The following is a 72,089-nucleotide window of genomic DNA, read 5'->3' as shown; positions in this document are numbered from 1 at the left end:
TGTTACGTTTGAAATTTAACTTCAATACATAATTGAAAACTTTATTGCATTATTAAAAAATACCTATTGCATTCGATGGGACATTTGTACTACAATATGTAGATAGGTTTCAGGGATTTCAGCTGAGAGCTTAACTTTTTAGTGCCCCGAGTATTTTAGAGAGGTCATTCCACGCATTTAAAATGAAAAGTTTTGATTTTAACTGCCCCTTAATAGTTAATATAGTTAATATCTACTTTAATAAGTCGTAAAGCTAATTATTATTTTTTAATTCTAATTAGCAACTAGGTAACTATCCAGATTTCACACTTGAGCGACAGCACTGCATGACGTCTCAATAAAACTACTGTCATAACATAAATTTAACAATAATACAATACAATATCGGTAGCATTGAATTAATATCCAATATAGGGAATTATTTTATTCCTATTTTATACGAAATCCGACTATTCGGTGTTCATTATTTTCTTTATGGGTCATTTTAGAACCCCGCTGCGGGCTCCCGATCACCTTTGTGGGTACAACTCTAATATAAACTTGTGTACTGTCTACACTAGTTATTTTTTAAATACATTAACCATCTGTATCTTTGTTTCCTATGTCAAAGAACTTAAAACTTGTTCAAAAAAACAAAGCATATGAATGTATTTATGAAATTTAGCTCTCTTCAATTTAGATAGCACCTACATTGGCCATTGGTGTCGGATATTTTTATGATAAAAACTGTTAAAATATAATTTGTAACAGTTTATATGCTACCTGAGGCCAAGCCGATAGGTAGTAAGTAGCTATCAGCTTTCGTCAAAAGCTTTGTAATCCTCCGATAAGAATAACCTTAGGAATAACTAATAAGTGTAATAGGAATAACTAAGAGTAGGAATAACTAATAATAAGTGTACATTTGAGCGCGCAAATTTTTCAATAACATGACTATATTTTCGCTATCTGCAATCCAATCAGTAAAATATAAATAAATGACAAACAGACAGAATAACTGGCATTTATTATATTAGTAGAATTGATAACTATCAAATATAATCGAGCCATTTACATGATAATGTGCCTTAATAACGGATAATTTGAATAAAATCGTCATTTAATATAATACTATAAATCATGAATTGTTTCGTTTTTGGTCGGATTTTTATTTGGTAATAAAATATTTCTAAAGAATCTTAAACGACTCAATCGTTAGTTATAAAGCTATAAAATAATTAACTACTTCTACCTGCGGTTTTACTCGAAACAAGGTACCTACCTAATGGTCAGTCATAACCTAAACATTTAATTAATTAAAATTGAAATTTCGTCGCAATGAATGTCTAATCAAAGCTTTTATCATAAATAGATAGATTTAATTTACATAATTTTGATGTAATTGTTTACCTAATAAATACAAATTATATAATCTATACGTATACTTATACTTATCTATATATCACTACATAGTATAAAACAAAGTCGCTTTCCCTGTCCCTATGTCCCTATGTCCCTATGTCCCTTTGTACGCTTAAATCTTTGAAACTACGCAACGGATTTTGATGCGGTTTTTTTTAATAGATAGAGCAATTCAAGAGGAAGGTTTATATGTATAATAACATTCTTAAAATAGTGGAAAAGTACTGTTATTTTTGAGGTTTCTAATGTGATGTCGTAAAAAATTACATTTTTTCCGCTTACATTGCAAACGCAGGCTGAACCCTCCGAGTTTTATCAAAATAATGTACTAAGTATTATACACATTGAAAAGGTCTACAGAAAAGTCCGCGATGGTATATGTCTATCTCTTATGGATAACCCACAATAACTTTTTTTTGTCCTTTACTTTTTACGACAAATAATGCCTAATTTTCGATGCGATTTTAGCCAATACAGCATTAATCCTTAACCAATTAAATACCTTGAATACATTGTTCATTTAATATAGATCTATATAGCCCTTTACACCGTATGATTTAAGTGAATATTTTCGAAGATATTACAGATTTAAAAATTGCGGGACGTAGCGTTTGCAGCGGTTCCGGCCGGCCGCCCGGCTATCTATTTTATACACGTGCGAAGCTGGAGCGGGCCGCTATGTTTTTATATACAACGTTCACAGTTTTTCTGTAGTGTATTTTGTATCAGCATTGCACCCGTGCGAAGCCGGGGCGGGTCGCTAGTATATATATAAAACTCAAAGGTGACTGATATAGTGATCTATCAACGCACAGCCCAAACCACTGGACGTATCGGGCTGAAATTTTGGCATACAGGTAGATGTCATAACATAGGCGTCCCCTAAGAAAGGATTTTAGAAAATTCATCCCCCAAAGGGATCAAATAGGGGATGAAAGTTTGTACCATGAAAATTTATCTTTTCCACGCAGGCGAAGCTGCGGGCAACAGTTAGTAATATTATAAAGCTGAAGAGTTTGTTTGTTTGAACGCGCAAACGAATCTCGGAAACTACTGGTCCGATTTGAAAAATTCTTACGGTGTAAGATAGCTCATTTACCTAGGAAGGCTATATAGGTTATACAGTGTGTCCGGACATGACATACCGATATTTGAAGGGGTTATTCTCCAGGTATTTTTATCGACAATTCAACCCCTCTACAGTCCCCTACCTCACCCCCCTCAAAATGGCAAACCTATCAATTCGGATAGTGAATTTATGAAAATTGTAATAACTTCGAAAGTGAGTGTCACAAAATACTAAATTTGGTTTTATTTGAACAATAACAAGTTATTCTAGGGACCACTAAACAAATTTAATTGATAAGAGTGATGAAACATACTTTAAAAAATTCGAAAACCATTTTGAGGGGGGTGACGTAGGGGACTGTAGAGGGGTTGAATTGTCGATAAAAATACCTGGAGAATAGCCCCTTCAAATATCGGTATGTCATGTCCGGACACACTGTATATCATCACGCTACGGCCAACAGGAGTGGAGCCACGGGGGTGAAACCGCGCGGAGCAGCTAGTAAATTATAATAGCGAAGTGCATAATTAGAAATAAAAGATAGTTTAGACCCTCTTCCTTAGGTAACATTGCTATAAACTTAACAGTATACAAAACATATAAAAATGTACTAAAACGGTAAAACTTGATGCGCAATTGGATTTAAACTTCCCCCACTACGCTACTTTTTGGCCAAGAAGTTTGCCGGGCGCTATACCTTAGTTTAATTTCTAGTCAGTCAGAGAAAAGTCTACTTATTTGACAAACATTTATATGAAGTTGGAATATAATAATATTGTGTAAATAAACTGGAAATAATGGTCACAATGCGATGAATAGATTCCGAGAAATGAATACTCAAACATGTAAACAACCTAATATTTTGTATGCTTGTTTATTAACTATATTATCATTCATATAAATTAATTGTAATAGCTGTATATAAAATACGAAATGAAAGATCACATTCCTTTTTTTTAGCTCCCAGTAGGTACAAACACTAAAGCGATATTTCGCCATTCGGCTATTTTAGATAAAAAAAAATAATCTCTTTTCTATACCGGTAAAAGAGTTCTTAAGATCGGTAGAGCAGTTTTTATTATAATATCCTAAAAACATTAAAAATATCCTCTCCTTTATAATATTATAAAATTATCATTGTTGGTTTTGATTTTAATATCGTCCCAATAATTACCGAAAACTTATTTAACAATCTTTCAAAATAAACATTTTATCTTTAAAATAAACGTTAAATCGCGTTGATAATTTAACAGTATCGGCACTCGATGGCTTGCTGTGTGAAATTTATCGACATCTTCGATGTTAAACTTAATATTATGAGTCATCTGTGAATGATCTCATTTATTTAATTGTAATTTATGATTGGAAATAAGATCGACCTTACTCATAATATAAATGCGGAAGTAGGTATGTGAGGATGGATGTATGAGTATGTGTATGTATGTATGTTTATTACTCTTTCACGCAAATACTACAGAACCGATTACAATGAAATTTAGCACACATATAGAGGGTAACTTGGATTAACATATAGGATTGGTTTTATCCCGGAAATCCCACGGGAACGGGAACTATGCGGGTTTTTCTTTGAAAACGCGGGCGGAAACCTAGTATTTAATAAAACTTTGACTTATTTCGTCTATATTATAGAATCAATTATTCATTGCTCACGTTAAAAACTCTCAAAGTGTAAAACATACAATATCATCAGTGATAAATATATATATTTTATCTAAATAAATAAGTATTAACGACATTTTAATGTACACCATTAAACAAAGCCCTTTGTACAAGACTTCATTATTTTAATTCAAAATCGAAACATGATTTCTATATCCATGTTTTGTAAGTTTGTTTACAATGACCTATCCACCCACGCTTTCAAGAAACATTAAAAAATCGGACTTATTACCCTTTGAATAGAGTTCAGAATCAATTGTAGTGTTAAAAGATTTATCGTTAAGATTTATAAGTGATTTATAAGTGAGAGAAACGATAAAGTTAACTTCGACACGACTATTTACAAACTAGATGAACGAATTTGTGGGTTAATGGTTGGTTCTTTTTAGTTTTATGTGTTTAAAATATATTATAGAGCAGGGGTGCATGGGTAGGCCAATTTACTGACTAAAGATGATAAGGATTAAAAAAAACAACAATAGTTTAAGTTTTCTGCATTTATTAAAAAAAAATAACATGTGTGCCGAGCACATGTGTTAGAAGTGAAATGTATTTGGCAAGATTCAAAGATACCAAAATCGTCGCCTCACTCCGTGACGTGACGGTATTGCCATGACGCGAACATAAAATATGATACTCAGATGTTTCACTTCAAAACAGTTCCATAACGCTGTCTTCTTATAGAAGGCCTGTATGTTTGTACTGAAAATAAAATTGTCGATTATACACATATATTTTAAACTAATCGATTTTTTCATTCAATAAACCAATTTATATTGATAAAACATACAATAAATACACATAACTTCGGACTACAGAATATTCCTATTAGGTAGGTACATCTGTGTTCTTTTAGTACAAGAACTTTAATTATAAGATAGATAAAATCTATACCTACTTATCTACTATTTTAAAGTATGAACTACTGAAACAAATTTAATAAAACTTATCTTTTAAGTAGCACCACATATTATCACACGTCACACGTCGACTAACACGGATATATAAAAAAAAATTCCATACAACACCCACAAAAAATAACAATAGGCTTTTCGTTCAAAATTGATATAAATAAAGACATTACAGTACAATACATTGTCATATTGCAGTACCTTAAGCAATTATGAATAATATAAGACGTTTGTGTTGTGTGGACATGCCTTTATCCTTATAAAAATACAAATGTATATGTCACGGCTAAAGGTAGGTGAGAACATAAACTTAAGATTAGCCGGCTAAACTTAGGTTTATTTTCGACGAGGTGTTAATGTTAGTTTGTTCTATCTTTAGCCGGCTAAACTTAAGTGTAACCGCAGGCCCGTGGCTAAAAATGTCGGGGTGGGTAGATTTGGTTAGCGCCGGGCCGGTGGAGGGCTTGAGGGGCCCGCACAGTGCCAGAAAACACTCGCCCTGTTCCTTACATGTATTATAGTAACCAAATCTACCCACCCCGACTCAGGGCAGAAAGCTGGTGGCTAGGTTAGGTTAGGTTAGAACTCTTAAGACCCGCACGAGCCGAGCGAGCGCAGCGAGCGTGCTGCGGCAGCAGCCGGCGAAGTGCCAGAAAACACTCGCCCTGTTCCTTACATGTATTATAGTAACCAAATCTACCCACCCCGACATTTTTAGCCACGGGCCTGCGGTTACACTTAAGTTTAGCCGGCTAAAGATAGAACAAACTAACATTAACACCTCGTCGAAAATAAACCTAAGTTTAGCCGGCTAATCTTAAGTTTATGTTCTCACCTACCTTTAGCCGTAACATATATATGTATATATTATTTACTAGCGGTCCGCCCCGGCTTCGCCCGTGGTACATATTTACGTTTTCTCTACATAAAAACCATCCTCGTACTTCAAGGAATATAATAAAAAAAGAATTATCGAAATCGGTTCAGCCGTTCTCGAGTTATGCGCTTACCAACACATTTTGCGATTCATTTTTATATATAAGACTAGCGGTCCGCCCCGGCTTCGCCCGTGGTACATGTTTACGTTTTCTCTACATAAGAACCATCCTCGTACTTCAAGGAATATAATAAAAAAGGAATTATCGAAATCGGTTCAGCCGTTCTCGAGTTATGCGCTTACCAACACATTTTGCGATTCATTTTTATATATAAGATTTATTAATAATAACAATGTAGGTATGTGAAGTATTTTCGAAGGTCAATGTAATATTCGACTTGTACGCTTTACGATATTGAAATACAGGCGTTTACAATACTAATTATGTTCAAGATTTGTTTGTTTTTAATTCACTTAAAACATAAGAAGCACACAAACAAAAACATTACCACTTTCGCGCAGTCGGTCAAAACAAATCCAGCAACAGACAGACGTTTATATTAACCAAGAATAAGTTATCTTTCTTATCATAATCTAACAAAAGATCACAATAGACGCGTACAACATCATCATATATTACGGTTATAGCGCGACTTGATGTCTTGATACTTTAATATATTAATACTGTACAAATTTTAAATAACTTCTCGATGTTTTGATACTTGAATGTAATAATACTTTAAATTATCTTTATTTTAAATGACTTGGATATAAACTTAGGTAGGTACTAAATAATATATTTTTCTGTATTCCAATTACTTCAATTAGCTTTAGCTTTCAACTTACTTCAATAAGTTAAAGTTCAAGTTAATAATTACTATCTAATATTTATTTATTAATAACTGATTCTTTCGATTATCTTCACCCTTTATAAAATATATAATCATATTAAAAAAAAAAACTAGTTTAAGATTAAAAACAAAAGATTCAAAATTCCAATTCTATTAAACTACGCTTCAACCAGAAGTTTATTCAATTCATACAAACATAAATTTCATACATATTTCACTACATTTTCTACTAAAAAGTATCAAACCGCATTCATCCCGCTATCCCATATACGGAGGTGTGAGCGTGAATTACCGTCGCAGCGGGAATCGAACCTCGGCCCGATCAGTGATGTGACAGCGTGTGATGGATCTTCGAGGGTAGTTATATTACAGATTTGTAAGTATGGTTTGGTGGAGTGTGAAATTATTGGCCTAGTCAGATTACCTATTGTACTATCTATATCAGCAATTATATATAGGAAGTAGATATTTCATTACAAATACACACCATGGTTGTAGTTTACATAGACAATAATCAGACATAAATCTATGATTTATAGATAAATATCCTATTAATATTATAAATGTGAAAGTTTGTATGGATGTTTGTTACTCTTTCACGCAAAAACTACTGAACCGATTACAATGAATTTTAGCACACATATAGAGGGTAACTTGGATTTACACATAGGATAGGTTTTATCCCGGAAATCCCACGGGAACGGGAACTATGCGGGTTTTCCTTTGAAAACGCGGGCGAAACCGCGGGCGGAAATCTAGTATAAAAATAATGTGTAAAAGCTTTCTGCATGCAGCTTCGCCTTCGCTTCGCTTCGCCCGTGTACTCTGAAACTTAATAAATTATATGTATGTAGAATAAGTAGATATCTATTTAAACCTTTCTCGAGGAATCCATAGGTGAAAACAATTAAAATCGGCACAGCCAACGCCCAGTCACATTCTGTAAAAGACCTGTATGTAGGTACAAGAACAAATAATATTATTGCAGTTAAATATTTTGCACATAATTCTGAAAAGAATATTTAGCAATTATTAAATTATCTGTTCAATTGCCTCACAACACACACAGCTTAAAGCTTTAAATTACATTTTCACGTTTTCCTCACATCTTCGACGTATAATTCGACTTGTACAACGCAATCTTGATCCCCGATAACACCACCAAATTGAAATGGTAGACAACAGTGGGAATTAAAGTATCTAATGTGAGATGAAATAAATTAACATCCACGTAATGTAGGCGATGTCGCTGTAAATCTCATACGAATGAGGGATAACTCAATTGGTATAGTAAGCCACGAACTGTTAATAAGGGATTGGGTTCCGTGTATATTTTTAATGTTTTTCATACAAGAACATCATAGTGCTTTACTATTTTTCCAAAGCTTCACTATGACATTCAGAAATTACATTTTTGAAGTGAAACTTTTTTAGGCTATTAAAATTTCAAGATCGTGTCATGGCAATACCGTCACGTCATGGAGTAAGGCGGCGAGTTTGGTATCTTTGAATCTTGCCAAAGAAGTTTCACTTCTGACACGTGTGCTCGGCACAAACTCTTTTTTTAACTGGATGATTCTTTTTGATCAAAACGACAAGTAGAAGTTAATTTTCCAATAAATTTCTGCTATGATCAATTTCATTTTTCACATAGAATATTTCGATTAATAACGCCCGCTATTCTAAACTAAGTTATAAAACGTGAAAATGACCGCATTTAAAAACCCTTTCCCAATAAAAAGAACCCAAAACTAAAGAACATTGAGAAACGAGCAGACATTAACGAATTCCCTTAAACACCTTCACGTATCAAGTTACTGACGAATGCGCCTTGTACTCCGTAAAGCATGTATTTAACAGCCTACATCGGGATTAAAATGTCCTATATCGATTACCTATCGCTTAATAAAGCTATATTGTATGATAGGCTCTTTATATACGTTTTGGTTGTTTGTGGTGGTGTGTGTGAGTTAATGTTAATGTAGGAAAGTTTGACTGTGTGTTGTTTTTAGTTTTAAATGCTATGTAGGTGGAAAATGAACTATTTTATGACGATTATAGTCTAATTGAATAAATACATGTTTGAGTTTGAATTGTATTGAGTTCAGGAGATGTATTAAAGTAACTATGAATAATTATGTTTGTTAGAGGTGCTATTTGCACAAGCTTGTCGTAAGTAGTTCTCAATTCTCATAGTATGATTTTCTGACTTGGAAAACTTTCTTCTGCCAGGATCTTCTAATAACTAGTAGTAGTGGTGTATCGTATACTTTAACTACCGAATAAACACAACAAATCCCTAAAAATTTGTTGTGAATTGAATTAAATACTATGTACCAAAGTACTAATAAATAAAATTACATATGTACAAAAATTTATGAGAACTATACATTTTAATTAACCGAAGATACATTTGTTTATAATGTAAGATAATATAATTAAATGTGACGCACCACAAAAAACAAACAAACAATAACAAAGACATCATAATAATAAATATGAGCATTTATTAAATCACCAATATCTAGACTTACAAAGCATTTAATTAACAGAACACTCGAACAGAGTTAGAGAACAACTTCAGTCATTTATCAAATGACCTTTCTACCACCTGCGGCTAACTTCGTTCTAATAAATGGTTCGAAGCGGGTACCATCATTTATGGGGACTTAAGGAAATCGTGTGAGAATGATGAATTTACCTTATGGTATACTAGATGTTGCTGTGACTTTGTGTATGATAAAAAGTATGGCTAAGTCTCTGTGCTAAATTTCATTTGCATTCTATCCTTTTTTCAGAGTTTAACGACGTATGTCCTTATAAATTCATCCATCCTGACAAAATTTCTATATAAGTTTAGTAGAAAATCTCTCGCAGTCATTACCAACATAAATAAATAGTAAATAGTAAATACTAATAATTCCTTATTGTTAGATACTATCTAAGCGTTTTTCTACTAAGTTTTCCACCCTCCCTTTGCCTATTTCTTAACTTTTATCATTATCAACTGTGCCACAGAAATATGTAATACTAGCTTTCCACCCGCGGCATCGCCCGCGCAGTCAAAGAAAAACCCGCATAGTTCCAGTTCCCGTGGGATTTCCGGGATAAAACGTATCCTATGTCCTTTCTCGGGTATCAAAATATCTCTATACCAAATTTCATGCAAATTGGTTCAGTAGTTAAGGCGTGATTGAATAACAGACAGACAGACAGAGTTACTTTCGCATTTATAATATTAGTATGGATTTCCATAGTTCTACTTTTTATTAATATTTGCGTGTAGGTACTAAGACATAGCACAGATAATATAATACTTAGTAGGTAAGTAGATATATTATATTTTTGTTCTAGTTTTAATTTCGGTTCAGTTTATTTTATACCGATTATGGTACAATCTCAAACTAATGACTCAATACAAAACCATAACATTTTATTAATAATAATAAAAAACAAAAGCCTTACAATCATCACGCTACAACTTAATAACCTTCGTTAAAGATATAAAAATCGTTATAATAATTGTAGCAATAAAACAATTAGAGCGGACGCGCGATTCACCCGGTAATGGGCTACAGACAGACAGACGGACAAATTTATAAGCGATCGCTAACGAGATGTTACCTCGCTACTAATGGAGAAGGTTGTGCGTGAGTTTGAAGATTTGTTTCTGTAGACGTTCTAATTTGATGTAGGTAATAAATAATAAATAAAAAAGCAATATGGAATTAAGTAGTTATAATATGTTAAAAAAATACTATAAAATAAGCTTTTAAATCATTATGTAGAACTTACTAAATACGAGTACTTAAAGTATTTATGTAAAAACTAACCTACTTCGAATTGCTTCGAGTAGCAATGGAGCAAAGTTTGGTATCATTTTACATAAATAACCGTGATATACAGAATACAAACTGAAAAATGTTCAATAAGTCTACAATAAAGCCAATTTTTTTTTTAAATGAACAAAAAATCAAAAGCTTTTTCAATACATTTCATTTACGAACGTCTCCGCGGCAAGCGCTTAACAAGATTGTAAAATAAAACACAGACTAACAAACAAACTCAATAATGTGCAGGTGTGAAGTGGCTACTTGTGCGAGCAGGACAGATATACCAGACACACAAAGTGCAACAAGGACGGATAGATTGTATTACGCGTAAAAGCTCATTTTCAATACTTTTTCTTGTAATCCAAATAAATAGTCGAAATTAATAATTTAATTATTATACATTATTGACACGGAATGCACAATCGATTTTACTTTATTAGGTATATTGCGTGTGTAAAACAAATATTTTTTTATTGAACTGTCAAAGTGGATTTTCCCGCGTTTTTTTGTAACTTTTTTATCCTCGCCATGGCAAAGGATTATAAGCACTTTAAAAATTATTCCAATTTATGTATTATTGCGTGATTAACTATATTAAACTGCATAATAATAACTTAAGTACATATTATTAAGACACCTATAGGATATATCTAATTCTATTAAATTCTACTCACTACGAAAGTTTTGTATGATTATAACTTATCACACCAGAACATTTGGACCACAGATAAATAATATAATACCTACTAATAATATATACATAAGAACCTAATCTAGATGGTCACAGATAACACTTTCGTAAATGATCTTCACAATACCATACCACAACACAATAACCAGAAAGCGAATTTAAAAAGCACTTCTCTCTTCTATATGTAACATACAAACAACAGACCATAAAAATATCGTAACCAAATGCTAATCAATTATTCTTAACTCGAAGCACAATCAAGTTACGTACAAGACCGCTAACATTAAATAACGAACAATCGCTCCATCTCAAACAAACCCAGATGCACAAAAATTAATTTTCACAAGGCGAAAATAAAAATAAACGAGTAGGAAGGTTGGCAGCGGACGCGCGGAACGTAGCTTGTTTTCAATCGTATTTGATAAAAGAGCGTGTGTGCCAAGCACAGGTATCAGAAGTGAAACTTCTTTGATAACGTCAAAGATACCAAAATCGTTGTCTTCATGACGTGACAGTATTGCTATGATGCGACCTTGAAATTTTACTCTCAACGCGCCTAAAGTTTCACTTCAAAAACTGGATTCTGGATGAATGGATTAACTTTTTCAGAAAATGTATGATGAGATTTCGGTGATATTTTTCGTAAATATAGATTATAAACAGTTATTTTAAACGAATGAATAACGAAAAATATGCAGTTTTGCACATAGATCTTACTAAAGTACATAATTGTAGTCGAGTCTATATTTAGTTATTCTGTTTTATTACTTTATGGATAATGAATTTTTATTATTTCTATTTCAGAAAAGCACCGGAAAAATAGCTGACGTGCCGTCTGCGAAGCCTGCTGTGATAATAAGTATCAAATAGTAAAAAATAAAATGAATTAATTCTATGTTGATGATTGTAAGAAAATAAAGTTATATCTTGTAAATCTAAAACAATTACTTTCATTCTAGTAATCTAAGTTATCCTGATTCCTAATAATCCTGATAATATATGAGTCCTGATAACAGTAACAGACACGGGGAAAAAATTGGATTATTTTCACTCAGTGTTAAACGTTACTAAAACGCTTCGTCTGTAACCAGCCTAAAGCTTAAGCTCAAACAATAAAAGTCCCTTGTCGTTGTTTACGAGGCGTGTGATATTTATTTATTTCGATATAATTTGGACAAGATTTTTTTAAATCTTATTTTTCAAACGTACGTGATACGAAAGAGTTAAACGAGTCTTTTCAAAGGAACACAGGAAGGTAAAGTCAGGTGGGAGCTGCGTCACATTGGCGTCACATTAAAGTAAGTTACAAATGTCATTTAGAACTAGGAGCGTCGATTATAATTATATGTACATCTTCTTATATATAAAAATGAATCGTAAAATGTGTTGGTAAGCGCATAACTCGAGAACGGCTGAACCGATTTCGATGATTCTTTTTTTATTATATTCCTTGAAGTACGAGGATGGTTTTTATGTAGAGAAAACGTAAATATGTACCACGGGCAAAGCCGGGGCGGACCGCTAGTTATATATAAAAATGAATCGCAAAATGTGTTGGTAAGCGCATAACTCGAGAACGGCTGAACCGATTTCGATAATTCTTTTTTTATTATATTCCTTGAAGTACGAGGATGGTTTTTATGTAGAGAAAACGTAAGTACCACGGGCGAAGCCGGGGCGGACCGCTAGTACTTTATATTTCTCCACACTAATCGATCCATGTCCATGCTACATCGAGATACATTTTATAAAAATAAAAGTAACGAATGCTGTTCACATATTCCTACATTAACTTTAAATCTGGACACAGTTTCTCTTTGATTAAAATCCGCCCGCCCCAAAATACAAATGTTCGTTTTACACTGGCCGCCACCACTATTCGTAAAACAATTATCCATAGGTTCGAAAAATGCATGTTTCGCGAGACAAAGATAGCTTGCGAATCACGAAACGAGGTTTTAAATGAAAAATAATGTGTATTGTATGTCGAAATCTTAAAAATTAGCAACAAATCTGCACCTTATTACAGTATTTTTTAATTCTTAATACATTTCACTATAAAATTGGTAATTAATTATTGTGGCTTTGTTTATATTATGAACATAATAATTTATATTGCATTGAGATTGCATATCGTCCCAAGATTAAAATTCATCCTGAGTGCAGTCAGAGAGAGCGCTAGTCTCGAATAATTTCATCTAAATTAATGGATGCACTAATAAATACAAGTTTTTAGCGCGCCATTTTACCTAGAGCCCTCGTAAAAATATAGCTTCCAAGATTAATGTTGTACCAATTATAATAAATGGTAGAAACCTCCACTTTACCATTTCTCTTAACAACACAGATTATACTTAAACAATCGCGCTTAAAATAAATATTTAAAGCTGAACTGAGAACATCATTTATCCCTTTCACTCCTTTACTTAACGGATATGTAGGTTTCTTTCTTCTCGCATATTCCGTCTCTCTCTATCATGTGGTTTGAACAGGGCTGCCAACTGTAGTTTATAAAATGTAGCACGTTAATTCGCGCTTCGTGGTGTAGTTTATTTGAATACGCTAATTTATTTGATGGTTTTTGTTTTGGTTTTCATATGTGAGTTTTATCGCATCTCATTTAATATTTAACACACGAAGTAGCAAGGGGAGAATATAAAGTATACCAGTATTTAGTACAGCGTATAAATAGTTGGTTAATTGTTTTCGTAACATTGATTTACTAAACTGGTTACAGAGTAAATATCTTAGATTATTCTTGCCTCGCGCCTCCATGTATTTAAAAACATTCCAAGTGATATGGCAGAATGTAGGTATTGTAGTAACACCATCAACGGCTCTAGTAAACGTTTAATTTGTTGGAGTCTAGCACTCTATTTACGTAAATACTTTTTTGTACATACGTTTTGTCGTGTGAACGAAGCAGGAGATAAGAGAAAATTTTCATTTCCTAAGAATACATATTTACAGTTGAATTTTCCTACAATTTGAATTAAACATTACTTTTTATATTTTTCGCACACACTTTAAAAAGTTCTTCTAATACTTCATTAACCAAGATAAGCCGTATCAAATTCAATTTTGCCTAATATATATCCATATAATCCATTACATTATAATAACTTTATACTTATATCTCTACTGTATTTCAATCTCAAAAGCTCTTCATCAATGAACGTTCTGCCTTTTGACAACCCTAGCTAATCTATCTGTCTCGCTCACTCTGGGCAATTTGCACGTTAAGTTGCAATCAATTGGCATGCGCAAACAGACGCGTATGATATATCCAATTAAGAGTTTGATGTATGCGAGTGTAGCTGAGTTTTTGTTTTTAAGTTTTTTGGTTTAAAGTATTATATTATCTGTGGTTTGAATATTTGAATAATGTGAGCCGAATGAAGAAGAGAAATAATAGTAAATTGAGTTCAAATGATAATCAAGATCAAATAGAAAATAATTAGGAATAATAACATAACATTGAATTGGATAAGCTTTTACAATGAGTATGAGGATTCCGTATTAGAAAGTTGTTAGTTTTCACTGCTTTTAAGGTTGATTAACTTTTCGCTTTTAACCTTTTAGTGTAAATTACATGTAAATTCAAATAAATGTTTATATTCTACACGACAAAGAACGGTTTTCAAGCGGTTTGACCTTGTTCGACACGATTACAATAAATTAAAAGGAAATTATATCTATAAGCTTTAATGCCTCTACATTTTGCGGATGAAAAGGTAATAAGCTAAAGGTGGTAAAATATAATGATTATACTGTACCTATTTAGTTATAATAGCTAGTTTAATATTAAAGAATTATTCGTCTAAATCCCAACCATACTTTTCAAGCATTCCAAGTGACACAACTTTCCGAGTTCAAAATATTTAAGAGGAGGCTCCCTTTCTCATTTCTGGCACTGAGAGACCGGTTACGGTACTAGACGCTAATACAGCCGTAATAAAGTTGAATATCGCGTGCGCTCTTTGATCGCGTTCGAGCTCGAAAAGTAAGTCTCAATTCTTATTTCGTTTATAACTAAAGTAATAATTGATCTAGAGAAAAAATATCTTGGCATTCGATAGTAAACTCTATTTTCTTACTGTTAATATTTATTTTAGACATAAAGTCCAAGTAAATCTTTAAAAAAATGTAATAATCCTTAAAAAAGGCATAATTTTTGAATAAAAAATGAATCGAGCGAAAATGTTACAATTACGTAACTGTCTTGTACATCGAAAGAAAAAGACCCAATAAATCATATACTAAAGTTCCATTTTGATTGTACGTGTGCCTGTTTCAGAATATTAATGCAAATTCACATGAAATTTAGGGAGCTTCCCCTTAACCAACAGATTAAACCGATTAAAAAATCACATACACCACTTTACAAACCGCCTGTTAACTCAGGTAACATGAAGAAATTTACCATGTATTAAATCTCTGAACAAACAAGTTGTTCGCACACTCACACATGTACAACCTTCACGTATAGTGTAAAGTGCTTATAATATTATGTGTTTGTGTGTGTTTGTGTGGATTTGTTAGAAACTTTTAATCCGGCGTTTTATTAGCTGTTACCTTGTGATTAACCGCTGTTTTGGTTAATTGAAAATTAATTTCGATTGCTTTTTATGGGCTAGTTGGTGCGATGGCCTCGTGGATGTATTGAGTATTGTTTTTTAAAGGTATTCGAATAGAGGTAAATCTTCATTTGGGGCTGAAAATAATAAAGGTTAGTATAAATTTTATTCTCGGTTGAATACAGAATGATCGGGTGCAGATTTTGATATTCGTCTGCAGGATTCAATGTTGTCGTAATTGAATCCAGAGTAAAAGATTTAAAAATATAGTTATTCATAATTTTCATTCTTACTCTAGGTATACTATAGAAATAATGAAATAATTGTACGAAACACACAATATATCTAATTAAACTTTATTAGCAATTTTGTAACACGAAGAGCTTTAAGCTTTCAAGATGTTTTCTAAGTTAAACATGTAAACATTATTTTACTTGCTCAAAAACTTTTTTATAATCTAAACTTTTCAGCATTATGATTAGTCATGGTTTTTAAACTACCACCGAAAATATAAACCTACTTATCTCAAATCCATACTAATATTATAAATGCGAAAGTAACTCTGTCTGTCTGTCTGTTACTCAATCACGCCTAAACTACTGAACCAATTTGCATGAAATTTGGTATGAAGATATTTTGATACCCGAGAAAGGACATAGGCTACCTTTTATTGCGAAATATGTACCACGGGCGAAGCCGGGGCGGACCTCTAGTTGTCTATAACTTTTACTCTATTGATCTATCTTTCTAAAACCTTTAGGTATTCTACGGGACCAATTTAGATAATTCATTACATAACGATAACTAATTCATTCCACTAGACTCTAAAGTTTTATCATAACCAACAGAGCTATTTAATAACACAAAGCAGATAAATATAATCTCAATCATCCATAACAAGGTAACAGTTTACAAAATTGACCATTTGAAAATCGTTTAAAAACGGTAGTTATGACGAATGGATAGTGAAGGGCGGGTATTAGACCCGAAATGATCATTTAAACACCCACTTAGCCCATCAACGGATGGGCTGAAGTGGATGCGGTTTGGTTCCATTGTATACGATAAGTTTGAAAAATATTTTTTAAGAATATTTTGAATTAGTTTGATTTGATTAGATTGAATGTTTGATCTTTCGTATCAGAAATTATTAACTTCGTTTATTAGGTTGTGTTTTGTTTTTTTTATGTATTCCAATTACAAGATGAAACTGTTTTGTAAAAATATCACTTAAGTATATCGTTCTAATGCATATTCAACATTCAGAATTTTCTGACAGTCAATTAAAATGTAAATAACAATAAGGTAACATTTTAAATAGTTAAAACCTACCATTGTTTATTTATGTCATTAACAAATTCAAATCAATATTAATGATATTCCACAAACTATTAAATAAAAATATTCCCGCCAATTTTCAGCCATTTTGAAAACGATTTCGATAATGGAAACACGCATCTATCTTGATAAGACCCGCCCTATTATATAAATATAATTATGTATCCATCCATCCTACAAAATAATTCTGTTTAATTCAAAATTAAAGGTTAATTTATTAGATAATTGGAATTCATTTCAACCCCCTCATTATTTTGGGGTTGGTAATTTGACAGATGCAGACTTGCGGTTAAACTTTTTGAACTTTGTGCTATTATAGTAATAGTTTTCTTTTGTTTCGTGTTTTAAATTAATTTTTACTTGATGATGTTGATGATGTTAGACACGGACAAGTTTAATTTCATAAAATCTATATACATATATATAAAACTCAAAGGTGACTGATATAGTGATCTATCAACGCACAGCCCAAACCACTGGACGTATCGGGCTGAAATTTGGCATGCAGGTAGATGTTAGGATGTAGGCATCCACTAAGAAAGGATTTCCCGAAATTCTTGCGGGAACGGGGAAAAACGGGGATGCACGTAGAAAGTCGTGGGCGGAAGCTAGTCTATTATAAAGCTGAAGCGTTTGTTTGTTTGAACGCGCCAATCTCGGGAACTACAGGTCCGATTTGAAAAATTCTTTCGGTGTTAGATAGCCCATTTATCTAGAAAGGCATATCATCTCGCTGAGACCAACAGGAGCAGAGCACTGCGGGTAAAACCGCGGAGCACAGCTAGTTGTAAATAAATATCTTAATCCTTATCCAAATAAAAGAATGGCACAGATACATGGAAAGGGAGGGTCGTTTGTTTTTTCCTAACCCAGATCAATTATATCATTCGTCAATCCTTTCCTAATCCCTTTAAGCAGGTGATAGACGTACGAACTTTAAAATCGCGGTTTTTAAGTACGCGTACTTGGGGTGAAATACACGAGTGAAAAAGATCGTCGAGCCACAAGTTCGCGTACTTACTCGCACGTCTATCAGCCCTTTTATCCCTCTATAGATTATGTGTAACACATTTGCAGAAGCTCTACCACTTCAAAGTTTTGTGGTCACTTACCATCAGGCGAACACCAGCTCAGTTACCAACTCTAACATAAAAAGGTCCAAGTAGGTAAGTATATCACCACATAGTTTTTTAAAATACGACTATATTCTATTGCTCTATTGTAAAAAAGGCTCTATCACCAATTGATTCTCGATCAAATCCTCTCTAGTTAATACAATGAATGCGAAAGTGTTTGTGTTTTTTTATATAGCATAGGAGTGAAATGATCATGTGATATCTGTGTCTGGACATAGACGTGGGACACTTTAGAATGCTAGAGAGTGACATTGACTATTTACCGCGGTGATATAATTTATCATTCCCAGTTGATAATCGACTATGAAGAGATTTTACTTTGAACTACGCACGCGAAGCTGCGGGCGAAAATCTAGTAATTAATAAAATTACCTAAGTATGAAATCTAAACAAAGAAGCCGAATAAGTATTCAAATTTTAAGGACGTCATCTCAACATCTTACTCAATAAATAATAAAATGCTATAATTATTTAAATTTAAGATATTTACAGTTCACATTTTTAGACATCGATAACACGGACGTAATCATTTAAACATTAAATAATCTGTTTCGGTAAACATCACAAGGTAACAAGCATAAATAGTATAACATATTAAAACTAATAATAAGCCTTAAAATAAACACATTAAAGTATATTTTAATATCATTTTTTTCGAGCAAGAGTTCGTTTGCGTTGCCGCCTTTTTGTTGACACTTTTGACAGGTGTCAAATTTGATTGAGCATTAATATTAATTAAGGGTTAGTGGACACTGGAAAATGATGTAAGATAAAGCCGTGGACACATCATAAGAAGCGTACAATTTGTCGTTGTATAAGATAGATTAATTATATGGAAGCGTTTCATTTATAAGTAGGTAAACATACTTTAGTTGATAATTAATTATCTTTGTAACAAATCTTTGCATTAAGATGTACGTACTTTGTAATTTGTCAAGTTTCTTGCAACAGTAGTAAAATTAATTAAAGATATAATGGACCGTTCAACAGATAATAAAGTGAATATTTCGTTAATTAAAAAAATAATCTTCATATTTTCTTCATTACGATGCACCTATCTAAAATCTGACCCATAACTCCGTTATTTTGTCAACTAAGATGTCACATTAAGATATTAGTAGCATAATTGTCCCTATTTGGCACATCACAATATGAGAATGTAAATGAACGATAAATTCAAGAGATAATCAAAACTAATTTAACTCAATGTAACTGCCTACAACGCGCAAACAAATGTCCGCAGGCTGAGATTTATCGATAAACTTTCTTAAACAAACTTATCATTTGAAATAACCTTAAACCTTACGTACAGATAATAAAGGCGCGCAGGCATGAACTGTCAAATTTATAAATTTAGAACGAAACTTTTCGATTGCCCGTATAGAACAGTCTATTTATCGTCTATAATTTGATTAGGCTTATCTAGATGGAGCTGTCAATCGTGATTAGGGACGCCATTTTGAATGTAATGTCGATAGGTTTTTTTTAATTTTATAATTTGTAGGTTATAGATAGATTTATTAGGTAATTTGTAAGTTTGTAGTGAATAGTGATTTGTTAAAATTTACTATGAAATTCTTAAAATAGTTAACTGAGAGACTGGTGACATGAATTCTCATTAAATAGTTAATTAGGCAAAAACCAAACTTTAAAAGTAACTAGATAACAATATTTCTTGTGCATAAGCGATTCTTCTTGATTCTTAATCTCTATTTAACTTCTATTTAAAGTTATAACAGCTGATGTGAAAATAATCTAATTTCTAAAGTTAATAAAACGTTCCTTTTCACATTTTAAAAGCACATTAAAGAATTAAAATTCAAAAGAACCGCGTATTTATCCTAAAGAGATGAATAATTAAAATGCCATAGATACGCTTAAGCCTTACGCCTTTTCAATAAAAAAAAAATGTCAAAAAAGATTACAACAATCCCGCCAAAAACCACTGACGTATAACAGATTAGAACTCGTTCACAGATAAAATATAACTTACGACCATAGATTTAGAGATAAAAATGGGTGAAGTTAGTACATAAAAAAAGGGATCAAAAAATCTGTTTGTTTGCAAAATCTTTAATGTCGTTAAAAAGTTGCCACCCGCGTTGCTTCGTGGAAAATTGGTTTAACGCGTCTGGGAATCGAACTGCTTACCTGCTACGAATCCTTTTGACTTTCCTCGCTTCGTTTGGCGCGGCGCTTTGCCCGATAATTGAAATAGATTAAGTAATTTGACAGTTAATTTATTTTTCATTAATGGAGAATAAGCGATTCACTAGAGATTAGGAATGGTAAAGATCCTGTTAAGTAATACCTATTATTAAGGATAATATAACTGCACAAGCAACGAGATAATAAAATTAAATTACCTATAACAAAATATAATTTTACAATACATAGTTACTTAGTTATTTTATAGTACGACAAAAGTTATACTTGATTTTGCATGAAAATCCTATATATACGCATAAATATATATCAACTGATTAATTATTATCAGACAAATGTGAAAGATGCGCCTGGGATTGCACTATAAACTTACTTATACCTTATAACTTATAGTTACATACCTACTAGATTTTCAACCCATTTTCACTCCATATTTTTATAAAAATCAGTAATTTTTTTTATTAAATTATAATACGATAACATAAACTTAAACAAATCTTGTAAATGATGATAATATTGACTCTATGTCTATCTGACTAAATTCTTGCAAACTAAAATTCAATCAAAATTATTAAGATCTAACTAATTGTGTATTTAAATTTTTTCAAATTAATAAAATTACCTCAAAGCTTTAGGTGTGAAAATATAATAGGTATATATCTATATAGATTCAAATAAAAAGCTATTAAATTTATTTTATAGTTCTTAATTAATTATCCAATTTAGTAGTAGTGAAGTATAATTTACATTTTCAGCATTGCAAATAAATTATTTTAAATAGTTTTAATTCAAATGTAATTTCGATTACTCTACAAAAGGTTTTGCTGTAGTCGCTTCGTATAAATGTAGAGGTCACTAGTTTTATGAGCGACGAATATAATAAAATATGTCTTTTACGTGCATTTCATACGTATTATAAGCATTACATTGTCTTGAAAAACCTTGTAGAGATATATTTAACTACTTATCCACCCAGGTTCACGTTTGCACTTATAAAAATGAATAGATAGAGCCCCCGGTCTCTCATGTGATATCTACTGAAATTTACTTCGCGTAAATTTTGTAGGTAGGTACTTACCTATAGTATACCCGCATGTATAGATACTATAGGTAAGTAAATACCTACAAATTTTCGTACATAGGATCTGTAAATCATCTGTTTTTGATTATAATATTAGCAGAATTATTAGCGTCATCGGTATAAAATGCATAGATTTAGGCTCTATTTCTTCAATAGAATATACATTTTAGTATAGATTTTCATTTCTTTTGTATCTCATTTTGGTTCTTACATCAACACTTATTAATTCGACATAAATGAATGTAATTTACTTATTTCCTTAGTTAAACTGTAACTAAATCCTAAATGAAATATCTATACGTGTGTACTAGGTCTATCTATCTATACCTATGTACTTATGTAGAATGTGTACCTGGCTGAAACTGCATTCGTTTGGTAGAGTTCCTTCTTTTTATCGTTCATTAACAAATTCAACCAGTACAACGTGGTACAACTAACATAGCAGTTAAATAATCTATACTCTATCACATTCTCTATGCACATCAATTTATTATCTATGGTGACTCGTATAAAATGACATTGTCTATGCGCTTCGCGTTTGCATCTGTATGCAGGGGGAGTTTGGTGGTGTCACCGTGTGACGTCACAGCTTAATGTGTGGTCCATTTATTGGTTACTAAGTAACCGTTTGGTTTTATTGCCTTGCTCACTTGGTGATGATATTTTTAACTGTGACTTTTAGGTTGAATGAGGACCGGGCGCTGGAGTTGCAAAGGAAGTATTAAAAAGTGTAAAGTATAGACTAGCAAGATATAAATTAGGTATATAAAAAGTAAAAAGATGTATTATGTAATGTGCATTCCACACGGCTTTGCTTGTGTATGTTAACACCTTAGGTTAACACTATTGCCTACTATGGCAAGAAATATTTCTCATATAAATTTCATCCCCTATTTCTCATCAACTTATGTCGATCTCTACAGTTAAGCTTCACTAAATATACCTATATCAATAATTAGGTATCCCAGTTCATTGAAAAGTCCAAGCGAGATGACGTCAGTTAATTTCGCATTCATAATAATACATATTAATTTATATGGAAGACTTCAAGTATACCTCTAACTTATGACGATCATGACTTGCTCAAAGAGCTTTTAAATGCAACTCACGTTTCATGGCTTCTGTTACTGCACTTTTATATTTTATATCTCGTTTATCTATGGTTCTTGTAAGTATTCTGAAGCCGCAATAAGCAATAATATTTTAAGTAAACAGGTGTATATGATAGGTTACCACTTACCAATAAAACATTTGATCTTCAAAAACGGTTCAAAACGCACACACGATGATTAGACGTCAAAGTTAGATGGCATAATAATTTAACTATGTACAGATAAGTACTATCACATGAAAAAGAAAAATAAACTAGTCATTTTTTATTAATTTGCCACATTTCAACGTGCCGCTTTCGTGTTTTAGCCCATCTACTTAAATAATATCATTAGCAACAATAATTAAACACACATATTACATCTGGTTCTATGAGATGTAACTTAATTGTTTGCTTAAATATTTATCAAAATAAATCATTTATGCTACTATACTAAACTATAAAGCTATGAACAAACTACATTAATTTTCCATAGGACCATGAGAAACCACAGTCATGTATCACATAAATAGTTCGAACATTCTAATACTTAGTGATTGTTACCAAAAGGTTAAGGCTATACCCAGTAGCTACATTTTTAAGTGAACAAATAATTATAGTAACCAAATAACCGGTTCTGATGTAACTAAGATTTTAAAGCTCTCAGTGTTTATTCGTAACCTGAATGATAAAGAATAAAGATATATTAATCAGAGTTTTGTAATTTAGAAGTAAGGACATGATGAAAAAGTACGGTAACGGCAAATTGAATAGAAAAATATACTAACAGCGAATGTACGGTCTACTTTGTATACTTTACGGTACATTTTAAAAAGACAACAAAAGCTCTCGATACTCGATACTGTTTAATTAAGGCACTTCTGCTTAAGCATGTTGGAAAATTTAGTAACGATAGAGTTAATTTTCGCTCCTTCTTCCTAGAAACTACTTTCATTGTGATGAAAGTGTCTTATATAAGTAGATAACTAACATTGAAACTTTTCTGTTGCTATAAAGAGGACCTTCACTATCAGTGTTCCAAATTCCTATTTTATTGAATGAAATATTAAAATGATAATTCAATCTTACTAATTAATCTAGAAAATTTTAATGCAGCACCAAAAGGCATAAACATTATTCCAAAACCATGTTAACTTAACGAATCAAATTGTTTCAGTGAATCAAGACAGACAGACGGACGGTTCGTAAAAAATGATTCCATTACTGCCTAAATCACATCTCCATGTTTAAAATTTATTGTATTTTAGAATATACCATAACTTTATAGTTCTTTTTTTTTTTGTTATTTTTCTTCATAGTAATAAGAGCATGGTAACAAAAAATTTATCTAATTCTAAAAAAATCATTTGAACTTGACTGAACTTTTTCTTCTAGAATTAAAGAGAGAAAACAACGGTTTTAAAAAGCAATGTATTAGTATTATTTGAAATGTAAATTATAATATATGTACAATAATTAAGTTTACATATAGGGTAATTCCGGGGTAGATGGCCATAAAGGAGAGATGGCCTATCGAAATATTTCAGGGATTCATTCACAAGATGTCACTATTTAACGCATAGTTCGCTGCGCGTAGTGTGTGAGGGCAAACGTACACAAAAAAATTAAGCGAAAAACAAAGAAAAAGTAAGTAAATCCTTTGTTTTTTTATTCGAATAGCATGAATATTTTTTATATGTCAACTGTTTTTCACAACTGTGGTGTTAGTTTCTTAAAATAATGGTGATATTTGTATTTGTTGTAAAGTATACGAACAGTGTTACGTTTTAACCTCAAAATTATTTGTTTCATGTCATTACTTGTTTTAGTTTTTGATGTGGCCATCTCTTCCGGAATATAAGGACAGATGGCCAATTCTAGTCGGTATATGATGGCCATAGTGACATGATATATAAATTATGTTTTAAACAAATAATTGATTTATTTTTATATTTGTTTTAGATGCCTAGTAAATACAAGAGAAAGGTAGTGGTTGTGAGAGGTCGGAAGAATCGTTAAAAGCTATTAATGCTCTTATGAAGCTTATCCGCACGCGCGGCAGGGCTCCAGTACCAAATACCTAGAAAAACATTAGAATGAAGTTTAAAAATAAAAAGAGCGTGTGAGCCGAGCACACGTGTCACAAGTGAAACTTCTTTGGCAAGATTCAAAGATACCAAAATCATCGCCTTACTCTATTACATGACGGTATTATCGTGATGCGACCTTGAAATTTTACTCTCAACGTGCTTTAAGAAGTTTCACTTCAAAAATAATGTCAAGAAAGGACCAATGGGACCTACTTCATTTGGATAAGAAAACGAAAATAAATTTGTTACTTCTATCAAAACAATGCAAGCTAAAGGCCTTGCTTTAACGATGGATGACGTTAGATAAATAGCTTACGAATTAGCCAAACAGTTAAATAAGAAGTAAATGCATAATTTCAACTATCTACTTGAATGCAATCTATATATCCAAGACAGTGAAATATTATCTCCTAACTGCCTCTTTAATATGGATGAATCTGGATTACAGCTAAACAGTCGTCCGGGACACGTGCTTGTTAAAACGATCACTTAAAACTACAAAATGGGACTAAAAAGTAATCGAAAGCCTATAATTGAGTTATGGCCATCTTAACTCTAGTGCCATGGCCATCACACCCGGACACCTCGGGAGAGATGGCCAATTGTGATTTTTAAAAAACTTAAATTAATAAGGTGATCAGATTAGAAATTATTACTTTTATGTTTAGAATAACATAGTTGAATCTTTAAAGTTTATGAATAAATAAAAAGAATCACAAAAACAAGAGTATTTCATTTCTGATAGAGCTTAGAAAAAACTATGGCCAACTACCCCGGACTTACCCTAAAATTATGTTCTCATCAATTAATCGCGAATTAAATCCGTTGTAAGCTCTATAATTTCTTCATGTAAATATAATTTTTTTATTATTATAATGAGTCGTAAAATTATTGTAATTTATTGTTTAATAAAAAAATATTCTTTACCACCTAGGTACTTTGTTTTATTTCTTGTAAGTAAGTATGTAATTTATTACTTAAACTTTGGATAGGAAAGAAAACACCAAAATAAATGAGTAAAAACATATATTTTATATCACTCGTTCATTAAATAACTACAATTGGCTTGAACTGAAACCGGGGAACTGGGAAGCATGTACTCACATACACATACTAACACACATATTTACATCTAAATGTACACGTATAATAGAAAATATATTTACAAATACTATGGCATGTAACCGATAAGGAACAATTTTATTATTTATATTAAACATTGGCGACGGTTGAACGGAATCGTATTTGAAATTAAAAATACAATTGTATTTGTGTTGTAAAATAGCACAGATTATAAATGGATCGTTGCAATATGTTATCTGTGGTTTCATTCATCATTTGACATGTGTCAATGTCATTCTATGTTAATACAGTTCAATCATCCCCAATTATTGTTAAGTACACCGAAATAAATATTTATTTACATTACAACTATGTCGACGTACATAAACTCGTTGGAAATTCTGGTTATCAAACATACTGTGATTTTAAAGTCATTACATATTTATCAATGTTATACCCGTGGCGTCTCTTGGTTATAACTACTGGCTGTTAAACTTTAAAACAATATCGTTGCAAACATTTAAATTTGACCATTTATACATTGCAAAACTAAAAATTACTAGTATCCATGTTTATTATTTACTATTAATATAACATAATTGTGATTTTCCTGTCTTTTAATAAGACACAGAAAGACAGGGGTTGTAACAACCCTCCTGTGATTGGTCCAACCCCAGAACGACTCCCTCCTACATTTATGAATATAGCTAAGTATAGCTATAGAGATATTGTATAGAATAAATACCTATCTCTGCCCATACTAATAAAATTCTCATCTTTTTCACGAGACCTTTAATTTCGAAGAGCTTTTTTAAATTCTCAGTTAATTCGTAAAAGCTTATTCATAAAAAAGCTTAATATTATACGTTCAGAGATACGTACCTACCTACTATACCTATTATAACAATTGAATCGTCAACATTCCTCAAAACAATTATTTTCTTTTGAAATTTTACACTTAATTGTAGATAATAAAAAACAAGTAGAAGATTATTGCTATGTAGGAATAGCGTCGCTACAGGTAATATGTATCCATGGAAAGTTCTAGATTACATAAAGACTAAAGGAACTCACTTAATACTACGATATTTTGAGCGAAGTATAACAATAAATTTATTTATTGATATATAAATCTATAACGGTGCTGCGAACCTATTAATTTTAATTTAATCACTGTTTTATTACTTATATACAGCTATTATAATGATTTACTATGATTAATGTAAAATTTGTCAGATCATTTACGACCCATCAAAACTTGATTTTAAAATGAAATATTCAAGTCATCGAAACTTTTGGCAATTTAAAAAATAACTCTACTCTCTCAATAATTTGTAATGCGAGTCACAGCGCAACAAAAACCTTTTTAATTTCACATTAAGCCTTCCACACAGACACAACCAGGCCATAACACCTCGAAAAAACTCCAATTGACATACCATTACACAAATTAAGACACTTTATTCCAAATTTATTTATAAGCCTCCCAAATTTCCGTAGAAATAATAAATATTCGATACGCATCCCGGCACAATCAATAAAATCGATTATTCGATTCCGTATCGATTCGCCAATAAAGGAATAATGTCGCTTAATCAGTAAGTTAAAGTCGATCGAGATGTATGTAATTAAAAAGCGAGTTCTCGTTGAATAGATCGTTAAAATATCGACATGACCGATAATCGGAAACAGTTAATGAATAAACCGTAATAAAAAACGGTAATCAATATGGCTCTGGGTTTAATTGAGCTGAAAATGAAAATCTTAGAACTATGAATAATAGAAACGGTTTGTTATTAACGTTATATTGATATTTTCTACATTAAAATTGTAATATTGCACATCGAGTGTAGATATATCACTAATATTCACAATACAGACTTTCTTAAAAATATAGATCGTATAGATAATGTGTGAAAAAATTAAGTAATTTCACAAAGCTTTTTCAAGAAATATAGTTTGATTAAAATGAATAAGGGCCATGTATGTGTCTAATTAACGTGTTTTGTGCGACCATCTTGAAAGCTCATCAAGTTACCTACCTAGGTATATACCTAAATAATTACCTATCAATTGAATATCCAACCTTTATGTATAGTCCTATTTACTTAATACATATCAATGTCTGGTTTGCTGTAGACAAAATTACTACAATTGAAGAAGAATCATAAAATTAATCCTTTTCCAAGAGAAAAGAATTTATTCAAAAAAGAAATGCGTCGCGCCGGGGTCAATATCCGAACACATAAATCTCCCGGAAATTGTTTATCCCGACTGAATCTTACAAGTTTAATAAACATTCGCAAACACAACCAACAAGTTATTACAGCCCGAGTCGCGTTTAGTTCGCAATCAATAAAGTAATGGGAGACTCGTAAATCACCGAACAAAGGACGGTAAAGAAATTACAAATTGCGCGCGTAATCGCTCCATTTCAAAGATAAAGCAGCAGAACTCAGAAGTAGTATGGGAGCGTGTTTTTTTTTATTAGAAGTTAGGCTAAGGCCCGAATCCGTTCGGTTTGACATCTGTCAATTGGTAATGTCACTAGTAGAATTAAAAAAAGTTAACATAGAAGGCTGGATATAATTTCCAAAATTAGGGAAGAACATTTACTCAAAGTCAAAGGGGAAGGAGAAGAATCTTATAAGGTACACTGGCAGGTTTAAAAAATTGGATAGTTTGTTATATTATAACATAATTTTCAGAAGGTCTGTTTCCTATATAATAGCTGAAGAGCTTATACGATATCATATTATAACATCCTTAAAATGTTTTTGCCCTTTTAATTACGACATTTATATACAAGAACATAACAATTTATCCTACTATCCTATCATTAACATCTGACCTAGAAATCACTTATCCTAAACAAAATACCCCTACAGCACTTTAATTTAAAAAAACAGCATATTTAATTACAGAATGAAAAAAAGATAGCAACGCGTTGACAGCTCTATCATTGTTGTTGCTATAACACTCAAAACGTTTAGGAATTAAACCCTTCAATAAATAAATAAATAAATAAATAAATAAAATCTTTATTTGAATTCATACATAAGTTTGACATATTGGATTGGGGTTCAGGCCCCCTTACTAGGTATAACCTGTATTAAGGGGACCTGTTCCTTCCCTAATATTGATCCCAAGTTTGCATGAATTAAAACATAAATTTAAGAAGTTAAGAAAAAGCTAATCCAAAGTCCAAATTAAACAGTGTGTGTATTGATGGGTGTATGAATATGAGTTCGGTTGTGCGTGAATGTGTGTGTGTGTGTGTGTGTACGTGTGTGTGTGTGTGTGTGAGTGTAAGTGTGTGTTTGTGTGTGTGTGTGTGCGTGAGTATTTATAATAATGATCTAAATACGTAATATATTTTCAAGACTGTCATAGTCATAATTTTTAAGCCAGGTTAAAACCGTTTTTTTGAATATATTCCTATTGAGAGCTTTGACTTTATGTTTTTCACTTAACATATTGTAAAATCGAGGGGCAAGTCCCTCGAACGACCTTATTGCAAATTTACTTTTAAAAAAGGGAACAGGGCATCTCTCATAACGTGTATTGCCTTTCTGTAAGGTGGGAACAGTTCCTATGTGATATTTTTGTAACAGACACAAAATATACAACTTACGAACACTAAGCTCAGAGAGTCCTTCTTTATATATTTCAACCGAAGGGTGTCTAAATGGCAGTTTAAGCGCGACTTTAATTAAGCATCTTTGTGCTCTTTCGACTGGAAGGAGGTGTGATTTCGCCATACCTCCCCACGTGCAAATACAGTAACGAAGAACGCTTTCACATAAGGCTTTATATGTTAGTATAAGGATGTCCTTGTTAGCTACTGAGTTAAGGTTTTTAAAAATATGTACTAAACGACGAACTTTCGTAGCTAGATAGTTAGCATGAGGTAACCACCTTAGATGGTGATCAATTTGTATACCCAAATATTTGCATTGTTCAACACGTGTTAGGCTTTGGCAATTACAACTGTTACTCTCCAGACTCTGTCTATTGCATGGGTATGTATGAATTCTAATATTGAAGTCACTTTTTGGTAGTGTAATTTTGGTTTTGGCAAAACATATCAGATTCGATTTTTTAGTGTTTAGGGATAAAAGGTTGTCCTCTAGCCATTTTGATACAGCGGTTAGACCAGCTTCGGTCGATTTTTTGACTTCGGGCCATGTCTTGTGGTGGAATAGCAACACCGTGTCGTCTGCGAACATCGTAATATCTGCTTGCGGAATAGACAGATTGCAAAGTGGGTTTATGTAAATAAGAAATAAAATTGGAGCAATAGTACTTCCTTGCGGAATGCCATAACCTGAGTTTAACACCTCACCGCTTAATATATCATCAACCTTTACACACTGGGATCTATTAGTCAGATAGCTCTGGAACCAATTTAAAGTTACTCCTCTTACGCCGATATTTTGTAATTTTGTAATGAGAATGCTGGAAGACACCGTGTCAAATGCTTTCTGGAGATCAAGAAATACACCAAGGCATTTCTCACCTCGATCCAAATAGGTGGTGATAAGTTGAGTGAGTCTTAGTGTCGCGTCCTCTGTAGAGACACCCGAACGGAAACCAAACTGAAATTTTGAGATAATGGAATGCTTATCGAGGAAGTTAACTAGCCTCTTTGAAACGATCTTTTCCAGAATCTTGGAGATACATGGAAGCAGAGAGATAGGACGGTAGTTGGATGGTTCACAACTGTTACCAGACTTGAAGATAGGAACTATAACTGATTTTTTTAGCAGATTCGGGAAGACGCCAGTACTAAGGCTGAGATTGCACAAAAAGACTATAGGTTCGACTAAGATGTGTGAAAAACTTTTAAGGATATTTGTTGTTATGCCATCCCATCCAGGAGCGCTATTGGGTTTCAGAGAGTTGACTATAGCGATTACTTCATAGACGTCCGTTGGAGTGAAAGCCATGGAGTGCAGAGGCCCATTGCTACAACCCGCCTTTCTTGTGAGCTCATATTCGGAGCAATTAATAGTATTGATAATCTTATTCGCTAGATTCTGCCCTACATGTGCAAAAAACGTGTTAGTTGTATCAAGTGACTCAATTGGAGAGGGTTTTAGTGAGAGTAAATTATGTGTACTATCTTTGCGTTTGTGAATATTACAGATTTCTTTGATTGTATTCCAAGTCTTTTTTATATTACCTTTATTTGAGATTAATTGAGTTTTATAATATAAGTGTTTTTGTGTTTTAAGAATTTTACCGCAGATGTTTCTATAGCGTAAGTATTTGCCACGCATTTCGGTGTCATTTGGGTTTTTCTTTATCTTCTTGTGCAATACGTCTCTTTTTCTTATTGACCTCAGGATCCCTGGTGTAATCCAGGGCTTTAATATTTGCTTATTTTTTGGGATCTTATTATCTTTAGTGCTCTCTCGAATAGCGTCATTTATACAGGTTAGAAGTATTTTTGTTGCAATGTTAGTATCCGTTAAGTCATAAAATTTAAAATTCAACCAAGGTCTTTTTTCAAGTAATACGTCTAGTTTTTGCATGTCTATTTTACAAGTCTTTTTAGGTTGTGTTTTTGTTTGTGACGGTTCATCGATGAAAAGAATAATAGGTTTATGGTCGGTAAGTTCTGGCAATGTAGCAGTATGGCAGGGTTTTGCAGATTTGATCATGAAATGGTCAAGGCAAGCATTATTCCGTGTTGGTTTGTTGATACCTGGAAGGAGACCATGCATTGCCATAAGATTTAAATATTCATTGGTATGGTTACTTATATTATCATTTATTGTATCTAAGTTAATATCACCGGTGAATACAATATCTTTAGTGTTGATTTGCTGTAATATTAGATCTAGTGACTGTAGATAGGGATAAGGATTAGTGAAGCTAGGGGGTCTATAAGAGCAAATTATACTATAATTATTATTCACGGTGAGCACTAAGCAGTTACCTTCTGCCATGACCGGTTCATGACAAGTACTATTCCATTCACTTCTTACATATGCCACAATGCCGTCATTTTGGTTGAGGCTATTCCTAGAATAAAACATGTTATAATGCGCTAATAACGGTGGAGAGCTCTCTGCGTTTGTCCAGCATTCGGTAAGCACTATAACATCCAATTGTAAGTCCATTGCACTAATGCAAGCTACAAGATTGTCAAAATTACAATTTATGCTTCTTATGTTCGTAGTAAAAATACAGAAACCGCGTCTCGAATGCAAACCAAGTACATATCGACATTCCGAGTAAGTATCAATATTAACACATGTTATTTTAGTACAATTTTCAATGTCGGACGCTATATCATTTATTAGGATGTTGAATGTTTAATTTTATTTAGAAATGTCACTAAGTCATTTGCCCACAAAGAATAGCATGCATTCAAGATATTATTGTCAGAAGCATTTCGGTGAAAAACGAGTCGCGAAGACTGCATATTATTATTTAATTTAGATGATGAAGTGCGGATATGAAGAAGCGAGACAAAATCTATACTAGAAACGGTATTATTATACTTGAGATTGATAATATATGATAGCCTCCCGGTATACAAACAAAAACTATACGCCTGGCGTACAGTACAGTGAATACACCACTTGAAAAACATTTGCTCGGGTTTTACGCATAGGCGCAATAAAATGTGTTTTGATGAATTATAGTTGTAATATAGATTGTATTTGTTACAGATGCATAGATTTATTGTAAGTGTGTTTATGAATGTGTTTCTGTAAAGAGTATAGTAATAATTAATGTATTGGAATTTGGATTTAAATATAGTTAAACTAAGCTTATTTATATTTAAAGGAATCATAATAATTGATAACAATCGAGCAACAAGGTACACAAAAACTAGTCACATCTTATTTTTAAGTTGGTTGAGTTGTTCTTCATTTTTAATATAAATATGTGGAGCACCTTCTTTTTTGCGTAGGTAAATCCGGCCATTGGTCATCCAGCAAAAAGCATAACCTTCTGATTTAGCGAATTCCCTCGAGTGATAGAACAAACGTTTGTCTAATTGGGTTAGGAAATCCGAAATATACACAGGAATGGGCTGTCCCTCAAAGCCGAAGTGATTAGTGTTAAGTTTAGGACTTCCTGTCTGTCTGTTAAATTTTTTAACTGCTTCTATGACTATGTCAATTTTGGAATATTCTACCACATTTAGATTTCTTCGAAATCTATCCAACAGCATTTTATTTTTTTGATAGCATGTTTAATTAGATAAAGAATGAAAGCTAGAAACTTTTTAACAGCTCTATCACAGCCCAAACTCGAACTATTCTGAAATTTTTATACATTTCTGTTCAATTCTACCACATTTCGATTCCTTCAAAATCTATCCGAAGCCAATATTCATCAAACGCAGGAATAATTTTTTGCCCGTACAAACAATAGGCCTGTCCCACGCTCAGGCAAGTTCAAATTAAACGATTCATTCCAGCACGGGCGCAATTAAAAAAACAATCCTTTACGATTACATTGCGTGTGGCATTCGTTTTAATTAATTGTAATCTGTAGTACTTTACTCTACTTTTGTGGTTTTTGCGAGATGTTGGCGAAATTTCCATGGAATATTCCATTTTGTCTATGGAAAAATGAATGTTATATATCCATGCATCAGGAAAACGATTTATACTATATTGGTAATGCATAACTAATAATATACATAATAGCACTATTTATATTAAATTCAATAACACAAGCTCTAATAACCCGTGAACAGTAAAATGATAAGAATTCCATTCACGAGGTTAACTGCCCTTTATTTGACTTTTAACTTGAATGTTAACATTCCTGCAGTATGTAATGGGGACAAAATACGAGACTTGGATTCTTGTAAAATACCTTAAAACAAATCGAACGACTGAAACAAACAAAGCATAACCTTATTTGTCCGATCGTGACGATAAATAAAACAATCGGACAATGATCGTACAATAGCATCGGCGTGAAAGCCTTGATTCTTATCAGTTTCTGAACGCGCGTAGACAAATAGCCTAACAGAACAATCAACAGTTTATAAACAATTTTGTTTCGTCGCGAGCAATTACCGAACGCGATCCCAAACGTCGATAGGTACCGATTCCGAACGCACCTCTTAATAATAGGCCCACAAACGACGCACAATAATCGCCACCATCTATATTTTTATAGTCTATGGTCGCTCTCTCTTTCTACCATCTATTTTGACATTAACCATCTCCCTTCAACTGCAGCTATCAGCGTTTCAAATCAAACTGTCTAATTATACCCACATCACTGGACGCATCAAAGGAGGCATTTTTAATTAATTTAATCCCAAAACTATTATAATGCGGCCAATTTTGTTATCTAATAATTCTTGACGCGCTAACAAGAGGTCGTTTCGACGCCATTTTGTATCATTTTAATGACACGCTTCGAGATTAAATGACAGGTAGTAAATTGTGACTAATTAACCGTTCGAGTTTCAGTTGAATTAAAATTAATAGGTTCGCCCGTTTGACAGTGTACTGAAAATCAGTGTCGCTTACAATAAAATACTTTCTTTACAGTTTACCGATAATCCTTCGATTAATAAATAAGTAGAATTGTTTTATCTACGGTACGTTTAAATTACATTATTATGTACAAGTCTTTAGTGTCCTGTCACTTTACGTTTCATTTTCACTTTCACTAAGATCGTCCATGTCCATATCTATTAGTTCTTCGTCTTCATCTTCATACGAGTTGTTGAAATGATTGTCATCTGGTTTGCTGCCAGATGAACTGGACTTTCCAGTCTTGGCCTCTTCCTCCTGTTGCATTCTTTTGTGTTTCGTTCTTCTGTTTTGGAACCATACTTTCACCTGTAAAGAAAACATATATTAGAATTTGATAATGTCATACCTGATATTAATATGTTAACTTCGAGGAGAATGGGAAGGGTTCAATTCTAGAATTTGTGAATTTTTCTATCATTATAAGTGGCTCGTCTTAGGTATATTGGGCTTAAACTGTACCAAATTTCATGCAAATTGGTTCAGTAGTTAAGGCGTGATTGAGTAACAGACAGACAGACAGAGTTACTTTCGCATTTATAATATTAGTATGGATTACATCAAAACGAACTCAAACCATTTAGTTACTATACAAACGAACAAAACACAACATTTTCCGATATGAATACATTATAATACACAGTAACAACAATAAATCATTTCCAGTCAAGTTAAAGGGGTAACAACTATCGAAACCCCAATATATCAAAAACTCCATTGAAAGAAAACTATTCAAACACAAAGCAGATTTCCCGCGCAAAAATACAATCCGCCATCTTGTCGCTATTTGTCACGTGTTTAATGGCGCGTAAAATCTATGCGCGATGTTACCAGTCAAGTTTGTGTGGAATTTTGAGGAAATATGGTAATTTCGTGCATTTTGCTGGCAGCACACAATAAAACTACAGAATTAAGGTTTGCACAAAGATTTGGCGATCCGTAACTACCTTTTTGCGGGTGGCTCGTAAAGTTCGCGGTTGTTTATTACAGAGGTTACGTTTAACGTTTATTTATATTATCGTGCTTTAAAGAAATACTTGCTTTTGCACGCGACTCCGTTCGCTTGTTTAATGTTCGTTAAAAGGAGATAAAATATTTATGTATCCCGTTTAAATGCAGTAATTAATTTTTAAATGTAAGAAACTTAATCAAATTCGATCGATTTCTTTGAGCATTCATCGTACCTAAATTTAAAGTTTAAATCACTGATTTTATCTATAGACGAAGTATAACTAGCCTTCTACTTAATTTTAATTTGTCATTGGAACCAAAAGCAAAACAAACCCAATCGTTATATAAACCAATTTTACGCTATCAAAATCAAATAAAATATAATTTATTATTTGAAATGTAATCACATAAATATTATTTACCCGCATATTCAATTGATATAGCTATCGAAATAACTGATAAAAAGTTACTACATTTAGTTTTTATTGAAGAATTGAAATGACAATTCGTGAATTTATATGTTTTTATGTCGGTTTTATGATGTTTTTGCACATATCACCCTCCTACTTATAACTAAATAGACATCTGTTACATAACAAGGTATATCATTATATAAATAAATTAATGAGGAAGCAATATTATACTCGCTAAAAACATTAACAAAAATTAGCGATTGCCTCTCCTAAAAACGAGGACTAAAACATGACTTAAACGATTTTTTTCCAGTTTGAAGTTTCAAATGTCATTCCTGTCATAATAGTTTCCATAGCCTAATTTTTTCATCATGCTTCCCTCATGCTGTCTCGCTCTTTCACGCGCCATTACCCACTAGGGGTGTCACTACCAAACATTGAGATAATATTAATAATGGAGCAGACACCACGAACAAAATCTGTGCGCCAAGATGGCGGCGCGGGGCGCGCGAATGACAGCTAGACAGTCATAGATTATGCGATGTCACTGACTCACCGCTATAGAGGCGACACTTTGTTTCTTTCTGTCTATTTTATTGGGTGCCACTCCTTACATGCACGTTGACTTGAAATTTTCTTTGTACTTACTTAATATTTATTTCAGATATAAACTGACTTTACTACGCGGGGCTAACAATATCTGGCATATAATATAGGATGAGGAGGTTCAATATGGGCTATGGGAAGTTTCATTCCTTACAAATTGAGCCTTTTTTAGAAAAAAAATAAAAGCCGTGTAAAAATTGTGTTTATTTATATTTAGTTCATCATCCTCAGAACATGTTCCCGGCTCAGAAATTGCTTGTATTGTTCCAGTACTATTGTAGCACACCTTCGGCTAAAATAAATATAATAATAATAATGTTAGTGATGGCTAAAATAATATTTTATTTGTTATACAAATCCGTAAAATTTTATTATTATTACTAACATCAATACAAGGAACAGCAGACTTCTTTAGAATACGCCTTCCCGCTTTTGTGGTATATTTATCCTCATCGCGAAAATGCAATGAACAGATGCTAGTTCTATCGGATGGTAACCAGGTTTTTTTCACTGCGGTTGTTTTGGACAAATTTTACCCATTTTTCCCTTTCTTCACGACCCAGACATGGAAACCTTGAATAGAAAAAATATTAATCTCTGAACTAGCGGTCCGCCCCGGCTTCGCCCGTGGTACATATTTCGCAATAAAAAGTAGCCTATGTTTTTTCTCAGGGTCTAAAGATTGGCCAAATTTCATCAAAATCGGTCCAATAGTTTATGAGCCTATTTATTACAATCAAACAAACAAACAAAATTTTTCCTCTTTATAATATTAGTGCAGATAAATAAATAATAATTCAATTATACGTTCAAGTCAGTAGCTTATACAATATCAATTAAAATTGATTAAAATCAATTAACAAAAAAAAAATTGGTGATTAAGTAATTGATTTTCATATTTCATGATTTCACCTTTTTTCAATTAACAACCAGTCTATGCTTTTCTAAATATGTAAAATTATTATTTTATACTATAAAAATATACGCCAGCAAATATTACTAACAACACTTATTTCATGCCCAATGTCATATCTTAAATTTTTAATCTATGACAAATGACGCAAAATGTCGCCCGCCAAAAATTTTGTTCTAACTAAGTTTTAAAAATTATTATCTAATTACTTACTGATTGAAAAGTTATTCCTTTGCACTTTTCCGTATTATTTGTATTATTTGTGCAATATCGTAACACAAACGTAGGCATATTTGATGCGTTTCACTTTAAAACAAATAAAAAATGAGCGTGACGTTCGCGTCAATGAGCGAGCAAGCGACTGAGTGCAGTTACGCCACATGACGTATGTTGAGTGGAACATAAGTGGTGTAGGCGGTATCGACTCCATATTAATATTATCTCAATGCTACCAAATTGATATTTGATGTCAATATATGAAGTGCTAATGTACCATGACGCCTTTGTTATCCAATTTAAAGGGATAAATGGTGACCCTAACTAAATTCGATGATATATTTTTTGGGCACGGTTCATTTCACGGGTGTAACGATAAGTATGAGATGATGTATATAATCTGTGCTTATTTAATAACTCGTGTATGTAGAGATATTATTGGATGTTTTTATCATTAAAAAAATATACTTAAGTAAAAACAGGGCAAAGCTCAACGCAGCTAGGTCTAATTATTGCAAACGTACCTATTATTAAGAATTGATATTACATACATACTCTTTCAGGCAAAAATGACTGATCGAATCTGCATGAAAGTTAACTTATGTAGATACAGATTATAACATGGCTCTTAACCAAGTGCAAGACGAAAGAATCCTCAGTTTTAACAATAACTAGCTGTGCCCCGCGGTTTTACCCGCAGTGCTCAGCTCCTGTTGGTCTAAGCGTGATGATATTAGATATATAGCCTATAGCCTTCCTTGATAAATGGGCTATCTAACACCGAAAGAATTTTTCAAATAGGACCAGTAGTTCCTGATATTAGCGCGTTCAAACAAACAAACTCTTGAGCTTTATAATATTAGTATAGATACAAGTACATATAATAGAAAGTATATATGTATATACATAACTCAATTATGTTAACACGATTAAGCAACAAACACACAAACATTCACATAATTCAAAACTATAGTTTAACAACCATTCATCGCAAACAGTGACATAACATTGTAAAGAAGAAAATGGACGCTTCGCACATTTTAAACGTTAAAATTTTATTACAGTTAAATACAGGTGAGAACTGAAGAAATGATTTAAAATCCGTAAATGCAGTTTAAGCAGAATAAGCAATGGTGGATACTAAATATTGTATTTCATTGTTGTCATTAATAGCCAATTTAATGGGTGTATTTTACGCGGTTTACGCGTTTTTTGTCTATTTAAGTATATTTCAACACAATTTTAATGTCTGTGGGAATAAGAAAACTTGATGAAAGCACAATTATCTAAAACGTATGGCCTTTTATTTACGTAGTAACTTCTTATTAAGTATTTGGAAGATTCCTACTAAAGATATTGCAAAAATAACTTAGCGATCATTGTTATTAAAGAACAAAAGCTATCATGTACATAAATATTTTTCAATATATACCTATCTATGTACTTATATTAGAAGGTCAAATATTTTTTATAACTAAATTAAACCTAAAAAAGCAACATTCAATTCCTAACCCGTTTACTCTATTATATTATAAATTTAGGGTTACCAGAACAAATTCGCATTAACTTGCAACGGTCCCACGGGGCTATTTGTCATGTTGCAATCATGTTCATGGCCCATGCCCCGGTTGGGGACGCTCATCATTGTTGTTATATGTTCATACATACTAAAGTGTGTGTGTTTGTTTGATCATTACGTTACGAAAATGAGGTAAGTTGTTGTAGACAGAAAAATTAAGTTAGAAATAAGTACTCACTGTGAATACCTACTACCTACTCATATTTATTAGAAGTTGAGATCGAAGTTCGCTATTGATTTCATTAAATAATTAACATTTTGTAAAAAGGAACGCAGTTTGTTTGTAAACTGCTACGAAATTCTAGAAATCGTAGTGCTCTTTTATAAACAAATTACCTACATATTATATTTTATTCCCAAATAAAATCCCGTCCCGTCATAATTCATATTAGACATAACACAAACATAATATTGCTCATATTAAAAAAAAACCGTCGCTACTAAAAGTTTTACGTTTATCATGAACAAAATTAAAATTTTCTAAAACATTAATCAACGAAACGACGCAACTAAACAAGCTATTAAACAATTTTATAACCTTTTCATGCAAATTTAAAAGTTCAAATTTCGTTATATGAGAACAATAAACTTTTGTCACATCTGCCGCTAAACCAATTTAGAAAAGCACGCAGATGAAATGGAACTCTTCTAAACGAGGGGTCAACCAGCCCTGGTTCTATAAACATGATAAGTCTCCGCAAACAAAGAGGGTATCATAACTATACACACTGAATAAATACAGGGGTGTCATTCGAGAGCTCAGAAATACGATTAAGTGCTTATGTACGCGTTATTCTCCCCAATGGATTACGGCAAGAGCGAGAGCCAAATACGATCCCCAACATGCCAGACAAGGCCAGCCGTATCAAGGGGAGATGCGCAATTAAGGGGTACAATGAAATTGGGCGAAATTTAAGCGGAAAGCTATTTATCTGTATATTACTTTATTGTCGAACCATTAACGCGGGAATGGGATGACATTACGAGCGCGAGCGGGACGGCGATACGACAAATTGGGGTTGCCAGTTGCGATTTTATAGTGATAGATATACGAATTCCCGTTGGATAGAGGGAGAGATCAATTGGCTGGTAATAATGAACGCTTTGTGAGAATAATTGGAGATAGTCGATTATGTGACGGTAGTTCATTTGTGATGAATGTTTACTTTTGAAATTAGTAGCCATTTTGTGTGAGGGTGATTATGGGATCGGTAGTACGATGCATTCAATGTCATTTTGATTGTGTTCTATTCATTTTTTATGCTATGATTTACTGAATAAAGCATTGAAATATAATTAAATTTGGTTTTAGAATACGGTTGTTAGAAGAGTGACACTCAATTAAGTTTTTATTAATATTTAATATGTACTATCAAATGGAATAATGGATATGAATTATTGTATAATGGTTTCTGTCTATTTTATGGCATTATACTTTGTAGTTTACTTAGAATTTAATTAATTTAATTTAATTTATTTAGAATATAGCTTAGTCCGACTATTTTATATTTTACAAAAATACAGAACTTAGGCTACATACTTAGATACATTAAGACATATGATTTAAAAAAATTGTAGGAAAAAAAGCCAATGATGGTGTAATTTACATGTTAAGTGAAAAAACAGTATTTTGTTTTTGTTTTTTCCGAAAATAAAAACAATATGATAACCTCCTCCTTTTTTTTTGAAGTCGGTTAATTAATGTTTTGCTTACTTACAGATTTTACCCGATTAAATATTTATAAAGTTTTCTCCTACTCACAACAGCCTGTAGGTATAGAATATTGTTATAAAAATTAAAAACCAAACACCATGTATATCCCGGATACGGATGTTGCCGGGCTTTTCGGGCATCGATTTATTACATTGTTAGATTTCATTGGCTGTTATTGTATCCACCATGAAAATCTATCAACTATCGATTCTAATTTTATTGAAGAGTTTATTAAGTAGGTAAAACGTATATTTATAACTTAAAAAACATGTTCGTACGCGTCGTTCGCGTCGTATCATACAGTGTATTTTTTCATACCTAATTATTTATTTACTCTTGCATTTATTTAGCTAGTTTCCTCAAGAGATTGTCATGATGTACAGGGTCGAATTTTCGAGGAGTGCCTAGTGCCTACTCTTAAATTCCACCCTAAACCAACAAAAAACTACATTATTCCAAAACGACATGGTCCATTGTATTTCCTTGTTATCCCTTTACAACCTATAAGGAATCTTTAGGAAACTTATATTAATAATTAACCCGTTTTTTTAGCCTAACGGTTATTCCACATACCTACACCTATAAGCCACCATTTCCTATGCATTTACATCATTACCTATATAAGTTTATAGATTTATCACCAGCGCATGCGTGATTCACTCTGGGTGGAGTCGCGAGATGCTGCAATGTTCACGGGACTTACTTATGTAGAAAGAAACCCCCTTGTTAATGTAAATAAATATATAAGAAATTAAATGTTTTTAACGGGGTTTGAACGCTTATAATGAAAGGTAGTTAAAGTTTAATATGTGCTAGGGTAGTATGTATTAATTTAACATATTAAAAGATTTTTTTGTTGTTTCTCTAGGTATTGATGCTTGTTGTCTAATAAGTAGCATAGTCTAAAGAGAAAAGTAGATATAGATTTTATCGAAAATGTAGGCCCGCTTTCCATAGGTAGGTGTAAACAATAATTTAAAATAATTGTATGTAGATACATCACAATTTATTATATTGGAAGAAATAGAATTGTTATTCACATTTAATAATCATTAAATGCAAACAAAACATCAAACATAGACAATTCAAAAAAGGTCAATGATTGTTTCCAAAATTCGAATTCTATTAAAAAACAAACTCGTTCCGTTCCCGCCAAAACGGCATTTAATCTGCTTCCATTACGGACATGCAAAGAGCCACAGAGTATCTAACCAAGCAGGTTCTACACGATACCAATTTTATATTATTAAGAAAATTATACACAGCTGCTCACAACGTTCATACGAGCTATTAAGATAAAATGTTTACCGTACTTAATTCGATTATTGGAACTTGGGACTATAATATGTTAAAGAAAATGGCTCGCTGTCATATATCCAATTTTTTGTTCGCGTTTTGTGAGGTCGTATTTGTTATTTTTTGTTGTATTAGCTATTTGTAATTAATTATTTAATTGGTAATAGCTTTTGGTAAATACGAGGGTACTTCTTGGGCGCCATGTAAAAAACATGATGTTTGTTTTAATGTGATTGTATCATATTATTATGTATAGATTTTTAATATTGTAAGCAAGATTTTTATATATCTGGTAATAAGTAATTTAATTTAAATTTTGTATCTGTTTAAAAAAGAAGGAAAATATACCCTAATAATTGTAAATTGTGGTAACCGTTGAAAAACTACACGCTATAGCATAAAATTAGCTCTATTAAGAATTTTTCCAACAATTACTACAGAACAAAATTCCGTTATTCCCGTAAAAATAAAAAAACAACAAGGCAAAGAAAAATACTTTTATAGGGTATACAGAACTATGTAGGTATATGGTAACATTATGAGCTACACTACACGCTTCGGTGCCCCCTAACGCTCAGTGAGTCGCTAAAAAAATAATAATACACTCATCAAAAGGCAATAAATTTGAACATTCTCTTGAAGCCTCATTACCTCGTAATTTTCGATGTTAATTTCTAATGTGGAACATCGCATTTCACCAACAAGATAATAAAAACTATAAAACGTCAACAATTCCCGCGCATTCCTTGTTCAACAATTTAAATTATCAATAAATTGATTCCTGAACGCAATGTTTTTTTTTCATGCATAAATATTCTACGCGTTATATTTTACAAAGCTCATACATATTAATTTTAAAATCAATTTAAGATATTTTATGTGTCATTCAATTCAAATTATATTCGTAATAAATATTGTGTTTCCGTTCAATTCTCGATGAATATTCGAATGGTAAGTATATAATTTTAACCTAGCTAGTCTTTATTGCTATATTCCATTGATTAATTTCTTTCGTTTTACAAAATAAAGGACCCTACAATTAGTGTATTGTCTATTATTAATTACAGAAATATTTAAACATCAAAATTGTAATCAATCATTTATAAGTGCAGTAATACAGACATCAAAGGGCACTTATTAAAAATCAACAATTCGTACTTGACACTGGCAACTTATTGCCTTAAAAAAAAAAAAAACCATCAACAAGAAACTACTTTTTTATCATTTCGTTCAACATCGCATGCGGCGAACAATTTAGCGCTAATTCACCGATGTTGCATTTATAAACGTGGCTGTTACGATTTTTTTATTAAAAAAAATATAAAAAATGAGGTAATAACTAGCTAGTACGATGTTCCACGTCTTTTTTCTATTAAACTATTTCCGTTGCTCATAGAATTCTAGATTAATTGCTGTTACGAACATCCTATATTTAGACTGAAACACACCTTTCCTTGTAATAATCTGTATTTCACATCTTAAAATAAAAAGTAAAGACTAATAAATCAAGCAATTAAAATGATTTTTATTCCAAGTTAGGCTTCACATAATCCGTAAATAAATCAAACAATAAAATACAGTTATAACATCATCATTTCTCATTTACTGGTTTTTAGGAATTTCTTTTTCACGATTTTCCAAGAATAGTATATTTAATTAAATAATGCTATACTTCTTCATAATTATGCCAAAGTTTGTTTGTATATTTGTTGATTGTTAGACAATGTATATTGCATGAAATAATTTCACCTAATTGATAAAGAATGAATGAATGAATGAAAAATACTTTATTGTACACCTTATAGAATACATTTTACAAACTTAAAAATATAATATGTATAACAATGTACAGTAGGCGGCCTTATCGCTGGCAGCGATCTCTACCAGGCAACCCAGAGAGAGAAATTAGTGAAAATGTGACATTACGGGCTGTTTAGGGTTGTCTCATTTGTAGTTTGTAATTACCTATTAGATAAATTTTTTAGAACGAAACCATTCATTGGTATAAACCTATTTAGAACATTAAAATCAAGCAAGTATATGTAAGTATATAGTTAGTAGGTATACTTACATGTATTTGCATAAAATATAAGAATATAGACTCTACATTCTTATACCAAAAAATAGCGTGTACTGTATTAATTCAAAAAATAAACTGAATTCCTTACAAAATCAACAGCTGTCGATCCTCAATTAAAGTACATCGGATCTAAAATGTAAATTAAATATAACAAATCGTTGTATCGAACCGAACATCGCGAATTTGACAGAGGTGTTGAAAATTTGGATCAATCATGCATAAACTACAAATGGTTAACAACGCACACTTCGGTAATGAATCTAACGCGTTTTGCAACAACACGCAATACACACGTATAAATATGTAAACGCATATGATTTATATGAATTTACATAATTAATACCGAATTATTTACCCAACAAGATTAGCAGCCGACGCCCAACTTTCTAACAGTAAAATATTCAGGGCTGCATTGCAGGCGGATATCTTACTAAAAAACTAATATAGAAACGAGGTTTCGTGCGACCACACCCTGTTGTCTTCGGACCGACAGCATATTCATTGTTATTGGAATATTGTTGGAAAATATAACATTGCATTTAATTGGTACTTATGTGTTTTTGACAAATATTGGTTGCTGCGTTGGGGGCATTTCAGGAAGTGGATAGACAATATTATCTCTGTTTAAAATTTGGTCTAGATCAGAACAGTATTTCTAATGGGAATGTTGTTTTAAGTATTTATCTTTACGCTAAAATGATTGACTTTAAACAAAATACGCTTGATTGCGCTTTTTTAGAGGATGCATTTATTTCAAAAATTGTAGAGTTGTGCGTTATAGTATTTCTATGATGATATTTTTATCTAAATTGTGTCAATTATGTGTGTGTTATTTTATACACTAATCTAGAGGTAATTACTTACACACTAATTAGTAAATTGGTGTATGTTGATTAGAACTTGCAGATTCTTTTAGAAAATTACCATCTGCAGCCATAATGTCGTATCAGGAATTAAGGTCATATGAACTATGAAGTACCTACCTGAGTAGGTAGATAGGACCTACTATTGTTGTTGAACAATAAAACGTTTAAACATTACCTATATCATAATATTTATAACAATGATTTATTTGCGAACGCTACCAACACGAACAAGTAGAGCTAATAATCGCGTAATAACATTTTTTATTAGTTTCCAACAATTAGACGCGGCTCGATATCATTCGGTTTGCAGGTAATTATGAAATAATTACGGTTTAATCGACCCAAACTATATAGCCGCTTTTTCAATGGTTTTTTGTTAATTAAAAGGGCAGAGTCTGACTGATTGTGTGTATCCCGTGTTGCCAGGATGGATAGATTGATTGAAGTCAGTGGAAAAGGGATGTAGGTGCTCCCGTTGACGCCAAATTAATTTAAACTAGCATTAACCAACAGTTTTTGATATGGCAACGATAGCTTGTGTGTTATACAGACTATATCTTTGTGTCCAAACTCCAAATATCGTCCATCAGATTAGTCACTGCGTGAAATAGCAACACACGTCAATGTTTACATACTTTCGAGTTTTAACTAAGATGTATATCTCAATGTATATTTCTCTAATTTTTCAGTTATTTACAGACAACAGGGTAACAACAGTGCAGCCGTCTAAATCATAACTTGGAAATTGGGAAGCCTCTTGGCTCATAATATTATGGGTCCACACAGAGTGTGTGAGATATGCTCTGTTGATGATAAATATTACTAACCTGTGTTTCTGTCAAACTCAAAGCTTGCGCTAACTGTTTCCTCTCTGCTCCAACGACATAATGGTTTTTCTCAAACGCATGCTCAAGTTTGAGAAGCTGAGAGGGGGAGAACGCTGTTCTGATCCGTTTGGGCTTTCTGAACGGCTGCAAGAGGAAACCGGGGATGTCTGGACCTGGAACAAGAAATAATTAATTTATATTTAGAAAGCGATATAATGGTTGCATACTAACAACTTATAAATAGGTAGGTATGTTCTTATTACATGTAGTGATTAAATATTATAGTAATTATTTAATCGATCCCGTTCCCGTGGGATTACCGGGATAAGACCTATCCTATGTATGACTTGAAAAGGGTTTCAAGTCACAAGCTATCTCTGAACCAAAACTCATCCCAATCGGTTGAGTGGTTGAGGCGTGAAGAAAAGACAGAGTTATATTTAGTTAGGATTTATCATTCACGCGTTCAAAGTCGGATCAATGCATAGAATAATGGTACATTGTATGTCATAGGTATCTATCGTATCTAATAACAACTTTAATTGATTTTAAGTCATTAATCTTTAATTAGATTACCTTAATAATTAGCATTGGAATTAATTACTTCGACGCGTTCGTGTTTATCTAAGAAAAGCATTTTATAACATTACTGTGATAATCATGGCATTTTATTTTATCTTATAATTATTAATAAATATTATTATTAATAGTGGTTTTGATGGCCTAATTCAATTAAAAGTAAACATGTTAAAATCATAAAATAAACAGCTATAAAAATTAAAATGACTTTTTGCATGCGTTTAGAGGATGTCGATAATATCATGAAAATAAAAATATAATATTATGAAAACAAATAAATATATTAGGTTCTATCACAGTTGTATGCTATTTGCCCTTACGACGATATTTTTCTAATTCGTTATCTACAGTAAATTATGCATACAATAAATGAATGAAAATTCAATAATGACGGTGCATTTAGGTACATCAAACGAACATAGAGCTAGAGCTAGAGCAAGAGCATTCTTTCGTGTTATTTGTATTCTTTAAACGAAAACTCGTATTCAGTGTTGTTCAGTATTAGAACATTGCATTGAATATTTTCGAACGCACTTAGAACAACAAAAGAATGCTCTACGTCTGTTTACACTATAATAATTTGACATAGTGTGGTTAGAATGAGCATTCGTTCGCACGTTCGATGAATGCACCGTAACCCATCATTTAATTGATCGCCCATGACGTTCCTTAACCAGAAGTACGTAGATATTCTGTGCCAGAAGCTCGTTTACCGACCATTCAATACAAAACATCCAGTTACAAATCACAATTATTTTCAACACCAATTTTTTCATACAGTCTTTAAAGCAAGTTGACAATAGCAACCAATCGACCATCAATTTTAATTATTTATTATGTTATCTGTACCTATGACATTTATATTATCTGTTACTTGTCTAATTCATCCTTTGAAAATAGTATAATTGATCATTGAATAGTTAAATTTTATTATAACTTGTGGTATTCCTTAATTGTGTTATTGATTTCAATGACATATATTTCTCAATCTCAGCTGAAGAGTTTGTTTGAACGCGCTAATCTCAGAAAATACTGGTCCGATTTGAAAAATTCTTTCGATGTAATAGGCTTTATCGAGGTAGGCTATAGGCTATAATATATTATTATCATCATTCTAAGACCATCAGGAGTGGTGCCATGCGGGTGAAACCGCGAAGCGCAGCTAGTTTAAATCCTATTAATATTATAAATGTGAAAGTTTGTATGGATGTTTGTTACTCTTTCACGCAAAAACTACTGAACCGATTACAATGAATTTTAGCACACATATAGAGGGTAACTTGGATTAACATATAGGATAGGTTTTATCCCGGAAATCCCACGGGAACGGGAACTATGCGGGTTTATCTTTGAAAATGCGGGCGAAGCCGCGGGCGGAAAGCTAGTATAATAGTAGTAGTAGTAATAAGGTTGACGTTAAAGTAGCCTTTCAGTGGGAAGAACTTAAATACTTTTTATATGAGCATTAAACAACTAATATATTGTACTTAGCATAATAGTAGGGGAGCCCAGGATGCTAAACGTGGATTTACTCGAGCGTCACGGGAACCTATTAGAATTGGTAGATTAGACCATAGCGAGAAAAAAAGGTCCTATAATGTTTTCACTTTTAGCGGTGGGGAAGGGTTTTTTGATTTTTTTTAATTTAAAAAAGAAAAAAATTGGCTTGGAAATACTCAAGCGCGTTAGATATTGATATTTTGCATGCTCCAGGACGTCACTGAAAAAAAGTATAGGTACGTTAATCTGACGATTTAAGTGGCGATTTAATCGCTATGAAGAAAGGGTAAAAAATTAAAGTAATATTATTCGAGCGCGTCAGATTAATATATGGGGGGGTTAATTACAATATAAGAAGTCCCCATTTCGCTAATCTGACGATTCGAGCTCAACCTTAGGGAATTATGGATTATTCAAATTTTCCAGCGGGGCCCCTGAGCGCACCCACCAACCATAACTGCTCATATTGACTAGAGGTACTAATGAATAGCTAAGGTACCGTCCCTTATAGTAATCTGACGCGCTCGAGTAAATCCCAAAATCCCCCTCTTGGCCTCCCCTACTATAATATGTTATAGCTACTTTTTAGACAGTAATTAGGGTTGCATAAATCATATAACAGTGCATTCCAGGGTCGCGTAGGTAGGTATACAGTGCAAAACATAAACATTTACAAGTATATTTTACCCATATAATTAATGAGCATAACTCAACCTGGGTGGGTGGGTGCACGCAAAGCCTAATGTCATTTTAATTGCATCGTCTTCGGAGATACTTCAACATTAAGTGTATGGCTAATTCACGTTGAATTAAATTTTAAATTTAAATTTAAATTAAATTTAAATTTGAATTATTTAATGTAAGTTTTAATTTTCGCGTTTTTTTTTTATAAACAACAGACGAATGATTGCTTTTTAATCTATGATACAATAACATGTGAGTAAGATGTTTAATAAGTTGACAAGATAATTTCTTACTACTCTATATTTGTAGTATAATTTCTAATTGATGGTTTTCTTAAATGAATAAATTGAAATAAATTAAAGGACATCACACACCAATTAGGTTAGGAATAATAATAATCAGTTTACAATCCTTAATTAAAAAAAAATAAGTTATGTTATAAATTCTTGAAAAATATTCTAAATGATTAGTTTTTCTAAACAATTTACTTGTTATAGTTAATTTGCCGTTTCCTTTGTTAAATAAATTATGTTTCTTTAATTCAAATTTATGAGTATCAATACGTTTTTAGCAATATTACGTAATCGAATAAAAACTTAACAAGTTTTACGTCCACCATTTAAAGTTGATAACTTAATAAATTTTATTTTTAATATTTTCAATAATAAAATTTAATTACCACAATTACGTCATGTCAAAGTTTGATAATAATCTCTTAATTCGTGGTTTTCGAGTAAATGATTTACAACTTACATATAAAAAGTGATTTTAAAATATGTTTTTAAAACTAATTAGATAAATAATTATATGGTTACATAGCTTACATTTCATAATTTAGCGTGTGTATATAATTTTGCGAAATAATTTTAAATTAATTGAACTTATGGCGCGGTAAATGATTTCTTCGCGTGTACACAAGTTTTATTATTCACATAAATTATACAAGTGTTATGATATACGCTAACGTGTATATTATTTGAATTTTGTTATGTTTAAATTCATTATTTGAGAATGAAATGATTCATTCTCAATTTGGGAAGATTTCAATATCAAATACCAAGTAGGAAGATAGGTTATGAGCTTTCTGAAAGTTCGTACTATCTCATTTATTTAATTTTATTAAGTACTAGCGGTCCGCCCCGGCTTCGCCCGTGGTACATATTTCGCAATAAAAAGTAGCCTATGTCCTTTCTCGGGTATCAAAATATCTCCATACCAAATCTCATGCAAATTGGTTCAGTAGTTGAGGCGTGATTGAGTAACAGACAGACAGACAGAGTTACTTTCGCATTTATAATATTAGCATATATTAGTATGGATTTGTTATCAATTATCATGTTCATTCCGAGGAACTTTGTCTCCGTTTAATTATAAAATCACGTGTTAAAAATTCATAAAGAATAAAAACAATAGATAAGATTCAGGTCGGTTAGTAAACGTCAATGAAATTATCTTGATCGTAAAATGCTGAATTTATGTATTTCGTGACACCAGCCTGGGTCACCAGATAGTGTAGCAATGGCTTAATGATCCCACATCATGTCATCATCACAGCCCAAACCACACGACGCCATGAACAATATAGCTGTCAATGTCAAATTGTTTTTTTTTTTTTTTGCATGTGATGTCAAATTTATTTTTAGTCTTTACCGTTTGAAAAACTAGCGGTTTTTTTATCTATAGAAAGCATACCTAGGTAGAGATTGTCTAATCTAAAAATGAACGCCCCTCCACTAAACTTAATTGTTTCAATGTGTGAGGACAAATAATTATTGAACCACTTTATATGTGTGCGCGCGTCGATTCTACTGCAAACTTTGAAACTCGCGCACTGATTTGTCAACTAATCGGGCGATCAGTTCAGGTGCCTAGCATTGTGTGGCGGGGAGAGTGCGCTATGTACGGAATGACACGTCCGTTCTGTCGTGCATCGCGTCATTTATGCACTAGTTGGCCAACTGGTCCTGTCGTTCGGGCATGGACGGGACTGGAGGACTGAACGACCAATGAGGCAGACCAATTTGTGTGTATTGCGTCTATACACGTACTTTGAATGTGAGCGTAAACACAGTGGAGGGGCGTTCATTTTTAGATTAGACAATCTCTACTTAGCGTGATTTGCAAGCGAATCCGAATTTAAAATTGTATTTTTGTAGTTTGATAAAAAAAGTATCGACTGGGGAAATATGAAAAGAAAATGCTATTCCAGTACTTTCATAAATGTGTGTTAATATAAACGCAGAAAAATTAATAAACGTAGTGCCGTCTAGTAACCACTACCTACTTATCGATAAAAAAAATAATTTTCGACACAAAAACGTTATAATTATATAAAATTCTTACACCGGTACCAATAAATTATACACAGAGCTTGGTTAATTAAGAGCTAATTAATCAATGTTTATTAGCATTCTATACTTACATTGATTAATATTAATTTAGGGAGAATTAAATGTTAATAAGGAAAATGAAAGAGATATGTAGATTTCGACATTATAATTATTATGTTTAATTATTTTATCGACGACTTACTACGAGTAATTATTATAAGCCCATAGAAATGCTTTATTCATGTAATTATATATTCAAAAGTATGGAAAATAATTCCATAAAATATAATTTATGAAAATACCTGATATCTGATTTAACAAGCCCGTACTACGGCTCATATCTTATTATTAATACATAACATGATAAAAAACTCAAACACTTAAACTACACAAAAAAAGCCACTTCTCTTTCCTCGGCTAAATACTTTAAACGCGCCCACAAAACAAAACCCACAAAGATTTAACTCAGACAATTTTAAATGAAAGCCAGTAATTAGGAATCGTTTTTTCAAAACGAATTATCTTGTCAAGCTATAAACTGAACAAATATCTCCTTTAATTAGTTTTAAACAGCTCAGACTGAATAATTAATCATAAATTCTCCCATCCTACGTCTCGGCCCGAACGTAAATCACTTCATCTAACTACCGATCTTGTTTCAAGATGGCTGACCGCTGCCAACACAACGAACATAAATAGTTTTATTTAAAACGCTTGTTAATCTCGCTCGACCAACAACAAAGTACTCTCAAATTACATCCAATTATAACCCATTCAATCCTTTAAAGAAATATTGTTGAAAAAACGCATCCGGCAACAATCGCGGTCATTAAAAAAGGTGCGTAACGAAAGATGTGACGTACAGTGCTACCAACGTTAACGAGGCGAAGGTTAGTGACGTACAACTATCGATAAATGAACGATTATCGATAGTATTAACTAATTTCGTATTGTGCCGTACATGGACGAAATAATCGATGAAGCGTATCATTAAAGTTCACGATCGTGCGCAGGAGAACATAACGCCTGTCCTGTACGTACCTAATTACGTCTATAACATTTTAATAGCGCTAACATTGTATTTTATCGTCGAATGGTATGTATAAAGATACGGTTTGTTTATTGATATACTCGTAAAACGAACACGATTTCCAGCAGTTTTTGCTAGTTGCTAGCTGTTGACTTACACCTCCTATATTTCATTGTCCTAAGTATATTAGCTATTACTGATATTATCAAGATTTTTACTACTTTGTCGTTGATTAAAGTGGCACTAATTTAAATGTTTTAATCTTTCTACGGAACAGTGTAGTAAAGCTTATATTTATGGGATATAAAATAAGTAGATACTTGGACACCGGCATGATAATGAAGCCATTTTATTGATAGAAAAACTTGCAGATTTCCTAGTTGACGTATAAGCAGGTACTGGTATATTGCTATTAAAATATAATAGAATGTACAGCATTCCATATAAGAAACGATAAATGGCATTTTTAAAATATCGACAAACACAGTATCACGTCACTAAAAAACAATCAAATTTCGAACGACAATGGCGTCGGTTGATAATCGCGCGCACTCGTTCCCGCCTTGTGACAATAGAGGCTCTCTTTTGTCAAACCGCTTCTGTATAAAAATAGTTTTAAGTGACGCGTCTATAAAAACTTAATCCAGTTTAATTAAATTCTGTAACGGAGTTCATAAAAATAATATTATCGAAGGGCAAGTTATTTGTAAGGGTGATTATTATTTGCTTTGTCACGCCATGACAGTTTTTATTGACAGATATAATGGCGCGAATATTTTCCTCAATGCGTAATTATTGATATGGGGCGGAGATTAAAAAGACACCATACATTTTAATATTATTTATTAATTTCACTGTCACACAATTGCTAATTTTTATCATTTGAAAATCTTTCCTAAAATGTCTAATTCGTAGGCGCAAATAACATTAAGATAACTTAAGGTGTCTTACAAAAAGCAAAAATTAGGTACTTTTAAGAAATTATCTCACTCGCAGGTTATTTGTATAAAATATATGGACTGAGTATAAGAAATTATTATCAATATAATTAAGTTATCACAAATAATTACGACTAATGGTACGACCGTTACATTGTAGCAAGCTATAGGTTATCTGTGTATTATAATTATGAAATAGAACAAGCAAGGCTAAGTACCAATACATATGTAGTACGAAACTTTTTAATTAGGCACAGATAATGTTTTATTGCTTTTTATGTTTTCGGCCTGATATGGAATATTTTTACTTAATTAGTATCTTATAAGCACAGATAATGAATTGTTTACTATGTGCAATGACATGCGGCCTTGGGTATTTTTGTAATTTAATAAAAATAGATTTTTCTTTCAAAATACCTACTATTCCGAAAGTTAACGCGTTTAGCACTTAGACGCGTGAAATACTGAACAGATTAAGAACAAATTTGATATGCAGATAGATTACCTATAATCTGAAATAATATTAGGTTCGCTTAAACAGGCTACTAGGCTACCTATATATTTTTTTTATTTTCATCTTCTTGTACCTATTGTCTAGGTACATTGATTGTACCTAGATACATGCATCACACAAAAACTAATGTATGGCATTAAATGTACCTAGGACTTTATGTAGGTAGGTATATTAGAAGCTAATTAATCCCTCAGTCCCTGAATCACAGACACAATAGAAAATCTATTGTGTCGCGGCCCGATCGGGCCGCTCGGTGGTCAATGGGTTAAATAGTGTTTTCACGCTATTTAAAACAATAATTTAAATCAATCAGTTGCCAAGCTCTTAAAAATAAATCATAAATATCTACTAGAAACATCCATTACATATTATCAATTCTAATTACTGCAATTTTGATCTCTAACCTTTGAAACAATTACCGCAGTGTCGCAAACATATAGATAAGTGACATTCAAAGCATTTTACGGCGCCAAACGCTTTTGACAGTTCGATTTTTTTTGGGTCATAGATAATAGAGCGTTCACGATGTTAATTGATTAGGTTGTTCTGCAGTGTTTGACATTTCGAAAATTATGTTATGCTGTTTTGTTCATTTTGATTGGATATTTAAAAACCCTTATAGGTTAGAGTGTTAAGATTGGTACCACAGCATTCATTGTAACACTATTCAAATCTAAATAAAGAAAGAAAGAAATAAAATATGTTTAATCTAGGTGGACCTACTTAATGTAGGTAGATACTAAAACTGAAGAGTTTGTTTGTTTGAACGCGCTAATCTCAGCAATTACAGGTCCGATTTGAAAAATTGTTTCGGTGTTAGATAGCCCATTTATCGAGGAAGGCTGTAGGTATATATATTATCTATCTATCACGCTAAGACCAACAGGACGGTGAAACCGCGGGACACAGATAGTCACAAATAAGACTTCAATAATTATTTTCACTTAGAACAAAAGCACGGTGCTTGGTGTTACAACTTTATAGGAAGAAAAAGGTTACCCAATCTAACATAAAAGACATGAGTTTGAAAGCGTGAAAAATATGAAGCTATTATCTTACCAATTAAATAGGTTGTTGAAATCACGTAACACGCAATGGAGAGTAATCATTTATTTTTTGCCGTATTGCACAAAGATGTCTTTATTTAGCCATAAGAGAAATAATCCCACGCCATTTTAATTAAAGTTTAATTAAAAATCTAAAATGGCCATATAATAGTCGACCATATCTTGTTATGCCTTAACCGTGGAAAATCCTTTCGAGTGATTAAAAATTAATTATTGACTTATTTGGTGAAAATTGCCTCGCAGTAGTTTGTAATTAAAAACGTTTAAGGCGGGTTGTGCACGAATTCGAAAATAAACGATAACTGATAAGTACCTAATTGAAGTGAAACTTCTTTATCGAGGTTGGAAAAAAATTTAGTGTACCTAACATTTTTTCGTTACGCGTGACATTTTTCCGTTACGCGCCATCTTTTTCTTATCCCTACCACGCGTGATTCGACGTATTTCTGTAAAGTTGCATATAGTAAATTATTTTTTTAAAAATAAGGTAATAAAGAAGTTTCACTTTTTACGTGTGTACACTTATAGTACACGCACACGTTTTTTTTTTTTTAATACATTATGATTACATTATTAGGTACAGTAGAACCTCGATAACTTAAACCTCGATAACATAAAAACCTCTGTAACTTCAAAAAATAATATGTTCCCTTCCCATCAGAGCCCAAAACCTCTTTAACTTAAAATATTTTGTGTTTCCCTTGGACTTTAACTTATCGAGGTTCTACTGTATTATGATATAATATTTTTAAAGGATGATACGTTCTTATTAGTCAGAACTTTAATATCGTTGTTATCATCCTAATTTAAGTAACTAATTTATTTTAAAGGCTCTACTTTTGTTGAGAATTTTACAAAATCTCTCTAATTGTTAAACAATTTTTAAAAATGCTTCTTTAACAAAAGTCAGTTAGTATTTTAAGTTACCTTAAGTTGGAATAAAAGCATGACATACCTGTTATGATTTATAAAACTACCTATGGGTAGGTACCTAAGTACCAAATACCATAGCCTAAGCTAAGTAATAAAACATTCGATATCCGTAGAAAAACATTTTCCGGCGCGGAACAAAATCTGTTCGATCCTTTGCTTTCTTACTACTAGCGTTTTTTCCTCTTGTGTTCTTAGAAGAGAAAAAACGACGCGTTCCAACCGCTCGTTTGTGCCACACATTAAACTGCATTTCTAGATATTGACTAATAAAGCCGTTAAGACGTAACTAAATTCAATACGTTTCATAAATACTGTTTATTAGCGATATTTAATAATTCATTGAACGTTGAAGTATCTACTATTCACATAATGCTATTTCTATATGATGTATATTGGAGTAAAGAAATAAATAATAATCCATACTAATATTATAAATGCGAAAGTAACTCTGTCTGTCTGTCTGTTACTCAATCACGCCTTAACTACTGAACCAATTTGCATTAAATTTGGTATAGAGATATTTTGATACCCGAGAAAGGACATAGGCTACTTTTTATTGTGAGATATGTACCTACCACGGGCGAAGCCGGGGCGGACCGCTAGTATTTAAATAATAACAAACTTCATTCCATTGCGCGAATATGAAACAAAAAAATATTTTTTTTTAAGTTTAGAAAACGTATTCAACGTGCTATTGCCTCTTCTATCATAAACAAATGTTTTACGGTCACTCTATTATCTATGACAAGCTTCCTATAAGATAAATTTGTCTTTTATCTTAATATCTCACTTACTTTGTAGCGCTTTCATAGATAGCCGTATTCGTCGAATAATGTATAAAACTACCATTTTAAAAACGTATTCTAATTGCCCGTATTTGACAGTTTACGTGACATTTTAATATTATCGTGTAATACTTTATTGGACGGATACGTTTTATCCAAGCATTGAAAAATCGGCCCTAAAAAAAACAATAATATGTTGGTATATATTTGAAATATGTTTTGCTATTTTTATTTATTATGACGCAAGTAATAAAAAATCTACTATAGGTAGGTACCTACCTACTAGTACCTTTGACCTGAATAGACAGGTAGCCAATGACCATAAATTTTGATATTTTGTTTTTAATTACGCTTTGATTTTCTAGCATGAGAATGGGAAATTTTATACTTTTAAATATCTTATTAGACCGGACTATTCTTTTAAATTTTTAACTGTAAGCTTTTTGGTATTGCTTGCTGATCAATTATTAAACATCGTAAGAGCTCTTCAAATGTTACTCAAAAAAAACATAACACCACCAAATTATCTGAACACTTACAAGTGAGAGATAAGCTCTGATAATACTGTCTATATAAATCAGCCGGTTTATTGGCTGTCGATGTGTGAAACGTTTTGTTAACAGGGTTATCTGTCCTAATTAGAGATAGGGAGGATTGGATGTATTTAGATACTGAAATATTTGAAATTTGGGTAACATACCTACGCCGTAGGCCTTACCGAAGACAAATCTAGGATGTGACTGAGAGATATTTTTGAAGTGAAAACTTCTTTAGCGGCGTTGGGTATAAAATCTTAAACTCGCGTCAGGACACGTGGCCTGATCGAAAAAGCGTAAGACGGATGGATATCAAACATGCTCAACGTTAATAATGAAGTTTTCACTTCTGCCGGCACTCCCCCAGTGCAACCCGTCTTTTTTTTCCTCTTCATGTCAAGAAAATGTGAATAGAAAGATATTTGAATGAATTTCCTGCTCAAAAAAAAGACGTGTGGCACTCGGGGACTGCCGCGGTAAAGCATGCTATGCCTTCAAGCCACACCTCCGCGCCTCCTTCGTTACTAAATTTCTGGATTCGGTCCCCGCGCTCAAGGCCCGCGATTGAAGCTATGCAATACCTAGCTTAAATGTCTAGAAATAGGTTTAGGTACAACATTTTAAAACAAACACAAGAAAATACCTACAACATTTTAGTTATAGAACCTAATTTTATTCTAGTATTTTTACAGTCCCAACATTAATTTTAATTTTTTTTTCAATAAACCGTTAAATATTCTGGCTCTAAGTACCTACATCTCAAATTATTTCAGTAAAACTCATCCCAAATGTATAAGGTAATAAAAATAACAAAAATATTTAAATATGTTTGATTTTTCTGCCAGGCCTTTCCTTTTTTATTCAATTCAATTTTAATAATGTTGCAGCAAATACGGTAAACATAAATTTGCAATGCATTATGTTTTATTTAGGTATACCTATTTATGTTAATAATTGAGGAGCAAACAAAATACCTACTCCAAACTAAATTACCCTTTTGAAATAATGTTTTTAGCAGGTGGAATTTGAAAAGGTATTTCTCTGATGACCTACATATTTAGAACACATGATGTCACATTTTTGAACCGACCTCACATTTTTTACTTCTTTTTTTCTTTTACTAATTTATCCTTTTTTTAATATGTAAGTAGGTATAAACTATAATTTCTTTTCATAATTCATCAGGTCAAGCGCAAGGCCACGCAACACACATCAATAAAAACAAAATAATTAACATCATATTATTAAGGCACGCGATTTGATGGTCACGGACGAATTTACAAATGCCGTTACATAAAACCACGAAGTGTGAACTCATTAATATTTTGCAATGTCGGTAAAAAGTTGTAATTAGGTAGTTACATGCGGATTCGACAAACTCGTATAGGTATACAAATACGCGACACCGTATACTACTAATTCATTTTTATTGATGAATTAATAAATAATAAATAAATAAATAAATATTATAGGACATTATTACACAAATCGACCTATTATAGTCCCACAGTAAGCTCAATTAAGGCTTGTGTTGTGGGTACTAGGCGACGATAAATATAATATTTAATAAATACATATATAGATAATAACACCCAGACCCAAGAACAAATATTTGAGTTCATCACACAAATATTTGCCCTGACCGGGGATCGAACCCGGGACCGGCTCAGTAGGCAGTTACTTTACCACTGCGCCAACCGCGTCGTTAATTAATGTTTATGAACTAGAAATATTAAAAATAAAATCCTATTATTAATATTATAAAATGTGAAAGTTTGTATGGATGTTTGTTACTCTTTCACGCAAAAACTACTGAACCGATTACAATGAAATTTAGCACACATATAGAGGGTAACTTGGATTAACACATAGGATAGGTTTTATCCCGGAAATCCCACGGGAACGGGAACTATGCGGGTTTTCCTTTGAAAACGCGGGCGAAGCCGCGGGCGGAAATCTAGTAGAAATATAAAACTGTCCAAAATCATATTATTATTGTCAATTTTAATAACGTATGATCAATTTTAATGATGTTAATGTACCTATAGGTACTATCTATTTGGCTCTCTCAATATTATGGCATCTATACCTAAAAATAGGTAAATGACAAACTTGATAAAAATGACTCCCTAGGTACCTACCTACTTACAATTAAATTAGGAGGAAATTGTTTTTCTTATTATAACTGATCTTCATAATATTTCAATTTATTTTTGTTATTTTATTAAATAATTGAAATTCTGTTAAGTCTTTTTGCACCGACGCGACGGATCTTTACATTTAACACTTGTAAATAAATAAACACTTGTCCACCTACTTTTTTTAATAAATAATATAAGCTTTCCATATATAGGTAATACTATAAAACAATTAATTTATATAGTTAACATTTGATGTAAAATTTTACCTAGTAAAAAATTGTTTCTTTTTGCAATGTTGAAAATAAACTTCTGAATATATTATCTACCTAGGTAGGTATATTATCATTTCAAATTACCTACCTTTTTATTATTATTGCACGCCTCATAAGCGAAGCGTTGAGGTGGGTACTACTGTCACTTCGCGCAAAACATCTGATTTTTCAAACTTAAAATGTCTTTATGTATCATACATTGCACTTGTAAGATAAAACATACACACACATATTAAGAAAAAACACTATTTTTAACGTTCATGATATTTTTTATGTCATTTTTGTTATTTAAACTAGTTAAAAAACAGTTTAAAAAAGTTCTGTCTTGGACGTCCGTGTGTCTGTATGTGCGGATCCTTTTTCTTGTTAACACGATAGCGACCGAAATACTTTACTAATCGAGTCTTTTTTTTTCTCTTACGCTTGAGTATGCTCAGGAATAGAACCCTTTCATTTTTCAGGGTCTGATTCGATGTGGTTTAATTGTTATTAAATAAACAAAAATAATAATTAATAAATATTTATTAAAAAAAAATTATGAGGCGTGCACTTTTGGATTTTCCAAATTATTTTAAAATATTGTGATTGTTGTTGTGTTATGCGATTTTTTATTGAGGAATAGGTATTTTAATAAATTCGATTGGCTCTACATTTTTCCACAGTTAAAATTATATTAAATGAGTTGATTTATTCTACGTTTTAATTGAAGAAAAATTATACTCATTATCAGACATTTTAACTAGGTAGACCGTATACCTAGGTAATATGTACCTATCTAAATTTTTAGGTAAATTTTAACGCTGGATTTTTTTCTTATCTATAAAAAACTTTACATTATACCTAGCTGTAACTTTATTGTTATTTCATTGTTATATTTATTTTATATGCAATATTATACGCTTGGAGAGAAAAATAAATTAAATGGCCTTGTTCTAGTCCATAAATGTCAACAAAAATATTACTTTTAGCGAACCGGATAAAAATGAAAATGTTTATATACCTATAATAAGATTTACTTTGACCATTACAACCGAACGACGGTAAAAAATTCTCTATTTATGCGGTATACCTAATCAAAAATTATTATCTCTCTTAAACATAACTACTCTTACCTCCAGGAAATCTATGCGGGAATATCCTTCCATGCCTATTAATCAGCCACGGGTACAGCTGGTACGATTCTCTAGGTACAGGAGCGGCGGGGTGGGGCGGGGGGTGCGGGGGCAGAGGGGCTCCGAACCCTTGCTGCTGATGAGCAAGCGCTGCAGCCAACGCGGCGCCTTGAAAATGCGCCAGGAACTGGTGGTGGTGGCTCTGAGCGTCCAAATACGGAAGCCTCTTCAATTCCGGAGACGGAAAAACTGCTGGCAAAGCACTTGGTCGCAGCAAAGGCCGCGGGGAAGGACTGCGAGGCGACGCGACCGGCGACGGGCTGCCCGGGCTCGCCAGGGGCGGCGAGGTCTGCTTCGGCCGGTCACCCACTATACTGTCTATACTGAACCCTATCTTCGGCTTCGATGGCACCGCCACCACTGGAGTCGGTGCGAGAGGCATCATGCTTTCACAAATCTATCGTCACTGCACACAGTTATCAACACACAACACAGACACAATCCATCGTGGCGCGAGCGGTACGTACGCCAGGCCGGCGCGCGGACGAATGAGCCCTTTACCGCGCTAGACGCCCGCCGCAGATAAAAAAAACTTCGAACATGGACGCCCGATCTCCCATTGGTTGATCTCCCGCTATGGGTGTTACTGCCGGCTTAAACGACGCTCATTAATACGACAGTTTTCCCGCCATTGGTAGGTTCTAGATAGCGGGCGGAATTTGAATATAGAACCTTCTTCAGTGGGCGGGATCCGTTCGGATATCGCTTTTTTTAACCGGCCAGATGGTGTGATGCGTTGAGCTTGGAAAGCGTTAACAGGGTTGCGGTGCTCTTAAATTTAGCTGGTTATGATTCAATTAGGCGGGCGATTGGGTACGTCGGATTCTTTTTTTTGTTCGTTGCCAGTCGCATCGTCCACGCAGCAATAGTCTTTAATTAACTCGGATGCTTTATTAGCTTAATGTATCGAGATAAACTTTTTCATCGGTTTCCGAGTGGTGAATAATCGATTCGGTGCGAAATTGCCGGTGTATAGAATCGTTTGGCGTCCGCAATAATTTTTATCGATAATAAAATAATTTTGTGCCGTCGTCTTTATAGTGTTGATTTAAATTTTAATGAAACGCGATAAGCATTGAATTTCACGCAAATTTTCCGCCATTACAAACTAAGAAGTGTTTGGTAAATAGTTTGATTTTTTAATTAAAATTGTTATGATTTTTGAAATTGATTTTTGTTATTACATTGATATTGCTGATTGTACAATAAATTATAGCTTTATTACCTTGCTGTTGGTACGTAGGTAATTCTGTTTACATTGATTAGGTATTTACCTATTTTTAATATAGGTACCTAGAGTTTTCTGTACAACTTCGATTACAATTGCTGTTTAATGAACTGTTGGTAGAGCTTTTCCTCTATTATTTCCCCCTAAGTAGTTTTATAAGATTTTGACCATGATAATAAATTGGTACATAGAAAATTAAATACATGTACCTAGGTACCTACTAGGAAAGGCCTAACATTACAAAAGCTTTTATTTCATAAATTTAAATTGATAAACTGAATATAATATAATGAACTTATAAAATCCGTAGGTTACATTAGGTACCTACAGCTAAATTAAAAAAAAATCAATACCTACCTAACCACATAAAGCTTAGTGTATATACCTAAGTATTTTATAAAAAAGGGCTAAACAAATGACTACCTATAGGTAGGTAAGAGTTTCATAAAAACTACTTTCTCTATCTCTTTACATTATAAAATAACATCAGTTGATTAAAAGTAAAAACCTTGTAATACCTATAGCTCTAGTAGGTACCTACATTTAATTAATTTTAATAAAGCAAGTTTATTTTATAACAACTTTATAATATATTTATAGTTTATTTTATAATATATCAACATATTTTAGACTCTACTTGCCTAATAAAAATATCATTTATTTAAATGATAATTTTTAATTAGTAGTTTTTTTAATCTAGGTTTAATAAAATAACTCACTATGGTTTATAATAATGTGTGTGGAAATTCATAAAAATGTGTACCTAATTGCTCTTCATTTATTTTATTTTATGTATTGGTAGATATATCTAAGTACCTAGAAGCTAAAATTCCTACCTAGAGAAGCTTTTATTTTTAAAGATGACTTAAAAATTAGTACAGATAAATGACTTTTACTAATAATATAGAAAAAGTTGCAGTTGGCTCTACAAAATTAAAACTCTATATTTAGGTACATTTAAACTTCGGTTTCAAGTACCTAAAACTTTTACAATATCTAGATATTGTTCCTACCTACAGATGTTAGATAAGATTTGAGGGAGCTAATAGCTTGCCTTAAGCAATTAAAGAAACCTCATCAATTACTATTTTTTTAAATAAATTAAAAACATACTTAACTAATTTCGATAGCTGATTAATGTGCTACGTCCTATATAAGTTCTAACTGCAAAAATGTTATTTCTCATATTATGTGTAAAAGATCATATACCTATTGTTCTTATTTATGTGATAAATTTTCTTTAAACCGATGTAGAGCGATTATATTTTAAATTTTAATGTTGATCTTTATTAAAATACAATTATTATAATATGAAACGTTTTAAAAAATCCAACATGTTTAGATGTAAAAACCAAGTACCTACCTTTTGTTGTTTAGTGTAACAAGTGTGTGCTTTTTTATTTTAAAGATAATGATTTATTACTCACACAGGTTTTTAAATGTAAAACCAACAAATAATTACCAAGTTTTATAAAAAACAGGTTGTAAAATTAGTCAAAGATATATCTATGCAAGAATTAATTGCAGGTCTGTCTACAACAGATTACCTATTTATTCTGTAAAAAAGGTCCCCCCACATTTTCTAAATAAAAAATATAGCTTTTTATATGCTTTTTAAAGCTATATTATAAGAAAACTTACTACATCCATCACAAACTTTCTTTAACTGCAGGTATTTAAAATGTGTTTTTTTTGCATCACCTATGTGCTTAGAAAACAGTTTGGCCATTATTAATGTAAAAAAAAAATTCCATAAATTTTAATTCAGAGCTGTTCTACACAAAACATATTATTTTGTAAGATCTTTATTCTGATAAATGGTAGACTTAAATACCTATACCTACCTACTTAGGTACCTACTAAATAAATTTAGAAATCTAGATACATACCTACACAGTCTAGAGTCTAGACATTATAGCTATCCAAAGTATGTAAGTAGGTAGCTGATAGGTACGTAAATTATCTCTTTTTTATACTTGAAAAAAATTCATATTACCCTATTTGAAAAAAAAATATAAGTATCTAGTTAAAATTGACTTAAATAGTTTTTTTTTCAGCACTTCTTGTATACCATGTTATGTTATTAGGTTCCATCAGTATTGCTAATAAGTTCCCACCTATAAATTATTATATTTTTGTTTTATTGAATATATCGGTCATCACTGTCTTTTTCCAAAACTCTTAATTTATTATTAAAGGCACATTCCATATACTTAAAAATCGAAGTGCTTAGATCCATACCTACTTCTAACCGTGTAAAAGCGTTGTTTCCATTATTTTATAAGAAGTAATTATCTCAGCCTATTTTATAGAAAACTAAAGTAGATAAAGTTAGCTACAATACCTATACAATAATTTGTTGGATATCTGTATAATATTTATTGTCAACCGATAATTCAAAGCTTAACAAACATCTCATAAATATTAAAACACGCCAAGTTGAATTATACAATTACAAGTACAAATCGTAGGTATATATTTTAATAATAATTCGACATACTATTTCAATCAACGGCAATTTAGTAGTTGAATAACTTATAAATGCATTGTTCAATTAATTTGTGACAGAAATCATTAATATTAATTAGTTATTAATATTTACCGACTTGGTGTAATGGTTAACAAACCAGCTTTAAAACTAAAAGGTCGTATGTTCGGTTCCCGGTTGAGGTTGAAGTAAAATAAACATGGAGCATACACGCCTGATCACTTATTTATGAAAATCGATCAGATACCTATTCACCTTTTCCATAACTAAAAAGAACATGGGATTTGTATGTATTTCATAACATTTAGAAATGTGTAGTTCCTATGTCTAGTCTATAGGTACCTATCTTATATCTAACGTACCTATAGCTTTCTTATGGTAGGTTACGCTACGTAAATTCAAATCTCCGAAAAAAAAGTTATTTAACAAATAAAATAAATAAATAAATCATTTAAATAGAATACTAGAAATGGGATATTTATTATGACAAATAACCTTTTAGAATGTTTTGCAATATTTAGGTATTATGTTGGTGTCATGCAGCACGAACCGCCTTTGCTGTACCTACCTATAATAAACTGTTAGAAATAATAATATTTTTTATATTATATTCAGTCCTTCTATATTTTAACAGGTCATTTCAAATTAATATTTAGAGTCTACATAAATCAAAACTACCTACTTATTGATATATTTTATTGTATGAGATTGCTGCGTTAAAACTTCTCTTCTAAACTGCTAGCGACATCTAGCGGAAAATGGTGGAAACCGATTTCAAAACTGTGATAATGTTTTGTTAAAATTTATCCATCCATGATTCTCTAAACATTATAGACACCAAAAATTTGTAAAAAATTTTGAACGTATGGATTTTTTAAATTATTATTTTTAAATTATGTTTGTTAATCTTTCACATGGATCTTTAATAATATCTAAAGTATCTAGGTATTTAGAAATTATCAAATTCTGATTAATCTGAGAGTGATATTGCTTATGTGGGTACTAGAAAAAACACTTTAGTTAAGAATGCTTATTAATTACTTATAGTATACTAGTGGTCCGCCCCGGCCTCGCCCGTGGTACATATTTCGCAATAAAAGGTAGCCTATGTCCTTTCTCGTGTATCAAAATATCTCCATACCAAATTTCATGCAAATTGGTTCAGTAGTTTAGGCGTGATTGAGTAACAGACAGACAGACAGAGTTACTTTCGCATTTATAATATTAGTAAGGATTATATTATGTACCTATATAAAATGCTTGCTTATTCCAGTGGTTTAATTTGCGGATGAAACCGCGTGGCCCAGCTAGTACCTACACGATAAATTACTAATTAGCAAATAGCTAACATCTATGTAAAAAATCGAACTACGAATTATCATAACACTTTTATTTTCTTTATATTTGTACTAAGAAGAAAAGTCTATCTACAAGACACTTATCTATGTAGGTAATTAATTTATAGTCTGATTGAATTCAAATCAAACCACCTTTCGATATTATTCCATAGACTAAATATAATATAGACCAGCAGTCTATGGTACCTATTATGTCATGGCTATAATATTAATTCATTGACTTCTTATTTTTGTCTTATGGCCTTCCCGATTTTAATAGAGATTTATTTTGTCGATGTTCAGTGATACATACATATAAGTATATGTAGGGAGAGCAGGGATGAAAGTCACATTTTTAGCTTTTTTTATGTAACTTCCAAAATACGTTGTTTAGGAATGATATTTGTATACCAAAAGATAGTGTAATTATTCTGTTACAAAAGAAATAAACGTATTTTTGTGTAATATTATCAGTTGTAGAAATATTTTGTATTTTCACTCTTAAGAAAAATGTGACTTATAACCCCGGGTCAGGGATGGTTGTCACAATGCCTAGGGTAGGTAGTCACATACTAAATAACAGGCAATTTATAATTAATAGAAAGTCACACTTTGGTCTTATAATTTTACGGAATAGTTTTTAATTAAGAACTCTTAACCAAATGAAATCGTGTCTACGGTCTTTATTTCAGTCTGAATATTAATCAATCACAATTTTAGCAAACAATAATAATCGTGAGTCAATATAGAGTCATCAAGGACAGATGGACTTCCAGCAGGTTTGTTAGGGTGATTTTCCGGTGTTGATTGAAAATTTACGGCTAAAACAAACAACCTCAAAACGCAAATAAAGTCATCTCGTATACAGGGGGCTGGTTGATATGTGACAACCAGCCCCCGAAAATTTGTGACAACGAGCCCCATAACACGTTTTAGGATAATAAAATTGAAAATAAATTCCGATCAATGAATATCTAAAAAACTATACTACGATATTATAAAACACATTTCATCATCATCAAATGCACTGAAAGATTATTACTGTAAAACAAGAACGTATAATTACGAGGTTCGACACAGCAGCACAAAAATTTACTTTTGCTGTGCGAAAACAATAAACACGTGTGAGGCCCTCACGGCAGATCGGAGCGGTCTGACGCGAAGTTGGGACAGTGTTTTCACTGTATCGCTCTTGCCACGCTGTTCAACAGACTTATTGGATAGTTCAGTCACGTTCAGTTTTGCGTTAAGACCGCTGTGACAACCAACCCGTGAGACAACCAAACCCGGTCTCCCTACAGATCAAGATTGATATTTTATTTCAAATACTAGAATTAAAATTCAAACCAAAATTCTTATGCTTAGTTATTTATTGAATTCGTCTTTTCTGGGTTGTCTGGTAGAGATCTCTGCCATCGATATTGCCGCCTTCTATAGATTATATAGTTAGGTAAGTTTTTAAAATGTTTCTCATATTTCTTAATTATTCATTCATTTTTACAATAAATAATTATTCATTCATTTAAAGGCATTACAATACACCAGCAGGCATGACATAGGTAAGTAAGTCATGGCTTTGCAATTTAATAATTATGTACCTACTAGAATCAATACTGATACCTTTCGATGTCATAGACATACCATAGACAATATAGACCAGCAGTCTATGGTATTACGTCTATACCACCGATAGCGGAACGAATTACGGACCCTGATTATCGCGCCTGCGCCAGGGGCGGGGCGAGCGTGACTACGTTTGAATATCTCGGTGTTAAGTAGGGGACTTGATACATTTTATCGTAACTATCCACACGTAAAATGAGCAAATTGAAGGATAATTTGATCTAATATTATGTTAAAAAACAAGTCAACGCCCGTTTGCGGCGCACTTGCTTTCCACTAGGCAGTATGTCGGCTCGTTTGCCTTAAAATAACATAAAATTGTTTGGTATGGCAAGATAATAATGTAAAAAATAAGCTGGTGTAATTACATATTTAACTATTTGCCAGTACCTACATTTTGTATCTTGCATAAGGACCATTCCATAAAAAACATGACTTTCTTCTACTAATGTTCTAAACGCGACAGTTTATAAGAATGAATACCTACATTTATGGATATTTGTATGTCCTGCAAAAACAGCTGATCAGATCTGTATTAATTTGGTGCAGAGATATAGATAGCCTACATGATTACATCAAAATAGCAATAGATTTCGTGTAGATAGATAAGAACATCAAGCCCCCGTACATATTTTAAAGCAGTAATTTTTCCATTAGGTATGGGAAAATGACAGCGCTACATAACTCATCTAGCGGCATCCTTTTTCCACACTGGAAATAATACTGCTATAAAACAAAATGGTAACCCGCAATGATAGATGTATCGAGTCCCCAAACCCTATACTATCGCGATATCATTATCTGCTTACTGCATTTGCCTAAGCCTACACTTTAAGCCGCGTATAAACTAAGCGCGGCAAACCATCGAACATAGGCGCGCGCGGCGGCCGCGCACTATGTAGACGGGATCGCCGCGCGCGGCGACGCGAACATTGCCGCGCTCGAACGTGCCGCGGGGCGATCCGCTCACTGTCGGTTTTTGAGACCGCATCAAAGGAGCTTCAGGCGTTCGCTCGCGCGCCGTGTGGACGGTTTGTAGTTTTGGTGATTCGGCTCGCGCGGCGTCTACGTAAAAATGGACAACGAAAAGTGCCGTTTACTAATACAATTGTATGGCGCTAATGAATTTTTGTGGAACAGCAAATCCTCCCAATACCACAATAAATCGCTGAGGTATGATGTGTGGGTAGAAATCAGTAAGTAAATGGATATACCTATTCCTGACTTGAAAAAGAAAATGACTACACTTTTGGCGTCCTACAGAAGAGATGTTCGTGATGGATCGCCTGCCGCGCGCGGCAACTACGTTCAACTTAAAATATATCTACATATTGGCTCGCGCAGCAAATGAACGTCAACTCTGGTCGAACATTGGCTCGCGCGGCTGCCGCGCTTAATTTATACGCACCTTTACGTTCGCGTCGATCGCAACACTGTGTTTGTTTTAACAGCCCATAATGCGATGAGGCAAAGGTTATAGATTCGTTCTACTTCAATGAAATAACGAAGATATTTCAATTTCAAAATAATTTTAAATTTTTCGATTTTCGTTCTTTTTTAATTCTTCTTGTCAATATGATTGAATTGGCGGTAAAATAAAATTTTGTGTTACTGAACCGTTTCATTGTAGGTACATGCCTAAATAATTATCCTACTGTTTAAAAAAAATTAAACATCTTCTCATTTTTTGTGCATTTTACTTTACCTGAATAAAATTTCAATAATCCAAGTAAAAAGGCATTTCTAACTAATTAAAAATAAATAACCCGTTAAAAATACCATAAAGCACCGTTACGAACAGTTAAAAAATTAATACTTATTTTTTAATAGTCTACCGTTAGTTATTACTGTCACAATAGAGCCAAACCCTTTGCCTTGTTTATAAAAACAAAACCACAATACAGATTACCACAATCCTGTAAGATTAAAAAACAAATGTCATTAAAATTTTTAATCTGTGGCGGCGTTTAACTGGCGACTTAGCGCCTTTACGGATTTTTTTCGCGCCTTTTGTCAAGAGCTTAGATTAAAAAGCATTTATGGACAATGGAAACCAACTTATTAAATTACATACTTCATTCGATTTTTCATTTAGGGTATTATATGTAGTTAAGTAGGTGTTAAAAATAATATAAAGCGGTTTAAAAAAATCTAATTAATTAACAATTATTAATTACACGTTTTAGTGATAAAAATTTGGAAATTAATTCAGCACAACGACTACATCAATTTTAGTAGGTATATACTCTTTTTAAAGCTGACTATTCACTATGTACGTACCTACTACCTGCCTAAGTCATAACTTCCTAAGGCTTTGAGAAAGGCTCGATTTACATGCCTACCACATATTAATGGAGTTCAAAACATAAATTAAACGGTTTAAATTGAACCATTTAATGGGTCGTGCCGTGTCGCTTCACTTGGGACTGATTGCTGTTCTATAGTGATGTACTAACTCGATATCGATGAAATATTAGTGGGTAGTAAATTAACTAACTTTATTATTTAAACATTTTTAACTTAACTCTGCAAGAACTGATTAAAATAAATTATATCCTGATTGAAAGACAAGGCTAATACATTCATACTTACCTATAATAACATCGTTTATATTCATTACATCAACATAGTACCTACTTGAAACTACAACACAAAATCTATTAAGCAAAATGATATTTATGAACTCATGCAAGAAAAAACCCACTAAATCTTATAAGACAAAGATGCATAGGTTATCTAATTATCTTACAAGAATGAACGAACAAATTACAATTTTATTGATATATCCGGCCACCATTAGTTAAAAACTTAAAAACAATAAATACGAGTCGCAAAAATGTACCTTACCTTATGATATTTCCGGAAATGCGTACATTTCCTTGTCTTATAAGAATGTATTACAATTTTATCGATAAATCCGGCCACCCCTAGTGAAATCAATAACAAAGTGTCGCAAAACAATGGTAGCGCGGTGTGTGGGCGACGCGGGCGGTCCACATTAGCGTCACCCAATCGTTGATCGAATGTAATCTTTATCGATATGTAGACAACACTATTGTTAGCCAATCGGATTTGGCGTCATTAGGCTTAATATTAAGGCTTAATTATTTATATTAACAGCTATAAGGCAGTAGCTGTATAGAGAAAGCAATGTTTAAGAACAGTAAGAACAACCAAATTGTTTGATACATAAATAGTTCTTTTTTTTTATGGAAAAGCGATTTCCTCTGTTGGTGTATCAATATGAAACAGAACTGTCCATTTCTACACTGGACTTTTATTTAAATCGCTTCTAAATCGTCGTAATCGTGTAAAATACCTAAATGGAAATTATATTAATTATGGAAATTCTAAAAGGCCGGCAACACACACAATGTCCCCGGCGTAGTAGGTGCTTATGGGCGACGCTGACCGCTTACCATCAGGCGTCGCGTCTGCTCTGTTGCCTCCTCTCTCTCACGTAAAAAAAGTAGGTACTTGAGTACATTTTACCTACCTTTTTGTGAAAGCAATTTCAACAAAATTGAGCTTGATTTAACTTTGTACGTGGAAACAATAGGTATCTATATTAATTAGGTATATAAAAATGTTCCTATAAAAAAATTGATCACAAAAATGAAAAAACTAAAGCTGGCTGAATAAAAACCATAGTGAATCACTTGTAGGGTAATAAAATAAAAGCCCTTTTTCTTGACACCGTTTGTTAGCTTAATTACCCTTAGCGATGCTATCAGTGTTTGAGCTATTTATTTACATCTTGGATCATGCTAAAAAGTGTGTAATGTAAAGCGTATTTTTTGTTTAGTATTTTACTATGCTTTTTATATTAAAATGGTTAATTAAATTAAACGAATTTATTTCAGATCACTTTTGAATCGTTATAGGTAGGTACTAGGTACCTATCTACCTAATAGGTATATAGAAATGATTTACCGCCGGTTCAGAAAACCAATTATAAATAGGTACATCAATATCACTAACTATTGGCACTGACAATATGGTTACAAACTTACAATATAATGAATGGTAATCCTACAATGTTTATCTTCTTCTCTCTTATACCTACCTACCCACCTATCCACTACCATATTATGCCTAGGTACTTATGTATTTTACAAAATTTACCAACTTAGAAATAAAATATTTACCAAAATCAACTATCTACCAATATGGCCGGTTCCCTTGCTAAAACACTTTATTTAGTAAAATGACGTCCGACTCTTGGTAGATAAGTACTATGTAACGCGTCATTAATTACAATTTGTATTCACCTGTTAAGCGTATAATTTTCATTAAATTTATTTAAATGCATTCATTTGATATGGGATTATAATTATATGGGAAGATTGGGGTGAGATTGTATTGCATAAGCGTAGCGATTGTCAAGAAGTAGCGGGAGCGGAAGCGGATACCTACATTCGAATAAACAAAATACATACCTACCTAACATAATATGCTAACATTGAAATTATAACATTAATATTGAATAGTGCGTCAAATATAATTGTGTTACCTTGATTAGTAATGCGAAAATTTGCAAAAAAAATGCGTAACTAGGTACCTCACTGATTGTAACGGGTAATTTTTAAACTTTTAATTACAAAATAAAAACTAAAATCATAATTATATTCAATTGAATGTTTGCCAAACGCCCACACAATAGATAGTGTTTAAGTAAGTATATTGAAGGTGAAAGGAAAGATTCCAATTTATTTAGTCTCTACTTATTTTAACAATCTCCTAAATTAATCCTTTAAAGGCAACTAACCCTCCAATTTGTCGATAATAAATAAAAAGTGAAAGGAAAAACTGACAAAAAGAGATTGGCAAAACAATATTATTAAATTAGAACTAGTTTATAGTGGACATCTACCAAATAATAAAATATTATATACTTAGGTAGGTACCTACCTATACATCTTATTTGAAAAAGTATTAGTAGGTAGTATATATAGCAGTTTTGATTTGTGAATGATCGATGGTCACGGTCACTATTGAGATTTGATTTGAATTGACGTTATAAATATTATGAGTAGGTAGTTGGAGATTTATTATTGTGAATTGTGATATAACTAAGTTGATTGACTAAAAAAACATAT

The 72,089-nt window shown here is 32.4% G+C and overlaps 1 protein-coding gene and 1 long non-coding RNA gene across 2 annotated transcripts; both read right to left on the bottom strand.

Moving 5' to 3' along the window:
- Positions 1–32,995: 32,995 nt before the first annotated feature.
- On the bottom strand, positions 32,996–60,788 carry LOC149478138 (homeotic protein empty spiracles-like). Its single transcript, XM_089709910.1, has 3 exons — positions 60,255–60,788; positions 45,834–46,006; positions 32,996–34,681 (listed from the first exon to the last, which is right to left on the bottom strand). Exons 1-3 carry the CDS (start codon positions 60,697–60,699, stop codon positions 34,487–34,489), a joined length of 813 nt encoding a protein of 270 aa, XP_089566036.1. The 5' UTR covers positions 60,700–60,788; the 3' UTR covers positions 32,996–34,486.
- LOC149478139 (uncharacterized) lies at positions 36,538–37,716 on the bottom strand. Its single transcript, XR_016317486.1, has 2 exons — positions 37,469–37,716; positions 36,538–36,915 (listed from the first exon to the last, which is right to left on the bottom strand). It is a non-coding gene; the product is annotated as an uncharacterized LOC149478139 (long non-coding RNA).
- Positions 60,789–72,089: the final 11,301 nt, after the last annotated feature.

Source organism: Colias philodice, chromosome 23 (assembly GCF_061535455.1).
Source record: "Colias philodice isolate Cphi_HAF_F1 chromosome 23, ilColPhil1 Martin Lab GWU primary, whole genome shotgun sequence".
In the NCBI taxonomy this organism is placed as follows: domain Eukaryota; kingdom Metazoa; phylum Arthropoda; class Insecta; order Lepidoptera; family Pieridae; genus Colias; species Colias philodice.
This window is presented reverse-complemented; position numbering and strand designations above follow the sequence as displayed.

Excerpts from the sequence above, each read along its gene's own strand:
- LOC149478138 (XM_089709910.1), bottom strand. The coding sequence starts at position 60,699 with ATGATGCCTCTCGCACCGACTCCAGTGGTGGCGGTGCCATCGAAGCCG. Across the intron at positions 46,007-60,254 it reads CCCGCATAGATTTCCTGGAG|GTCCAGACATCCCCGGTTTC; the intron begins GTAAGAGTAGTT and ends TTCTTGTTCCAG. Across the intron at positions 34,682-45,833 it reads TGAGTTTGACAGAAACACAG|GTGAAAGTATGGTTCCAAAA; the intron begins GTTAGTAATATT and ends TTTTCTTTACAG.